Source organism: Amia ocellicauda, chromosome 6 (assembly GCF_036373705.1).
Source record: "Amia ocellicauda isolate fAmiCal2 chromosome 6, fAmiCal2.hap1, whole genome shotgun sequence".
In the NCBI taxonomy this organism is placed as follows: Eukaryota; Metazoa; Chordata; class Actinopteri; order Amiiformes; family Amiidae; genus Amia; species Amia ocellicauda.
Genome location: NC_089855.1, coordinates 12563623 through 12632218, shown reverse-complemented (window position 1 = coordinate 12632218; position 68596 = coordinate 12563623). Strand labels below are relative to the sequence as shown.

The 68596-nt window shown below is 36.3% G+C and overlaps 4 protein-coding genes across 6 annotated transcripts in view; 1 reads left to right on the top strand and 3 right to left on the bottom strand.

The window, feature by feature from the left end:
* The window catches only part of myo16 (myosin XVI), a 130390-nt gene extending 106518 nt beyond the window's left edge, over positions 1 to 23872 (bottom strand). For both annotated transcript variants that reach the window (XM_066706164.1, XM_066706165.1), the window contains exons 1-2: positions 23463 to 23872; positions 4294 to 4557 (exon numbers count right to left, since the gene is read on the bottom strand). In XM_066706164.1, the coding sequence (XP_066562261.1) occupies positions 4294 to 4519 (226 nt within the window). In that variant the 5' untranslated portion in view covers positions 4520 to 4557; positions 23463 to 23872. The remainder of the gene's footprint in view (positions 1 to 4293; positions 4558 to 23462) is intronic.
* Positions 23873 to 41987: 18115 nt separating this feature from the next.
* On the bottom strand, positions 41988 to 48315 carry tnfsf13b (TNF superfamily member 13b). Its single transcript, XM_066706163.1, has 6 exons — positions 47984 to 48315; positions 47671 to 47788; positions 46012 to 46068; positions 45311 to 45435; positions 43113 to 43263; positions 41988 to 42805 (listed from the first exon to the last, which is right to left on the bottom strand). The coding sequence occupies exons 1-6, from the start codon at positions 48236 to 48238 to the stop codon at positions 42693 to 42695; spliced, it is 819 nt and encodes a 272-aa protein (XP_066562260.1). The 5' UTR covers positions 48239 to 48315; the 3' UTR covers positions 41988 to 42692.
* Positions 48316 to 49454: 1139 nt separating this feature from the next.
* abhd13 (abhydrolase domain containing 13) lies at positions 49455 to 56656 on the bottom strand. 2 transcript variants are annotated; one of them, XM_066706162.1, is made up of 3 exons: positions 56496 to 56656; positions 53485 to 53601; positions 49455 to 53397 (listed from the first exon to the last, which is right to left on the bottom strand). In XM_066706162.1, the coding sequence occupies exons 2-3, from the start codon at positions 53552 to 53554 to the stop codon at positions 52541 to 52543; spliced, it is 927 nt and encodes a 308-aa protein (XP_066562259.1). In that variant the 5' UTR covers positions 53555 to 53601; positions 56496 to 56656; the 3' UTR covers positions 49455 to 52540. The 2 variants fall into 2 exon arrangements, with proteins under 2 accessions (XP_066562259.1, XP_066562258.1); XM_066706161.1 differs by having other exon boundaries at positions 49455 to 53601.
* A 224-nt stretch (positions 56657 to 56880) lies between these two features.
* lig4 (ligase IV, DNA, ATP-dependent) lies at positions 56881 to 61433 on the top strand. Its single transcript, XM_066706160.1, has 2 exons — positions 56881 to 56937; positions 57862 to 61433. Exon 2 carries the CDS (start codon positions 57877 to 57879, stop codon positions 60610 to 60612), a length of 2736 nt encoding a protein of 911 aa, XP_066562257.1. The 5' UTR covers positions 56881 to 56937; positions 57862 to 57876; the 3' UTR covers positions 60613 to 61433.
* The last annotated feature ends 7163 nt before the right edge of the window (positions 61434 to 68596 follow it).

The window sequence follows — 68596 nt, the reverse complement described above, 5'->3', positions numbered from 1 at the left end:
ATAGCTCTTTTGTAGCACCATTTGTTTCATGTTGCATACAGACTCTCTTCACAGGCTTGCTTTCCATATTAATTTCATCCTCTAATGCTGAGAAGTGCCTGTTCTCTCTTGCAGGTGGCCAATATTCTGCCTCTTTCTCATTTACATGATTTGTCTGTTCCTGTTTGAGTTCCACTAAATGAACAGAAGCATGGTACTGTTTGTGCAAAAGGTGTGTGGGAGTGAGTGTCTATATGTGTCTATGTGCTGATGTTCATATCAACACAGACGGGTGGCTGTGAAGTCTAGAAGGTTAATACAAAACCTTGTGGTTTAATGGGGTGTTAATGATGCCTTTGTATTCTTAGTTATATTGTATTATAACACATTAACACATTTTCAACACATTTTTAACACATGTTAAAATTGGGTTATATTATTAACTACTTCATAAAGTCAGACATCAGTTTAACTAGGAAAAATGTCTTTGAACTCAATTCCCTTGTCCTATTTGTGTATTTGGATGCTTATACTGTACATGGAAAAATGCTATCTATAATTACTACAGATAAAGCTTTAATTTTTGGTTACAACACATATCTCTATACTATATATTAAATACTTAAAATATACAGATGTGTGAGGAGACTCTCTCTGTGATATGAAGTGTTTTCCTCTTTGTTTACAAACAGTTGTTGAGTTTATATTGAAAAATCAATATGAGAGATCAAGACGGTGTTAAACACAAGATCCAAATTCCCAGGCTAACCCTAGGGACCAGTAAATTACACAATTATTTGTCAGAACACAGTCTCATAATGGACAGATGTGCAACTTGTTAAAGTGTAAGCATACAGTATGAATATTGGGCAGGGTACTTGTATAGCACAATAGAGGATCCCACACAACGTCAAAGTAAGACATTTAGCAGTGTAGTACAGTAATGGTAATGGTATGCCTACATCATCTTGGTGGTGGGAGAGTGGTTGCAGACCCAAGATAGGCAGCATTGTAAGAAATTATCATGGTCGCTCTACATAAATGCTGAGTGGCATTTTAAACCTTCAGTGGCAAAGTGCTAACGTTGTATTTGTGAGAGAATTGAAGCATAATGGTTTCTCCAGCATCCTAAAAAACTGCTTGGGTGCACTGACAAGCCTAAAATCAACCTTACAGATTCTCACATCTGCTAAATATACAATCGAGTAGGTATGTAGGAAAATAGGACTACAATGAAGTCTGGTATGTTGAGAAACAATTTTTAGTGCAAATAGAGTAGAAGGTGCTTCTCAACCTTATTAATTAAAAGAGACCTCATAACATAACATGTTCTTATATGGAATCTCTTTATGTGGGGCCTTCTATAAGAATTTGGAGACTAATCATTTTCTCAGAAATAACAACAATTTCTGTGATAATTAAAACCGATTTATCCAATTTTCTGCTTGTGCCTTCATTTTAATGCAATGTTAGTTTGATGGCAAAACATAATAATTATTAATGGTGTGCATGCATCCCTGAATCCCTCCCTTTACAGATGTAAGGGTGACAGGTCTTAATTAAAATAAAATATTCAAACAGTCATTGTCATTTCTGTTCTAAGCATTATTCTTTAGGCTATATTAACACATTGAATTTTGGGATGATTGCTGCTCTTTTTTGTGCATTGAAACACATTTAAAAAAAGAAGGAACCTTACTCAAATCCTATAGATGTTACAATGAGAGTTCATATCGCTTCATTGTTCCCTGCTGTGTAATGATTAGTGCTGTTGGGAACCTGTGCAAATCATTTGTCACATTCTAATATTCTATGCAGTCTTAAAGCTATTTAATGTATTTGGACATTATCAATGGTATGAGATTAACTTTAGTGTCTCTCAGAAGGAGGAATGAAAGAAAATTCAATATTGTACTGTTAATATTGTGAGAATTGTTAATGTCAATTTAGCTTAGACTATTGGAAATACAAAAAAAAGAAGCAAGGGTCTCTACGCAAAATCCATAATTGAAGTGCCGTAAAATGTAAAAGTCAGCTTCAAAATCTGTATTTTGCATTTTTGAGAAGACTTGAAAGGGATAAATGTGGAATATAATTGTCTTCCACAATGCTGTATATCAGTGTGACCAGTATCCACATATGTACAGTACCGTCTCTTCCAAAACAGTGAAGACATGGCAGCTGATAAAATTAATATTGCCAGAGGCAATAGAAATTAATCTACTGCATATAAATGTGTCATGCAATATGAATCTTTTGAAACCATAAGCAAAGGCAGTGATTGCCTATTTTTTATAATTATTCATTAAGAGGAAATCAACCTGATCAATCTAATCCCATGTACTGTGCATTGTGCTTTGTGTGTGTTCTAATATGAAAAAACAATCTGAACCACTGGGTCACCTGTAGGAAAAATTTTAAATATTCAAAATTACTGCTCAGAGCATTTAGGTGTAATTCAAAGTTATACGTGTTTTGACAGATTAGAAAATCAGAAAAAATTTCAATGTTAAATGTCAATCATGAATACTAATTGAGGTAGAAATGGTCTTAAGATCACATATAGGTGGTTGTAAGGGAATTTGTTTGACTAATTGAGCTAAATACAACAGAGTTTATTTGAAAAAATATATATTTGGGAAACGTCTATACAGAGGAGCTTAACAAAGCTTTCTATCAAAACATTTAAAAAGCAGGACAGATACTGTAAAGTAGGAAATCTTATCTCGTCACTTCTCCCGAGATTTCACAAAATAGCTCAAATATGATCCTCTGCAGAGACAGTGACCGAAATAGATGCCTTCACATTAAATTAAATTATCTGAGAATGTCTCAAATGATACGACTCTCACTCTTTTTAGTCACCACATGGGATTTTATTGCTTCATACACAGCTAAAAAATAAAATGTCAAAAAGCACTCCCTCCTCTCCTGACCATTATTTTTCTGGAATCGTGGTATTTAATAGATTCAGTCCCTGCCTCTGTAACACATCTCTGCAGTTGGGATATTAACTTTTTGACTCCTGTATAATCAGTATGAAGAATGAGGTAATATTTCACAGCTAATAATTCTTCCCAGAAATTAATTTGCCCTTTTCACAGCAGGCCCAGTAGCACCCCTTAATTTAATTCCCCAGTGTTATTGAATAAGCAAAATGTTAGATAAACATTATATGGCAATTCAGGAGTGGTGGGAATATGAAGTATCCTGGTGGATTGTGTGACATGCAAGGTGAGTTGTTTTCCTTAAATTGATTTTCCAGCATTACGAACACATTACGGATTTTACCAGATACATGCTCGTCAATTGCAGATGAAGTTGATACGCAAATGCATTGGAAGAGAGGCTCACACAAAGGACATCATTTATATTTCAGTGAAGCAATTACAGCTCAGAGATTAGATATTAAAACCTTCTTTTTCAACAGCATGACGCCTGCTATTTAGAATGAATGATTTGCCCTCTTCAAAGAGAAAACAAAAGGACTGTGATTTACCAGATGCTTACTTCTGTGCCAAAACCTTAATTCAAAACACACAACATTTATATGCACCGCAAAATAAATGATTGAAATAATTTTACGCCTCAGTTAAATACTCTAGGCCGGAAAACCTAAAATTAAAAAAAAATGCATATTAAAAAAACAAGACCACTTTAGTTCTTTCCTGGAATCTCCAACTAAGATTCCTATTCCACAGCCCATTTTACGCTCACAGTTTTTGAAAAAGTTGGTCCAGTTCATAGAAGTTAAACAGTGACAATTATTTTATTCCATATCCTTGAATGTATTGTTATGGTTGAAGCAGCATTAAACTTTGGCCCATATTATTGTAGCAATACAATGCTATTTCATTTATTTTAGCATTTCCTATTGTATTGTATAGAAGATATTCTATCTGTTCTGTACTCCTTGACATTTAAGCTCAAACCTCCATGAGAAATCTATATGAAAGAGCATTTGTGGAGTTATAGGAAACAAAGTAGAATAAATCTACACCAGTGGTGCACAGGTCAAGGTGCACAATAATACATTTCCCACACAAAATCGTCTTTATCTGCTTGTCAGTGAGCAAGGTCTTATCAACTTAAATGACATCAACACAATAGATTTTCCAAGAAATTACAAATTAGAAACAAAATAAGACATTTGGAACAATGTAAAAGTACATTTAAAGGGAAGCATTTCTTGTGAGAGACAACATTGTTATAATTACGCCAGGCTAGAATTCATCAATATCTACTGTCACATCTTTTTATAACAGAACCCTAGACTTTAAGTGTTAACACACAGGAAGTTGTGTCTCTACATACCTTCTTTGTCATCGTGTTGAATAATGGCATCCTGTATGATGTCAGAGAGGGTGAAATGAATCTTGTATTTCTTCCTTTGTTTGAACTTGGATTTGTGTCCCACTTGTTTCTGCAGGGTTTTCTCTCGCTCATAGTAGGCCTTGATTTGGTCGCAGCGCATCCGCTTCACCAGCCGCTGGCGCTGGCCGAGAGGGAGGGACTCCAGCAAGCACTGGTCAATTTCCATGTTGTGAGATCGGAAAACATTACATAGCTGGAAACAACCTGCAAAAGGGAGGAACAAATGGTCAGAAATCCGTTTTTTGTTTAGTTTGGTTCCAGTCAGACACTCCATAATTATCCTAGACCCAACCACAGTGATCTTATGCTACATTTCCTTCATTATTGCTTGTTTCCTTCCTCCTCTTATTTTGCACTTTCTGCCATGTACTTTTTGAAATAAGTAGTGAAAACAGAACAGCTATCCCTGAACTCCTTATTTGAAAGGTCAAAAGTATGGGCATTACAATGTACACATAGTTATATTTTTCATCATAGTAGACAAGAGACTGATTAACAGGGCTGACCTTTGGGTATGATTTCAAGATATAAGTGGCTACTCTCCAAGGCTACATTCAATACACTGTATGAGACCTGTTAATAGTACAAAAGAGTAAACAGGTGTTTTCCACCCTCATTAGAGAAGGCAGTGCAAATGCTGACATAGGACTGTGCTTGACCTAGCTGCATACATTGAATAATGACAAGGAACATAACCAACATACTAAGTATGCTTACAGCGCCACTCACACCATTTCACAGGTCTCTCAGTGCATTTGATTATTTATGTCTGGGATGCAAAACTTCCTTTGGTTGTACTCCATTGGGAGAGTCCCAAACCATGTTGGAGCCTTTTGACTCTTTTGTATGCCATTCAAATATGCTCTGAAGAAAGCATAGCAGCATGGCTGAGATGTATGAGTAATTAACCAGAGAAGTTTGACTGAATTGTGGATTGTGGCTACCTGAGGAACTGAGTGAGAGGAGAAAAGAGAATTCAATATTTCATGATTTCCCAGTGAACAATGTGAAGCTGCTAGCCTGAGACCCACACAATAAACAAGTGCCATAGCAACTCCCTTCAGATCACGGTAAGTCCATGCTCCAGCATATTCCTATGAGGGATGGATCTTCAGAAAGCAGGGAGAACACGTATCCTATCACACACACACCCCAGCATCCGAGACTGAAGTTGGAGCTGTACTGATCAGGCTAAAAACGAGAGCTTGGAGGGGTAGGTCCTAATCACAGACTTTAAAGAACCAGCACTCACTATTAATGGGAAAATCATGAAAAGCTAAATCAGAACTATAAGTATGAAAACTGCCTAATGTTTTTGTTAAATGAGGTTCTCCTCTGTACTCAATCTACTGTGATTCCAGTAATTCCCTAAGTCTTTTTTTCACTCAGTTATAACGGTCCATCTATTTGATGTGTAATTTATGTCTTGACCTTACTGATTTTGTTTCTCAATGCCTAGCTTTCTCATACTAGTATGGAAATCAGAGCTGATATACTCAGGACACAATTCAGACTATATAACATAACACTTACTGTATTATCATAACTAAAGGGTGCACACATGCTCTTTACATTTAGATTTAGAGTTGGAATACATTGTATAATTCCATATCTATATTTATAAATTAGCTTACCTCCATAATTCAGCTAACATTATAATCTTATTGTCTGGGGGTTAAGCTATGCAAAGCAATTATAATAATTGTGAAATAGACATAGAATTTCCTGTTCACCATTAACCAGGCCATAAAGGCATGACAGTTTATTAGAGGATGGCTTTGGAGAATTGCCTCTGTTTCCGCCTTTGATCAAACAACAAAACTAAATGCCAGATTGCTCAGTTATCAAGCTGTGCCATGTCCAGTAGTTCAGGGCTCCAGACTGTTGTTTAAGTGCTAATTCTGCATTTTCCAAAGTGCAACATCTGCCACGGTTTTGCATTTCCAATAACGGCTTGGTGAAATTGAACTTCATAAATACCCAAACAGAGCGGAGTGGTGGTTTACAAGAAGGGGATTTGAAGTCCATCAATTGTTTTTGTGGTGCTTTGGGGGGACTTTAGTGAAGAAGGATTGTCAGAGATTTGCATACGCAGCAGAAACAAAGACTGCTATAGCATAAAAATAGCAGTTGCTGCCAGTTCTTTTCCCAAAGTGAGTGAGTTTTTGAGAAAGATTTAGTTCAGTGGCTCGGGCTTATTTTCAAAGTACAAACCAGAGGAATGTTGTGCTTTCATCTTCTGTCTGGAGCATAAGTGGCCTGGATCACATGGAACAATACATATTGCCCTATAATGTTCAGCATTCCTTGATGCATCCATTTTAGGTGTTTGTACCTACCTCATTAAACAGGCGATGTATGAAAAGAAAAGTTAAATGAGGAGGAGGTTTGTTATTATATCCACATTTTTATCTGTTTTCAAAGATGCCATTTGTCTTTATGATTATTACAGTGTGCTGTTATATACTTCTCTTATTAACCAGATAATGATATGGAATTATGTTAAATTACATTGGGGAACAGCATTGCCCAGAGTTGTAGTTTGTTTTCTGATTCTTGCTTAGGCAGCCGACAACCACGCTTGATGAACACCAGATCTAATCCTTGTAGTGATTGTATCCACTGTTAGTCAATCCCCTTGTCAGTATAAGAAAGAGAAACAGCACTCCAGACCTAGAATGGTATTTACACTTGGTCAGCACAGATTCTCTTGGATTATTCATCAGGAACAGCTCAGCTAGATCATCTCCTATTCCAGCCCTGCTTTGACAGAGACTCCAGGTATCTCCATGCTGGATCCCATTGTACTGTGAACTGTAGAGCATCCTATGGGATATACATTTCCTAAAGAAATCTAAACAGTTGTTGTGGTGTTTTATTTTTCATAGCCGCCAATGAGAGAAAGTTCTATTGAACAAAATAAAATATTCATGGGAAATGATTTAAGTACTGTAATGCTTTTTTGAAAATTAAATTGCTTAAGCCCTAGTTACTTTAAATATTTCACAAAAAAATAACTGTGACTCAACATCTTGTTTACATTTGCATTTTTTCCCCCCCATCTAATTTTCACAGTTATTTGGCCTGGTTCCCTTAGTGGTTTCCCCTGCCTCAGCTCTACATAATAATACATACCTAACTCCAAAAGCACATAATCTAAGGGGAATGAGAGACACAAGCCAACTGCACAGGCAATTCATTTATTCTCATCACATGTATTCATTAAAATTCCCACAAACCAAATAAGTTGTGAACACTGTATCCAATACATTTCCTTCACCTATTTTATACTCCTAACTGGGATACAATATAGGATTAAAGCAATTAAACAGCACAATCTTCTAATTCCAGGTAAAATATGTGATACAGGCCTATGGGAAATAGCATATATTGTATTTTTCCTTTGCTATGGTTTCATGGATTTACTGCTTGAAAGTTCACGCTGGAGTTTACAGATAGTTTAGTTTGCAAACATGCTAATTACGCACCCTACAGAAAAGATTCCCCTCTCAGATGCCCCTCTCCATAGATCACCATTTGTACGCTGTCAGAGAATCCTGTTGAGACTCGTTGTGAGACATGTCAAGAAGTCGCTGTTGGGAGGACAAACTGAGGTGGAGAGCAACAGGATGGATGGAAGATGCACAATGTCAAGCTGAGCTTACAAGATGGATGGGATCCACTCAGAGTATGATTGTCAGTGCTGTTGTTGGTACTGATTTCATTTCAGTGGATGACAACATGAGCCCAACTTGGGTTCAAACAGTGGATCAAGACCTTGGACTATGGACTAACCAACAATATTATCAGTTCAGATCCTCATAGAGTATGTCTGGAAGGCTCTACAGAGATTTGTTTCTAGGTGTTAACCACCTTCAAAGACCCTCAAGGAGCTCCTAATACACAAGTGAAATCTGCTGCCTTTCAGCTTGTTGGATAATCTAATTTATATCACAAGTACATGCTGTGAAGTGTGTACTGCTGTAATGATTGATCAAACACATTATTAGGTGTGTTTTGCTCTTCAGTGTGAAGTTCATGGGATTCCTAACTAAAAATGTAGCCAATTTTATCTCTTTCTGTGTATTACCTGATTACTTCATACTGAAGAAAACATATCATCTACATTTATTTTCCTTATTCTTCACCTAACAAAATTCACTAAAGCTACGTAAAATGCAATGGGAGTTATAGCAGAATCTCAAAACATAATGATAATGAGAGAACTGCACATATACACACATTTTAATACAACTGGCATATAATCATGATGTGGTATTTATATTTCTTCAAATAAGCTGCAGACAGAGAATACAAAGCCATCAGCAACAATATGCTGTTATCTGAACAACCCAGCCTTTGTGAAGAACACATAAACATGCAAGTGTTGTGAGGAACATGACAGATATTGATGCAATCGCACATGAAGAATGATTTCGAGACCTTCTGTAATTAGTGCACAAAAGTAGATAATTGTAACATAAAAAAGTCATTTTAGATATACTGAACTGCAACCTACAGAACATCTGTGATAGCCATTATTTTTTTTTGCTTTACAAACTCTGCCTGGCCATTGAGTAACTGTCACCTATTGATTTACATTAGAATATTTTTTAGTACTACAGTTAATAAAAGTCACAGGCAAGTTGGTCCTTGTAAATTAGCAAGAAGAAAGTGTTCTGCGTTTAGAAACGCTAAGCCGAATCGTATTGCATATTTATGCAGAACAGAAATTCTAAGCATGTTACTGAGCCCACCCTACATATATAGTATAAGCGCTCTTCAGGGGATTTTCTATGTGACCAGACTATAAAACAGTACCTGCAATCAGACTAATACAGAGGAGATACAATATGAATTATGTCTCTTGCTTTTTACTGTATACAGAATACCATCAATGCATGTACACTTAATCCCCAAACATGAGAGCTTCCAAGTGTGACCAGCAGAACAGATTAAAGGATATTTAATGCAACTATATATGCCATTCCCATTAACAGTCAATCTATATAAACTAAAATGCTATCATGCACACAGCCATACACACACAGACATAGAGAATTTCAAACATCATATTGATAGAAATCCAGCCACCGAGATTCTACCTTAAGCTAAACTCTGATACACACACAAACAAACACACACACGCACACACGCACACACACATATCCTTCACTTCGGTTAAAATTAATTTCTGGCAGCAGAAATCAGCAGAATATGACCCCATGCCTATCATACCGACTACACAAAAGATAGCAGGAAAAACTCTAAAGGGAGTAGAAACTGAGCAGATATTTTCTCCCACTGGTCTCCCCGGGCTCTCCTTTTCTCTTGCTCCAGCTATGTACACATCGCTGTGTATTCACCTTCAGGCTGTTCTTATGCTGTGTACAGCAGATCTGTGAAATAAAGTCTTTCTCTCCTTATGTGCGGTGAGAAAGAGAGGGTGTGATGCGATAGTTAAACAGATTTTCTGCCTTCAGTACAATCACCAAGTGCTTCGTGTTGCTGCTGTCTCAATAAAACAACTCCTGGGACACTGCTGGTCCCGATGAAAGAATGACTGTCATTTCTGTGTCTCAGAAGAGATACTGTCATACACAATCCATGTAGTGTATTATTCCACATCCAAGATTAGGCACAGTAAAATGTAATCTCAAAAATATAAATAACACAGACAACTTCACACAAACGTACATTCATTTGCATGTATGAGTGTATATATAAATAAAAGAGCACAAATAAAGATTTACATGCATATAGATGAACAGATGCATGCATACATATGAATAGAAAGACACATTCAAAAGCACTGTGGAGTAACACAATTCAACATCTCATTTACACATGGCAGGCATAAAACCAACAAGCACAGCACCAGAATTGACACAAACACACCCACACAAAAGACAAAAACATCTGTATTTCAGCATTCACATCCAATTACTAAAAAAAAAAACACAAACTGATCACAAAACAAGGTAAAAGCTTCCAAGTTCTTACTTACAGCATTTGATAAAATGATAATGGGACATTTTCTCAGCTCAAACAGTTGTGCAGCTACAGGTTCCAGCATTCTCTTATGCCACAGTTGTACCCACGAAATACATAATTCAGAGCCCTGCCTCGCATATTTAGTTTACCTCGACATGCATTATTTAAAGAAGATAGAATTCCAGCATCTTGTAGCAGCCCTCGCAGCCCGCTCCAGCTGCACCGGCTGCCTGACTGGAGATAAACCGCTGTGTGGCTCGAACCATGACTACTGCACGTGCTATTGTAGCACCAGTGATTGGCACGGCTCCTAATCCCTCATCCCTGGGAACTGGAGGATTTAATTGGTGCGCCGCCACACTCCTCCAGCTCTGAGGTGTGCTGCTGCACTGCGGCTATTACAGCCCTGACAGTTTAACTGCTTTCCAATAGCTTTTAAATGGCAACAAATTATGTTTGATAAACAGACTTAAATGTAATGGCAGTGCAAGAAACCTCTGCATTTTATCTCCATGCATGTCAGTGATACATCAGAGTGTGAGTCTGTCTATGCACAAACACAGACACGCACACACATACACAAATAATATATATAGTTTTTTTTTTTTTTTTTTTTTCCTCTACCTACCTCTAAAACACAGGGTATAAGAGTACGCTTTCAATATCTTTGCAATCCATCTTCAGGTCACACATTTAACTCCCACTTGTTTAATGGTGTACCACTAGAAATGCCATGTAGCCCTAAAAATGCATCTCACAACACAACATATTCTATCTTCCATTCAAAAAATATATTGCTGTTACCGCCACACCAACACCAATATGCCAATATTATAATGTATTTTATTTTTAAGGAAGGTAACTTAACATCAAAAATTGTTAAAAAACTATACCATTTAGTCATGGAGATAAATATGATTCCACTTGTATGTTTCTTTTTATGTCAAGATGAAAACAGACAAGTTGAGGGTCATATTTATCCACAATAAATCTGTACTTAGATAGTTACACTATGAACTATATAAACGGCAACCAAAAAGTAAAAGCAGATGCGTTTCATGGATACACAATAAACACAAAATAAACCTTGCATTTCAGTAATCCCCTTTTAAGGTCAAATAACTTGCTCTGTCCATTGTAGGCTCGCTGAAAAGATGCACAACCCTGCCAAAAGCCATTCTCAGAGCTGCCAGACACAAGGTAGCTGGATAACAGCCCTGTCAGCTAGAGGTCAGAAATGTCAAAAGCCAAGAATCTGAACCTCTCAATTTATGTCACGATCATGGAAAACCATTACTGATGTGTATTTGGTAGGTTACTGTCATCATTTGGATCACAAAAATGGCTCTGTTTCATTTTTACGTATTTCAAATAAGTGTAATTTATAACATTTTCACATAAAGTGTTATGTTTCTCTTATATTGGCTTTTGATCAACATTTTGAAAAATGTAGAAGTTGCACACGGAGGAGGCCCTTTCAATTTCAGGCACTACATGTGATTTTAAGACCTTGCACTTCCCCGTTAACGCCATAGCGAAAGTGGTGAAAAGGTTGTATGAAAATCAATGGTAGTAGAAGCAAGTTGTTTCAGTACTCTCTCGACAGTGTGTTTCACATTGTGTAATCACTACCACTCGATCTATTTCCTTGAGTCTGTGCATAAGTGCATGAACTCCAAAAGTCTGTATCTCTGACGACCATATTGATTTTGTCCTCTGGATTTTTTTGCAAAGAATTATTATGTTTGCAATGCATTCTGTTACTGGAATTTAACTGTATTTGCTTTGTGTTTTTATGCTTGTATTAAAAAAAAATCAGGTTCAGAATATAGTTTCACTCTGTTTTGTCTTGCCAAGAAAAATGGAACTCATGGTACCCAAATATCTCATCTTTAGCTGAAGAGGGGAAATAAATACATACTGTGTCCTCTAGGGACAGTAGTTCAGGAAAAGATGCTCTGTGATTATGAGCCTCACCTGCAATGATCCCGGGAGCCTCGAGGGATGACAGGAAAAGACTTAAAATGAGAGCAAACCTTGGATTAAAATCATATTCAATGGGGGCTCTGGAACAAACAACAATATGACAAATGCTAAGTAGTGGTTTATTAATAAAGCTTCCTTTGTCAGTGTAGGTTGTTGACAGTAAAAGGGCTGCCCTGAAAACAAAGCCTGAAGCAAACAGATATTCATATAATAATAGTAATTAAATAATTGAATAAATTAACACACTTTGCATTAAAATAATTTGTATACTTATGTATTTTTTGTATACTTATATCACCTGTGTACATAACATACATATAAATGTAAAGGTAAATAATTTAGCTCCTGCTGCAGATCTGATTAAACTAAATTGCTGTTAATTATCCATTCAATTGACACTGCTCAATAACGAAGCATGAAATGCAATATAATTTCATGCACCATTATTTGTAGGCTTAAAGATCTTCCTCATGGTCACTGAGTTATTTGCTTCCTTAACCAAGCAGAAGAGCAATGGCTTTAACACAACATAGAACAGAAGCAGAGGTTTTTATTATTATTATTTATTATTTATTTATTAGCAGACAAATGCTAATTAGCGGTTTATTAATAAAGCTTCCTTTCTCATTGTAGGTTGTTGACAATAACATTATTACGAGTTAAGCTAAGAAAGATAGAAGAGGACAGTGCTATCTGACTGGATTTTCCTAACCCATATTATTTTCTGTTTTGCCAATTTGTGGTAAATTTGCACTGTTCTTAAGAAAGGCAAGATCTAGACTTAATGCCAACTTAGAGTGGAGGCTAATGTCTGCATTTTAGGATTTTAGATCATTTTAATGAAATACCACAATAGTATTTGTTCCTAGATACTCCAGACTGTGATTTCCATCTATGCAACTGTAACTGCGAACTCACATCATATTATGAAACTTCAAAATAACTTTCAGAGATACATTTGAAGAGGTTGTGACTAAATCATTTAATCATTACCTAGTACCTATTCTTCACAGACAATGGAAAAGAAGACATAACTCAAAATATAGAGATCTTATAGAATGCTTACATTGATGTTCTATGTTTCACAGCTACAACAATCTCATATTCTCCATTCTCCACCATAAAGCAATACTAACTAAAAGTATTTAGAAGCTACAGAACAAAATAAGCTATTGCTGCTTCATTTGAGATGCATTTTGTACAAGTGTCTATACATAAAATAAATATGTATCCTCAAATTAATCTGATATGTTATTTGGGAATAGACGAACAGAAAATTATTCACATTTATTTCATTTTTTTTTAAGACAGAGAGAGAGACTTCCTTCCCTCAAGGATAAACTTGTTTGTTTTCTTGTTTGAATTTGATTTAGTTACAATAACCCAGTGCAAAACGGTCCTTTCTTTCATCAACAGAGTTGTCTTTTGTGGTTCTGTTCCCTGTAATGTATTTACACATTTCTGAAGGGTATTTTTCTTTGAAATTGCAGCCCTGGCAGAGAAATAGGCATCCATAATGTCACATGAGAGGATGCTTTGGCTTTAGCTGATGGGTTTGTGATTAATTTAGCTCATTAACCAACATTGCTGCAAAGGGTGCAAAAAAAGGCTTATTTGTAAATGGCAGCCTTGATTCAACTGAAAATGAATACAGAATAACACATCCGTAACTGCACTTGTAAAGATTTGTACAGAACTCAAAACACCAACTGTCCTATGAAAAATGAAACAATGAACATTTTAATGAAGCTTGTACAGTAAACCTGTTGTTGCAGACAATATTCAAGTATCATCATTTCATCACATATTTGTGGCCTGCCCCTGCATTTGTTTTCCTTTAGAGTGTCTCTGAGCAGGAATTTACAAGTTATGAACAATCTAGACAGCTGACCATGTAATAGCATTCCCGTGCCTCTCACACATGTGCAGCTGTGCAGATGGTTCCGAACATGGAATCTTGTCTGGTCTGAAATTCAGGAGAGGCCTTGAGCTTAATTCATCATATATATATATATATATATATATATATATATATATATATATATATATATATATATATATATATATATATATATATATATATATATATATATATATATATATATATATATATATATATATATATATATATATATATATATATATATATATATATATATATATATATATATATTCAAATTGAAATTTGAAAATAAAAACGTGAAATCATTCCAATGATTTAAAAAACTGAATGCAATAACGACAGTGAAGCTTGTGTGAAATTGTCCAGATCTAAATTTGAGAGGACTTCAGGAATCTAAACATTCAAAGCTATTATAAGGACAGAAAAAAAAATCCCACTGCCAAAGACAGGGATAGAGATTCGGAGTGTTCAGTGTTCACAATTTTTGGAAATCTGAAGATTCCTCTTCCAAAGGCAGGGACAGCCAAGCTGCTCCCCAAGCTGAGAGCACGCCATTGCCCCCCCACCCCCCCGCCCTCAGCTGTGGTCTAAACAGAGTCTTTCTGTTGCTAAGGAACACACAAACATACTACAACTGCCACCCGGAGGAGCCCAAATGAAGCGGGATGGAGATGCCAATTTTACACACACACTCTCAGATTTCTCTCAGATTTGGTCTCAAAATGCAACCCACAATAATTGAATTGTATGTATTAATTTCAGAATAAACAAGACTTGGGAATTCTAATTTTATTGATTATTATTTATAGTTCATATATAGTGATAGCATTGTCAGGTATAAAGCCTCCACATTTTGAGACGAGGTTTTCTGAACATTTGTTTTGTTTTAAAACCGGTCAAGTGTTCATGTACAGGTTGCATCAATTACGAATACATTCATTCAAACAGAAGAAATTGTCTATAATATTAAATGGTAAACACAAAGGCTATAATTGCTAGTCTGGTCACAGTTTGTGTTTCCCACTTAAGTTGTTCTGCCACAATATACTGTCACAGCAACCCATACAAAAATAAATATATTGACTTTATTATAAGTAGTTGTATAAGTCACTACACAACTGTTTAAAAAATAAGGCATGGTGACCTTATAGAGAATACTGTATCTTTTCATGATGGAAAATATTAAATTATGTAGCCAATGTGACCTTCACTACTGCTAATGAAGGTATCCATCTGCACAATGACAATGTTGACAGGAGTGTACAACTTCATATTCAAGCAACCTGAGAAAGTGGCCTGCTTATGAATAACTGAGGTCACTTTGAAAACAGTATTAGAGAATGATGTCCATGCAGTTTTTGAGCACATGGTGACAACTCTGCAAATGATTCATTGTTGTACTTTGCAAAGGCTGTTATTGCCAACTAAAGCTTCTTAAGTAAAAACAAAAACAGTTATGTTCATTTTTTGTTTTTTAACTCATGATTCAGATTAGGCTAAGTTAGTGTATAAATCGTATGAATTGTACTTCTGTAACTCAAAACCAGCACCTTCATTAACATTGTCATCAGCAACAACGACAAGTGTCTGCTTAATAATTGTGTATAGATGTATTTACTACTATAGTTGTAACAATGGTGTTATAAATGCCTATAAAATAATTGTTATATATTGGAGAAAGGTCACGTGACACTTGTGGTCACATGTGTGTGGTCCAAAATACATCACTCCCACACTAACAAAAAGCAAAGCTGTGAATGTAAACAAATTAAGCTTTATGTGCCATGTCTAACCATTTAGTTATTTTTTTTAATTCATTTTATTTATTTGTGTATGAATGTATGTATGACTATAGTTGTGTGTAAGTGTTCTTCCTTATGTGGAATACACATTACAGAGCCCATGGGGAAGTACCATTGGAAAACAAGAGATGCTGTATGTTAGGAAACTTGTCTTTTGTAATAATATATTGCCTCATGATTCAGACATATCAACAAAAAAAATGTTTTATGAATTCATACCCATTTATTGTGTCAAGGAACACTTAGGCTACTAGTAGTATACTTTTACTTGCTTTGGAGGCGTGTGTTCCCCACTGCAACATTATAATATGAAATCAGTAATATATCCCACCTACAATTACATACAAAAATGGATATTCAAATGTTGTAGTAAATATGACCACAATATGGTCACATTGTTTAGCTACTTGTTAAAAATAATCATGAAAGCCATTACAAATTGTGTACTTAATTACTAACAATGTTGTAATAATCTGAGCATTAATAATGATAATAATAATAATAATAATAATAATAATAATAATAATAATAATAATAATAATAATAATAATAATAGAATTGCCCCTAGTTTTTCCCCTAGAACTACTTAGTGTAAAATTCAAGTGAAGTAAGATTATCAACTACTATTCACTTATATTATTCACTATTCACTTTCAAATTATCTCAAACAATATTCAATACTAATATTCATAATGTTCTTTAAATCCATTTCAATAACAGTGAATTTTATAAACCCTCAAATGGCTAAACCTTTTATACTGAACTATCTTTATTCCAGCCTCTTTGCGAAGATCACTGGACCCAAATCTTTCTTCATATTCTTTAACCATCACCTTTCACCTTTGATATTTAAAGCTTCAACAAATATTTAGCTGACAAACATTATTTCACATAGCAATTACAGACATTCTGATGTGGGTGTGTTTTACACCTTCTCTGAAAATACATTTACTATTTTACATTTGATGTGTTCAAAACCACTTCCTGCTCTACCTGTATTGTAATACAGGTAACAAAAACAAACTACATTAGATATAAAATATTTTAAAATATTCTTGAAGTCCTCTCAAATTTAGATCTGGACAATTTCACAGAAGCTTTACTGTCGTTATTGCATTCAGTTTTTTAAATCATTGGAATGATTTCACGTTTTTATTTTCAAATTTCAATTTGAATATTTATAAACTTCAGACTCTAGGCTAATGCATCTACATAAAAAATAGCATTTATTCACGTTACCATCTTCAGTACAGCACAAGCTTGCAAGACTATGTTTTACTACAGAATGTGCAAGTCTATTTACATATCTAAGCTTTGACCTTGGAAATGTTCCAAAGCTTTTTTTATTATTATTACTATTAATATCTTATATCAAATATAACCTTTTTAACATCTAAAACTCTATTTTTAACAAAGAAGTCAAGTACATTTCATTGCACAGCCTTAACCATTCATAGCATATTTTGGATACAGCATCTGTATAACACAGAGCTTTGATTCTTTCACTCATTAGCTATACACATGCACAAATTGTCTCTCCCCCGGTGCCTTAACTGTAGAAGTAATTGCAGTGTGTCTGTCTTTGAGAAGCTACACAAATTGCAAATACTAAAATCATAACATAAAATGGAAAATCCCTACCAGCAATCCTATCCTAGAAAAAAATTGGCTCCTCTTGTATTCCTCTGTGCTGCTGAATCAATTTCACACTTACTCACCTCAACATCTCCATGATGTAATTCATTCATTCGTTTGATATTTCCATGGTAACCAGGCAACATGGTGACAGGTTAGCGAAGACTGTGCTGCCTGACTCCTAATGCATGGCAAGCAGCTGCCCCTACCCCGACTAGACAGAGAAGGTCTTACCCACGATTACGTACGTTTTCTGATTCTAGCCATGTCCCTGACAGAATAAAGCAAACAATATATAGCTCTACACTGGCTGCAAAATAACGTATAATACTAATGACAAAAGAATACAAAACAGGTAGATATTAATAACCTTAAGATAATAAAATACATGTTTTCCCTTTATAAATTAAAAGGTTGCTCTCTTTTCAACAGCATGCTGTCAGTGCCTGTGAATCCATTCTTTATCCATTGCAAACTATGCTGATTTTTCCTTGTTTTTGTGAAAATGTAGACTGACCTTGGAGAATGTTTTCAATAAGGAGCTTCAGCGTTTGCCCCCTCCCTTTGCTCCCAGTGCCAGACTGTTTTAATCCTTCATTACTGTAAGTCAGTATAGCACCTTTCACCTTGGTTATTGATTTATTTATGAAGAACAATTAGCTACAGTTGATATTTCAGACATTTTGCTATTTCCTATGGCTCCTTACAAATCCCGTGACCAACACTATACAACAACAAATATACAAACCCAGGTTCAGAAACATTGATTTTCAATTATTTTCCTGGCAGTAGTGCTATTTGAGATAATAGCAGTAATGTCCAGGTTGCACCACTGTTGTTGTGCAGACGTGTGAAGAATAATGGACTAATGGATTAAGTATAGGCTAATGTACATATGCAAAATGTATATAATGTATACAATGTATATATACATATCTGAGCTTGTCTGTCATATTCTTCATGTCTATTCTGTTTCTTCAGGCTGTGTTCCATTATCCCATGGATAGATTTTAATATATTACATTTTCAACAATGATAGCCAGTATAAAAATGATATTAATAATACAGCTAACTGAAACCTGTACTAGACTTTCTCTTTTTACATATTGTATCACACTGCAGATACCAGTGATCTCTTAAAGAAACATAAAGAAGTAATACTGTTAGTATGGTAGCTCAGGGTCAAGAAGGAATCAATGGATCCCTTTGGCTTTTATTCTCAACACAACTGGGAGGCTCCAGCAGCACAAAATGCTCAAAAGATTATCACAGAACTGGGCTTGAAAAGTCTGCTTACCAACTGGGAAATCTCTCAATGAAAATGTGTGTTGTACCTTCCTTCAGTGTTTTTCAATCTTGGCCATCCTTAGAATTGTAGTCCTGCATGATTTAAAAATCAGTTTCCTTATGTAGCTATGTAGATGCTGTTTAGATGTCCTTCACAATGGCTTATGAAGCTATTCGAAATGCCAGGGTGTTACCAATCCAAATTATATTATATTAATACAAAAAGCTAGTATATAGCTACAATATACACTTCTACCAACAACAGCCTACTGGCTCCTGTGCACTTTCAGACACTGTTGATTTTTATTCAGTTTTGTCACAGTCCACTGACTCATCACCAGGAATGAAACCTCAGATGACTAGTGACTTCTAAAGGCCAGGAGAACAACTTCCAAGCCCTGGAAGTTATTAATCCACGATATTTGACTCTTTCTTTCTCCTCTGCCTTTTACATATCTCTTTATCATCTTTCTTTATTATTTCTTCATAGAAAAGAAAAAGAACTGCAAGCTAAAATAAGTTAGAAATGCAGCCTCATATCAGATCCAAAGTCTGGCCTTTTCGGTGAATTACTCCATTGACCCTTCTGACGGCCCAGAAGGGAATATTAATTTACACAGGGATGGTGACAATTATGTACTGAGATTTACATTCTTCTGTAACTACTGTATTTAAGAGCTCCTTAAAGGCACATAGAGCTCTTGTGTATCCATATACAGGGGATGCACTCATAAATTAATAATAATAACCTTGAAAATGAAAGACATTCAATATATCCCATCCCAATATAGTCTCAGACATAGATGGCAAAACAAGAATTATTTCATAGGCTTTAATTAAATTCCAGTGCAGTGGTACAAACTAACCTAAAGCAATAAAGACATCTGGGAGGATGATAAAAAAGAACCACTTTTATAATGATTTTTAAAGAAGGAACTGTAAGTTAAATAAAGTATTAAACATGAAGCCAGATTAAACCAGAACTTTGACCCACCTGCTAATGAAATCTACAATCCTGCACCCTGTGGCAGTTTAACATTTGGTCAGATGCATCTTTCTTCTACTCATAAATATAACTGTGATTAGGTACATGTTTGTAGTTCACTATGGACAAGAAGTTCAAAGTTTTGATTTATTCTGACCCACAGTCATTAAAATAGGGAGTGGAGTGCACTGTACCAGTACTTAGTGCATTCTGTGAGTATTTTGCCAAGACATCTTGAGCTTCGTTTTCAGGCACATGTAGCAATGAAATAACCAGTGCGCCATAGGATTACAGCACGTTCCTGGCAGAGGATCTGTAACAAGGAGACATAAGAAGTGGCTTTATTGAGATGCTTTCTCACAGATAGACCAAGAATAGCCCACAAATAGCCCACACATGCTCAAAGGGGTTCATCTATGGTGATTGCCGGGATTGTGAGTCACTATTTCCACCTTTGTTTGGAGCAGACAATAAAAGTCATGGCACAATCTTCCATAAAAATAATGTATGCTTCAGACAGATGCCAGCACAGACATGCAGACATCCCCCCCTCCTGGAAAATATGAATTATCGTCTGAGCACTGCACTCAAAAAACAGGGCAACTCAACAGCCAAGGACCAGAAACAAACCCAGCTGACCACACACGGTCTGTACGTGAATTGTCCATTAAAAACACCCAACCCACTTCTTGGTTGCTCCAGAATATTATATCATTAGTGTGTTTCCATGATAAATAGGTGATTTTTCATGTTGTAGAACCTTCAAATGACATATTTGCACCCTGTTGGTCCTGGGTACCACTAATTTGAACCTCTGTTCATTATCAATGTGAAAGTGCTTCAGTAAGGGAATTTCAGAACTTCCCCTCCTCTGTTGATAGATATGAAATGTATGAGATTATGCAGAATTTCAAAGGAAGCAGATATATGCAACATATCGTCCATGACAGGATCCCATGCTGTAAAAAGACAAATGGTTGTAGCAGTAATTACAGCTGCCGGAAGACCTATGAAGATATGAAATCTTTTTTTTTCCCACCATTAAAATTCTGCTAATAACCTTTCCATTGATTTGTATCTAATATATAATCCAGTGCAGAATATTTCAAGAGTTATCAGATCATTCTGCCTGAGAGTGTATATATGAAGTAAATATATTTGGCAAGAGGATTAATATGTGGGGCCTCGCTGTATTCAAGAACCTTTATAAATTTGGTCCATTGCATCATTTTGTAGCATTTCGATTGGTTCCAGAAGTAGAGCTTGCCGCTTACAATGTAATGTGCACCTATTGAATAAAATACAATCAAAATCCTTGACTGTTTGCCAACAACTCTTAATACTGACCCTGACTTTTACCATCAACCATGACGAGCCAGTCAAAATCTATTAACCTTTCACCTATGGGCTTCCATAACCCATGACAGAGAATTAGAATGAAAAGACCATTGGCAAGACTACATGAACATAAATAAGGTAGCACTATATGTAGCAGCAATTTATGAAGAAAAAAAATACAGCAGCAAAACATGAAAAAAATAGTCTGTATTTTTGATATGAAGAGAGCTATAGTTTAATTGAGATTTTATGTCTATCTTGGTTAAGAAAATGTATTCTTAATTACGTATAAAACAAACCGAGCATAGATTTTTGCTTCATAATGTATATAATACAGTTTGCGGACCCTCAGCTTATCTTATGACAACATGAATACCAAACCAGTTCCACCATTTCCCACTTTTCGTTCCAACGCACTTTCTTGCCATATATCTTTGAAACTGATATGCCACTTGATATTGTTGGCTACGGTACTGTGGCTGTTGAAATAGATATGTTACTGAAGATAGGATGCAAGGCAAAACAGGATATACAGTAAGGTGAGGCTGCACTCCATGTGGAAATGTAATTAAAGCAGAAACATTACAATATGAAACATCTATGTCCATTTCAATTAAGCTAATTAAATTCTGCTATGCTCCTCTGAAATAAGACCTCAGTAATATTATCACACTGAAAAATGTCTATGTATGATCATAAATAAAAGGATGTTTTCAGAATGTTTTCGCTTAATATATATTTATGATGGAGCTGAACAATACAGATTACACACAACAGGGAATACTATTTTACAAGCTACCATTCTAGCAGCTGACAGACCATTCATCAAAACTCCACTGGGGATACTTATCAGATATTCATTACCACCTATCTGGTAACCAGACAGTTTTCAAACATAAATCACTTCTCAATTATAATTTTGTTTGAATGAAAAGCATCTACATGTGTTGCATCACCCGGTTCCAGTAACATGAGAACATGATTTTCTTCTCATGCCATACATTTCTTTCTTATTAGACGTATTCTGTCAATGGAGACATTTTCATTCTATATTTAGTCTATTATACCTGTCATAAATACAGTCCTACAAAACAAATATCACATAAACATGCAATATTGTCATTTTGCAAACAAAAAAACTGTTGCTGGTAATGATAAATTGCGAAAAAGTGAATGCAAGAAGCGTATTATGCAAAACATTCTGTTTAACAACTTACACATATATCTGTGTGGCAAGGAGGAATAAATCCTACCGTGATGACATCATATAATATGTATGGTGTAGTACAAGTGATAGAAATCTGGTTTATTAGCATGAACATCTTTTAGAAAAAATGAGAAAAGAGATGTCTAAATCTGTTTCATTGTCTTTTGCATTGAAAGTCCTCAGGTTTGATTTGTGTGCCAGATTTGCTATCCAGCACCTAAGCCAGCAGATGGTCTTTGATTTGCTTTCTATGTTCCAGTCCGCAATACAATTATGTATGTGTGTGTGTGGTGGTGGAGGTGGGGTGGGGGTGGGGGGTCATTAAAAATGCTCCTAAATCAGGTTAATGTAATTAGTTCATTATAGGTTACAATCCAGGAGCCCATTCACACATCAAAGAACAGTATTTTGAACAACTGAAAAGCACCATCTGTGAACTTGCCACACAAAGGTGGACAGACTTATTTACCAAGCTCTTGTGTTGATTAGATGAAGTTATTAGGGGATAGAAGCAGCATCTGGTAAGGACAGCCGAGGTTTTCACAATAAGAGCAATGAATGTGAAAACAATATTGGCAATCAAAGAAAAGCATGATCATACAGTACAGTTGTAAGCTGTACAAAGTCATCACATTCTAGATCTGCATGTATGTTTTAAGCAAACATTGCAGCCAAAGATGCACATAGAATATAATTTGAAAAGTATACCACTTGTCATATTCAGAATCCAAAGTATATATACAAACATTTGTTTTAAAGCAGGCCTAATTTTTTCCACAAACTGTGTTGTAAATAAAAAGTGTTTTAACAGGATGACAACATACCACTAAGCACTCCAAGACATCAACAAACCCCATCCACGATTTCAAAGAGTGAAAGCAAACGGATATATTTCAGAAAGACTTGGTACTGACACAGGCCTGGTACGGATTCCTTCGTCACATGCTCTGGTGTTTCAACAGCAGCACATACCTTTCTGGCACAGGTCCTCATATATCCCCAGATTCTGGAAGAGCCCCAGTAACAACCCTGCACTGTTCGTCCACTTCCACAGGCAAAGATCCTCCCCAACTCAGGCATCAGACTGGCTCATCGCTCTCTGGCAGAAAGAGACAGTCAGGATCTCTCATTACAGCTGCTTAGCAAAACCCCACCAGCTGCACAGACTGACACTCAAGTTCCTGCATAGGGAGTTAACTCTGGCAGGAGGCGTTGGGAGTTCAGGTTATTAATAATGTGCCTCCAATCTCTGTGACTTGTCCAAACTGTACGGCAGTGTACAGATACGGGTGAGCCAGCTCCTTACTCAAAACTTCCTCCCCCTTTCCTTTTTTTCTCTTTGCTAGGCTGCTGCAAAGTTCAGACTGTAGCAGCCTGCTTCTAATCAGCATGACAAAGGCAAGCTGGTTGACCCAACAGAGCTAATTCCTGGTTCGTAGAGACCGCTGAACAAAGAGGTTACACTGGGACGCTAGGAATTGTCACTATGTAAAATGGACCGACATCTTCTTAAAGGGAAAGCACAGGGGAATTTTGCTGCAAAGTCTCTATGACAAGAGGTTGTTCTGAGCATCGGACAGTGAGCAGCTGTCCTGATGATCTTGCTACAGTTTCAGTTCAACCGTTTTCAAAAGGGAAACTGAGTACTGAGGTGTTCTCTCACACAGAATTTGTCACACAGGTATAGACCATGGTATAGCTTAAAGACAATGTAGGTTAAATTATTGTCTTTTGGGGCTACAGCAAATTTGAACTCAACATTGCCTATAACGTTGCCTATAATAAAGATGTACAATGGATACCATGGTAGTACTGTATAGTAAGAATATACCTCAGAATATCACAGACATTCTTGTTTTACATGTTCATATACATGTAGGCTATGTGTGTACAGATGTGTGTTTGTTTGATATTTTATGTTTATGTGTGTGTGTGTGCAGATACTGATATAGAGTCTCTTTGAATAAAAGTATACAATATACAGATTCACTATTTAAAGATTCATAGCAATCGACTAGGGCCATTTTGCCGTCATCAAGACAAAGGCTAAATGAGAACAATCTGTCTGTATTTGTTCATATACAGGAAATCGAAGCCTGTTCTTCAGCATGAGCCAAAGACATGAGCTGGTACAAGACACCATGTGGAAAAACATAGAGCTGGATGATTTGGGTTCTCCAAAGGATGTCTGGTTCAAATACAGCTTGGGGATCACCTTAACAGCCTCCATTAATCAAAACCGTGTCAGGACAGAAGGTTGCTTCAGAATTTTTTTTTTTTTTTCATTTGTTTTCCTTAATTTCCTATAGCAGTAACTATACCAACGCAAAATCACCTATGAAATCTGAGAGATTTTGTGTGTGTGTGTGTGTGTGTGTGTGTGTGTGTGTTTATTCCATTGATTCACACGTTTCATAGTTTGTTAAAACAAAATAACTGTAATGCATGATGAATACATAATAAACAAAATCACTACTAAACTCACAAACAGCAATTGAAAATGAACTTGTAATAGAGTACTAAACTCCACTTATTATTAAGATGATATTGCAGCCTTTACCCGCCAGTGGTGGTTTCTATGATGAGAAATTTTACATTTTGTAATAATTCATTTCCATGTGTCTTTAAATGAGCAATGTTGTACTATAACCATGTAATAATAGGCTAGTAAGCATTAAGCATGCATTAGTGTCCAAGTTAAAACTAGAAAAATAAGAAAATGCGTTGCAGTTAATATGAGGGATCATAATGAATGTAAAACTTCACACACAGCGATTTAACACAAATCATGCAGACAGACATAACATAAGGAAATACAGATCTGCATAGCCGCTTAAATGTAGCCGTTTGCACTATTAATCGATTGCCTGTGTATCGATCCCAGTTGCGCACGTTTTTCCCAGTAGTATCCTTTCCCAATTGGCGATAGCAACTAAAAAAACCTTACACACCTTCCCCTGGTGAAACTCCATTAACCAGTTACTGCTGCTTATTCATCCGTGCCCGCACAGCACATTATATTAAATGCAATCCTCTTTCGTAAATAAATACATCAATTCAATCATGGATGGTATATTTTGAGGTTCCTACCGTCTTTCGTCTGTCGCCCAGCGTTGCCTTGTTTAAAAAGAGGCTGCAACTGTGGAGAAAACCACACGAGTTTCTTTAATTTCGCCACATACGGTTCTGCAATAAAATTGAAACATTATTGAGATATACGATTTCGACATTTCGAGAAATGTAATACACTTATATCTAGCCTATATATTATTATTATTATTATTATTATTATTATTATTATTATTATTATTATTATTATTGCTGTTGTTAAAAATCATTAAAAAGTTTGACTATGTGACAGTTAATTCATGTAATAACTATGCACATTATTACATGAATTAAGATGTTGAATAAGCACGTCTAATTATAGCTGAAAGCATTCACACCTTTCATTTTCAAATGATGTTGTTATTTGAAGCATTGGATTATGCATTAAATATCAACTGTGCTGCACTTCTTTATCTTATTTACCTACAGTTCATCTGGATACTGTGTACACTTCTGGACTCCACACTCCTGTACCTGGAAGAATTGTTGCTGTTTTCAAGGCAAAGGGCGGTCACACCAAAAATGGATTTCATGTAGATTTCTCTTCTGTTCACTCACTTTGCTTTTAGTTAATTGATAAATATAATCTATTAACATGTCTATTTTTAAAGCATTCTTTGAAAGCATTTTTTCACACCTGCCTAAAACCCTTGCATAGTACTGTATGTTTGTTGAGCACTAATGCAGCCTAGAGAAATCCATTGTACCTGATTGTGTCAGTCATTTACATACACAATCAATTAAATCAACTATAATCTTGTAGTTTTCTCTAGGTTGAAGGATTGTTCAACAAACTCTCACAATATGTAATTGTTACATAAGCCTAATTTAATTAACAATTTGTATTAAACTATTTTAAACATCAAGTAACATTGTTTTACATCAAGGCTGTAAATACATTAGTCTACAAATGCTATTTCAGAATAATACATCACTTAGACATGTGATTTGGATGATGTGTCCTTATTTATTTAAACCACGGCATTATATTAGATTCAATTCTCTTCAGAAGCTTCCAAAGTGATATGTTTGTTTAAAAAAAAAAATCACCTTCAGCTGGTGCTTGCATATTGTTATCCCTGTTCTGTAGGATCGACATTAATTAATGCTTAAACAAACAGTGATAAGGAGGTAGGGGAGAAAGGAGGAACTCCGTAATTCCACAAATCTAAATTAAATTCGGAAAAATAATATTGATTTTATGATGTACCTGGACGAAACAGTCTGTCAAATAAGCCTGTTTGACCTTTTCCCATGTAATTCCAATGGTGCTGTGAAATTTCAATCTTCACCGTATTTGTACTCGTGAAAGAGTTCATCTTTGTTTATCCCCAATGTGTACACAGTCCTTTTAATCTCCACTAGACTTGTTAGCAATCTGCGCTGCAATTCACTTACACTGAGTAACAGCACAAATGACATCAGCTTCCGCTAACATGCGAATGGTAACCATGGCACTGGACAAAGTTTTTCAGAGCACAAAACAGAATCGCACTTGATTTATTAACATTTTAAAAGAAAATGGTTCCATCTACCATCTACCCTGGCCATTTTGTCATGGCAAGGCAGCTATTCCTAAACTGTACTCTATTTTACATCAAAGGTTTGGCATTCATGCATTTTGTTGGCTCGAGTACAGTTCTATGACTACATTGTTGGATCAGTCTTCTAACATATTGCTGTCACTGGACATAAACTGTATTTCCAGAAAGTGCACACAATTATCAGAGAATGCACCTATTGAACTGCCAATGTAAAGAAGAGAGGGGTGACCTAAGTGACAACAATACATGACCCCTTTTTAAGGCCATAGTATGTGAGAATTCAACTCTCCTGCCAAGATTACCACATAAACAGAATCATTTCCAAACATAAGACTACCTCCCATCACACACACAGGAAAAGAAACCAAGAAAATAAAAACATCTAATTGTAATTTTTTTTCCTCACAAAAACCTCTACCAATTTTATTCCCCCCTGTTCCTTAAAAGCTCATATTTTTAAAAGTCATTAGATGATCTGAATGCATTTGGTCAATTGAGAACGAAGAAAAACAGTGTGTACAGCTTTTTTTAATTGGGAAGGATTGTCTGAATATTTGTTGAACACAGGGGAGTATAAGAGAGTGAAATTAGAAAATGTGCAGACAGATTTGCAAGTGAAAAGGCCCATGTGGAACAAGGGTGTAGCAAACACTTGGAAGTGTAAACGTTCAAGATAGAATAAAAACACAATAATGATTCCAGTGTCTTTAAAAAAGAAAGTGAGATAAAAAAGAACAAAGACTGTCTGTAGATTTCATACTGGAGTGATGGCTGTTAAGGTTGCCTGTGGTGCTGTGGCATGTTGTAAGGTTGCTTTGTTCTTATCAATGTGTGTCTGCTAGCAGGACTGTTTTAGGGAAATCAAAGCCTGCTGGTGGATCCAGTTGAATAAATTATGAATAACACAGAAATGTAGCACATATACTAACAAGGTGAATAAGGTTTCCACCTCCAGAAACACAACATCATACAAACTGAAGAAAAGCTCATTATAAATATCCCATCAATTACTGTTTTTTGTTGTGCATATGCAGGACTGTTTTAATGATATACTACAACAACTTACCTTGTCTTCTTGCAGTTAATTTTTTCCCCATATTGATTAACATATTCATGATATATATATACCACTGTTTCTAGAACATCACCTGACTAGAAGAGTTATTCATCTTTTCCTGGTGTGCCTACAAATATAGCTATCTTTGAAGTCGAGAACACTACCCTAAATGGGATGGGACATTGCACGCTACCATGGGGAACTCATGAATGATTTTTATAATAAACCTGCCAATAGGCCACTCATTGGGAAATAGTTAATATATAAATAGAGTCTAATTTAAGATACTCATACTTAATGTAAATATACTAAAATATGTATTTATTTTAATTAAATTTTTGTTCTCTATCCCATGGAAGTACAACAGGAAAATCATTAAGCTTTAAAATAAATATATTTATTTTATAATGAGAGTTGGATTGAACTTCACTTCACATGGATCATTTTTAGAAAGGTGAAACACTTTGGGTTTCATTATAATTACACTGTCTTTATAATCTCAAATGATAAGAAGCTTTACAATTAAAAGATTCAATCCCAGGCTTAGGGAGGTCATTTCAACTTGCAACCATTCATGTTTAAGTTTAAACATGTATAATATCGTTAAAAAAAAATCAACTTATAGGTGTAACCTGAATTCCATAAATAAGCAAAAAAGAGTAGCTCTATTTGCATGTCATTAGGGGATGTGTTTAAAATGAAAGCATTAGCATGCACAATACAGGACTTTGGTTGGCAATCCATAATTAAAAGGCATAAACATTGATACATTATAATACCAAATGCAAGCCTTCAACATAAACAGAAATGTAAGTACCTTGAATGCCACTGATAACTATTGCACAGTATCCTCTGTGTGTGCTGTGTAATTTTCTCCCAGACCACAGTGGATTGATTTCTCTGTTTGTAAGGCTGGATATTTATCAGTCCAGGGTAGTGTGTCTAAAGACCTAAAGTGAATGATTAGTAGATGAATGTGGGCTAACACATTGCAGGACTAGAGAGAGGTGGCCAGGGAAGGAGCTTGTACTGTGCACTGTAATTCCATCCTCCTGTTTTCGCACTGGTTGTAGAAATAGGAAAGTGATTGAAAAGTCTGGTTTCTTATCAGCACATGAGTGGGATTGGGGTCTACTGAAAGACATATATATATATATATATATATATATATATATATATATATATATATATTTTTTTTTTTTTTAACGACTCCATGAGCAGTCATCAGTTCTTGCAACTGTTTTTGTTGGCCAGAATAATATTGTCTTTTAAGACTCTTTGAGTGCCCACAGAAGAAGATTAGAGTGTTGTTGGTGTGTATTGATTTCCAGTCTGTGAACCCAAGTGACAATACAGGCATCCAAGGTATCTGACTGTCTCATTTTCTTTTTGGATTGGACATTATAGATCTAGTGACCTAAGATCCCCATCACCAAGAGAATTTTCCCTTTTCACTTACTTGCTGATTTAGTATGACATTACTTGTTTTCTGCAAATATTTGTAAACCTAGTTCATCAACCTTACTTGTTGGGTATTTATCACTCTTTTTTGTGCAGATTGTCAATTGTCATTTGTTTATTCAGGAAATACTTTGGAATGAAGTTTTCAGCTAAAAGGTTCTGTTCTGGGAAGCGCTGGTGAGAGTTTGAGAGGGGGTGTTTAATATGTGGCATTTACTGATGGGAAAATGGGGTTTTACACAGTACAGAAAGCTTTACATCTCCACATTTACATATACTTTTCACTTCAATCTGAGGCTACAGTCTTCATCTACCCAATCAGCAGTGGGACAACTATCATTCTTCAGTTGATTTAGGCTGAGATTAAATCAAAACCCAGCCACCTGCTATTAGAAAACTAGAAACCTGAACTCAGTGGCAGTTTCATTTTTTGTAAAATTATTTTTCTTCTTCTCATAAATGTAACGGCTATAACATACAGGTACAATATGCAGATCGCTATTAGCATTTGGGTCTACAGTTGTATTTAAGCTGGCCTTTTGTCTAGTCTGGCCTACTTCAAAAAAACTGACATTCCTGTAACAAGAGACCACTGAATGTTTTTCTTAAATCAGCATTTCTACATGTATGGCAGCCACTCCATTCCTGAGTCTGTTGAATTCCAACACAGGCACACCTCATTCTACTGACTGAGGTACTGATTAGGTGATCACCTGAACCAAAAGTATAAATAGGAAAAGTATAAAAAACAGTGCTGTGGTCATCACTATCCTCTTGCAATAGGACCAGCTGGATGGCAAAAACAGTGCTAGTAGTACCTCAAAAGTAATTGGAATAAAAAAATAACTATTGACCATGCCAAAAGAGTTGAAAAGGAAAGTTTTGAGTGAGGAAAGGAAGGGTTCAATTCTGGCTTTACTGGCAGAGGGATACAGTGAGCGTCGGGTTGCTTCCATCCAAGTTCAAAGACGGCGGTTCATAAAAACAAGGTCAAGCAGCAGACATTGGGGACAACGAAGCTACAGACCGGCAAAGGGTAAAAATTACTCTCCACTGACAGGGATGACCGCCAACTCATTCGAATGTCACTCAACAACCGAAGGATGACATCAAGTTACCTACCAAAAAAATGGCAAACAGCAGCTGGGGTGAAGTGCACGGCAAGGGCGGTTCGAAACAGACTCCTAGGGGCAGAGCTGAAGTTGAGCTAAGCTAGAAAAAAGCCCTTCATCAATGAGAAGCAAAGAAGAGCCTGGCTGAGATTTGCAATAGACCATAAGGATTGGACCGTAGAGGACTGGAGGATGTAAGGTCATCTTCTCTGATAAGTAAAATGTTCAGCTTTGCCCAACACCTGGTCGTCTAATGGTTAGACGGAGACCTGAAGAGGCCTACAAGCCACAGTGTCTCGCACCCACTGTGACATTTGGTGGAGGATCGGAGATGATCTGGGGGTGCTTCAGCAAGGCTGAAATCGGGCATATGTGTCTTTGTGAAGAACGCATGAAAAAAGCCACGTACAAGGTTTTCCTGGAAGGAAACTTGCTTCCTTCTGCTCTGACAATGTTCCCCAACTCTGAGGATTGGTTTTTCCAGCAGGACAATGCTCCATGCCACACAGCCAGGTCAATCAAGGTGTGGATGGAGGACCACCAGATCAAGACCCTGTCATGGCCAGCCCAATCTCCAGACCTGAACCCCATTGAAAACCTCTGGAATATGATCAAGAGGAAGATGGATGATCACAAGCCATCAAACAAAGCCGAGATGCTTGAATTTGTGCGCCAGGAGTGGCATAAAGTCATCCAACATCAATGTGAAAGACACACTTCATTTTACCCAAACACACACCTGTAAATAGTAAACCAGAGAAACTGATCTGCAGTGGTCTCTTATTTTTTTCCAGAGCTGTATAAACATGATGATGACACTTAAGTTGCTTCTACCAGATTTTCAACTTTTTGAAAATGGTTTGGCATTAATCTAATTGTCATAAGTGTTCCAGCAGTGGTTTAACTTTGGTCACTTAACCCCCCAATCTGTAATGGTTCAGCTCCCCACTGTTTCATACAAATGTATTTACTCAAGAGTCCCTGGAGAATTGTCCTGGATTTCCATATTCAGGACACAGCATCTTCTAGTGTTGCTCTTTTGTCTTATGCCCCCTGTAAACAGCCTTTAGCAATATTTTATTTCTTCACTAAATTGCTCTAAGCGCTTATGTCAAGTCAGCACATTGCTTTTGCTGACTTCAATACTTGTATGTTAATGGCTTGAAAAGAGCTTGCATCTTACATGGATGCACATCAGTGCTTGCCCTAAGAGCTCACATCTTAGGCTAAAAAAATACCTTTGTATACATAGTCTGTCTCCCAAGTTGTTGTCTTAATACCTATTTTATAGTTTCATGTGAAATCATATGAAAAGCTCAAGGGCAACATAACAATGAATATCACAGGGGGTAACCCTTACCGATGCTACAATTTGCTGTCTAAACTAGCACTGAGTAGCATTGTATGTGTCATGGATCTGAAAGTATATATATCAAAACATTGGAAAGATGTTAAAATATTGCCGTTGCAACATTTTAGCTTTAATTTTATGTTGGTAAACTTGACCTTGATCAGGGGTCTGTACCAGATCTGATCCAATTTTAAAAACCTTTCAGGTAGTATTTCATGTTTTTGTTCCCACTGCCATGAGCAGGTTTTTAATGGCAGCAGTTCTTCTATAGCACAGCTTTTAAACTCTATTTGAAGTGCAAAAACCTGGATTGTTCACTGTTGGTAGCCTGCACATTTGTATTGAAAATAATTAATCATGAAATGTGTGTTATGTATAGGTATATTAGATAAAAATGTACACTATGTGTTACAGTAATGCATTGTATGACATTTTAAGACACTTTCTTTACTTTCAATTTTCAACATAAGGAACACCAATGCCCTACCATCGTGTGTTTTCACCACAGTCTGTGTGATGCACTAAAGAGCCATTTTACAGCCTCCACAGTGACATCCTGTTGATAAACGATGGACCAAAAGCCAAGAACTACATTTAAATTAATGTGTGTGGAGGTTACAATCTCAGCCCTTATGAACTCATTTGTAAACTCTTCACATTTGTCATCAAGCCATGTGTGTAAATATTGACAAGGTGCATAAATGCTGAGGTGAGCCTTTGCTTATTCTTTTTTTTAACTAATTCCACTAAGGGAAATTCTGCATAATTGTTATATTTTAATATTCTAATAGTCCCTCAGACATCTATAGAATTTCTTCATAATCATTATTACTCCTTTATGAAGACATTCAAAAGAACAGACAAATGAAACACAATTCAAATTATGCTAATGTTCAAAAGAGTCCTTTTTCCGATGATTATTAAGAAGAAGAGGAATTACATTTTGGTAGCAGTACATAATCACTGAATTGACTGAATCTGCAAATAGTCTCCACAATCATGGTATGAAATGTGCCCACTGCCCATAATAACCAACTTTGAAGCAATTTTAAATAAACAATGAAGCAACAAAACCAAAGGACAAAGGACTGAAAATCGATTAAAGGGGGCAATTGCCACTCAGTAATGGTATTTAATGGTACCCACTTCCAAAAGGAATCGATTATAGGTGGTTATGTATTAATCAATGAAAACGAGAGGCACTTTGAAAAGGATATCTATTGAAATGCTAGTTCCCAAAACGTTGGTTTTGAAGGCATCAAAAGAAATCAACAATAAATTGTAACAATCTACTCAATGGGTCGGGAAAACAAAATCTGCTTTATTGTGCTGAATTCTCTATTTCTTTTCCATTGTATCCATGTAACTGCATTCTGGGCTCCTTGTGTACTTTCTGACTTTCGAAGGTTTTCAAAATCTGTTTAGGCTTTACTATGTGCATTTATTCATTTTCCAATTACTTGTTTACAGTCCCTTTATTTTAGTGTTTTATTTCAAGGAATCTCTTCGAAGTTATGTATCTACTTTTAAAGGTAGCAAAAGAAGGATTAACAAAAACTAAATATAATAATTTTGTCCATGAAAGAAAACAGTTTGTACATTTGTGTAAAAATATGTGTAGGCCAATTCAGGAGTGAATTAGAATTGCCTGGCTGTGAGGTCACCGATTCGCAATGACTTCGATAGTTGGGACGAGAAGTCAGGAGTAGATGAAATAAGTGTCCGAACAGAGACGAAGAGGCAAAAATAGGAGGTGGGATATTTATTGTCCAAGATGTCAACATGCACCAAAATGGAGGAGGCATTCAGAGCCAAAATGGCGGCTGTGATGAACAAGGGCTCAGTTCATCACACTGACAAATGTGATTTTAAAGCTGAATGAAACATCATACACTAGGATAGTATTAAAGATCCGTTCACAAGAACAGTTGTCTATGTTTTTATGTATGCTGTTTTTTGTTTCATTAAGGAATACAATCTTCAATTGGAATTGTACTGGCTGAGAATATGAACTGTTGAATCAATTAGAAACCATATGGATCGTTGATTTGTGATTTTACTCCAAGGATAAAAGGAGATTATGACGAATATGTCCACATGGTGGCAGCAGAGAATTGCAAAGTGATCAGGTAACTGATCTTTTTGTCTCTTTTGAACGATGATCTTGCGGTTTGCAACTAAAATACAAACGTGAAACAGCTTGCGTTCTCCGCTTAACCTGAGGGAGGCATTTGCACATGAACTGTAAAGTGCCCATAAACTACTTTCATTACCCCCTTTCTGGAAATTCATAGCTTTCTACACTGCTGCAGTACTGTTTTACCACCTGCTAATTACTGCAATATAATAAAGCACATGAGTATGTTTAATATTGCATGTAAGATTAATGACATTATTCCTGGGAGAAGTGCAATGTAAATTAATTTTAAGTTTTGCCATCATAGGCCTATATTACATTTTTTGAAGGCTTATAATGTTTTCGATGTCAAGGCACAGAACATTTATTTTCTTTCTTTCTATGATGTAAACATTTTGGATTCATTTCTTCCCTCTTGTTCTTCCTTATCACTGCCAACATACTCCTTCTCTGTTGGGGGTATAACCTACTGCTGTCCACAGCAGCTGTTGTTTGTTCTGGATCTTTTGTTATTTGCTGTAAATCTAATTTATTTAATTCAGTAGGGACCTATTTTCTTTTTCTCTCTTGTATGGAATGACTAAAGCTGTCCAAATTCAAATGTTATCCACCTCTGCTACATTAACAGCACCGGCATTCGTAGACAATAATGTAGGTCAGTGAACAGGATGTAGTAGTTAATTACATATTTATAATCCCCCAAAATAAACTATATTCTGATTTGATTTCAATCAGAAAGCTCTCAATATTCTGCTGGCACATCTACATCTAGGTATAAAGCAATCGCATTTGAACAGTTTTGGTTATGCAACTATGCATGTACCCGTTCCCCTAGCAGAAAGAAGTACATCAGAACAATGAATGATGAAAAAAGGTGTTACAATCATACAATAGCACTTTTAGTATTTACTTAAGCATTAACATTTAAGCCATAAGTAATACTACAAGTACTACAGAATTAATCCTAGAAAAATCCAAATACCACAGAATGGTTTGAAATATTCAATATTATCTTTAATATGGAATTCATGCAATGGTATCTGTGAATTAAGCATTACAAAAGTAGAAGACAACGCAACCTTACTCAGCATGTTTATTTTTATTATATTTTTTTTGTTGTTGTTTGGGCGTATGCGTTAAATCTTTCAGATTTCACAACACTTTGCAAAATGATCTGCAACCATGAACTTTGATAGACTAAATTTAAAAAAATATATATTTGTGTGTGCTGGTAATGAAGAGCTTTTAAAGTAAATAAACTCCACAGGTCTGACAAGTAAGGCGTACCAGTACTTAAACCAAATGAATACAATTAAACAGATGTACTGTTCTTCCCAACCTGCATTCTTATAAACTCCTGGATAGGGTGGCCAGCCGATGAGGAATTCTGATAAGTATCTGGACAATCAATATGTGATATTTATAAACTCAAGAAATACTGCAATTTAAATGACTTTAAGTGTTGCTGATACACAGTAGCATTTTACTTAACGTGTTTTGCATAATCTAGTTCTATTGAACATTTGAAGGTTTGTTATACATATATGACTTGGCATAAATAGATATGGATGTGTATAACCATACTGTCATTCGCTATTTGAGATCAAATTCAATATTAGTTTATAATATAGTGGATTGATATCAATTATATATTAAAAACAGTTGTGCACAATTATAAATGGAAAGGTTCACTAGTGATAACCTGTGAGCGGCATCTTGAGCATCTCTCTTGAACCCATGTTTGCGACTAACTAACCAATACTTACATTTGAAGTTAGGGTTGGAATAACAATACTGAATATTAAGAGTAACCTTCCTCTTAAGTGTTATATTCTGACTGTTAAAATCATTACCGAAAGTAATTTGATCTCTTTCATCACACAATGTATCTTACTGCCTGTTTTATCTTCTATTTTAATAACATAGCTTTGTCCTTTGTTTTATAATAAAGAGTCGTTTGTGTCTGTTCATTCTCGCTCTACTGGTCAAAGGTCTTATGGGAGTTTCTTACCAATTGGGAAAACAAACTCTGACTCTGAAAAACCCTTCATGTCTTTTTACTATATGTGCTGACATTGAGCTTCTTAGAAATAGATGAGTGGCATCAGAAAGGGAACCAACATAAAAACTGGATTTTCCCTTTTTTGATGAGCTTGATAAGGTATGGGTTTTCTACTAAAACATGTTGCAGGATTGCTGATATTTAACAATTAAGGGATTTCCCGGATTTCCAAACAATCCATGACTGGATGTATCTGAAAGAGAGAGCAAGCTCTGAGGCTGATTTGCTGCTGAATTATGCTAAGATTAAAAACAGTTAAACAAGCTACACCTCAGATATTTTGCATTATTCCCCCCACACACACACATTTTGTTAGTTTTTGATTATTCAGATCAATGCAGATCAATGGCATTGAGTCTACATTTTCTAAGGTTATTTTAATTCTGCCAAAAATATTACATTTTAAAGCAAACAGTTGGTTTAAATCTGATTTTCTAAAACTCAAATGTTTTGTGCACAAATATAAAATATTTTGTTCAAACGAATAATACCAGCACTTCTAAAGGTAATGCTCAAAATAATAAAATCCATTGTGTTTATATATTTAAAACGTAATATTGTTACAGAAGTCACACTGATTTTGTGAAAAATCAATTACTATTGACATAAATTGACATTGACCTAAATGTACACTCACCTAAAGGATTATTAGGAACACCATACTAATACTGTGTTTGACCCCCTTTCGCCTTCAGAACTTCCTTAATTCTATGTGGCATTGATTCAACAAGGTGCTGAAAGCATTCTTTAGAAATGTTGGCCCATATTGATAGGATAGCATCTTGCAGTTGATGGAGATTTGTGGGATGCACATCCAGGGCACGAAGCTCCCGTTCCACCACATCCCAAAGATGCTCTATTGGGTTGAGATCTGGTGACTGTGGGGGCCAGTTTAGTACAGTGAACTCATCGTCATGTTCAAGAAACCAATTTGAAATGATTCGACCTTTGTGACATGGTGCATTATCCTGCTGGAAGTAGCCATCAGAGGATGGGTACATGGTGGTCATAAAGGGATGGACATGGTCAGAAACAATGCTCAGGTAGGCCGTGGCATTTAAACGATGCCCAATTGGCACTAAGGGGCCTAAAGTGTGCCAAGAAAACATCCCCCACACCATTACACCACCACCACCAGCCTGCACAGTGGTAACAAGGCATGATGGATCCATGTTCTCATTCTGTTTACGCCAAATTCTGACTCTACCATCTGAATGTCTCAACAGAAATCGAGACTCATCAGACCAGGCAACATTTTTCCAGTCTTCAACTGTCCAATTTTGGTGAGCTTGTGCAAATTGTAGCCTCTTTTTCCTATTTGTAGTGGAGATGAGTGGTACCCGGTGGGGTCTTCTGCTGTTGTAGCCCATCCGCCTCAAGGTTGTACGTGTTGTGGCTTCACAAATGCTTTGCTGCATACCTCGGTTGTAACGAGTGGTTATTTCAGTCAAAGTTGCTCTTCAATCAGCTTGAATCAGTCGGCCCATTCTCCTCTGACCTCTAGCATCAACAAGGCATTTTCGCCCCCACAGGACTGCCGCATACTGGACGTTTTTCCCTTTTCACACCATTCTTTGTAAACCCTAGAAATGGTTGTGCGTGAAAATCCCAGTAACTGAGCAGATTGTGAAATACTCAGACCGGCCCGTCTGGCACCAACAACCATGCCACGCTCAAAATTGCTTAAATCACCTTTCTTTCCCATTCAGACATTCAGTTTGGAGTTCAGGAGATTGTCTTGACCAGGACCACACCCCTAAATGCATTGAAGCAACTGCCATGTGATTGGTTGGTTAGATAATTGCATTAATGAGAAATTGAACAGGTGTTCCTAATAATCCTTTAGGTGAGTGTATGTATCTAGTCTGACAGTTACGTATTGTGTGGGCACAGCTGCCATCTTCTGGAAATATAGGCAACTGCATTTGATATATATGGAAGAGCCCTGGGGCCATGTGAAAGGCAAAATATAACTCAGTTTTAACTTTAAACCTCAAAATGTCGACTGTAAGGAAGGAATAGCGTGGATTGTGTATGAATGGCAACTTAATCTGTTTAGTAACTGCTGCATTTGTTCAACAAGATAAGTTTCAGTACCGCAATCCACACACATTCTTTCTGGGCAGCGCCATTGTAAGTTATTGCTTCAATGAAGTAATTGGCAATAACTTTGCGGTCATTATTTCCTGTAAAAGCTTCCGTCCAGATGACATGTTGACTGTATCCATCAATGCAGTCCTTAATCCGAATACAAATCAATATGCCAAATAGCATTTGGACCTCTACTGAAGGATTGTCGTCTTCGTAAACGGTGATCTCATCTGAGTTGTGCACCCTGTGGATCAATTACATTTAGAATCTGTTTAATTTAATTTTGTATAAACATCATCACTTGAACTAGTGCCAATCTAAATCCAATAGAAAATTTATGGCATATGACTTGAAGATTGCTGTCCATGGATGAAATGTCTTTCATTTCACACACATATATGGGGCCAAATGTAAAACAGCACACTTTTTTTTTTTTTTTCAAATGTCATTTTTCACAGATTTAATTTTGTGGTTTTTTTTCCAGAATATTTAAGCAGTTTTTTCCACATGTATAAATATTTCATTTTTTTAATTAAATATTTAACTAAATCCTAAATCTCTGAGTCACAAAATAAATATATAACTTAAAAAAATATATATAAATGTTAAATATAAATGTAAATGTCAAATCTAAAGCTAAATGTTCAATATAAATCTAAATGTTAATGAGTTTGCAAAATAAATATATAGCTAACATGCAAATACAGCCCCAATCTGCTGCATTGGAAAACTAAACAGTAAATGCATTAGACAAACAAAAAACATAACGAAACAATAAAAAAACAGAGAATAAGCAGTCTAATGCAGACGACACGCCACCAGCACCTCAGAGATATAGATGTCAGTCCTCTGACCGGTCCATATAGGATCTGCTGGGCAGTCATCTGTGCAGGTACGGCAAACCTGTGGAGGAACGGACAAAACAAGAGCCAGACCCTGCAAGCGGAGGGGCAGTCCTTAAAAATATGAGCCTCTGTCTCCCTTCCCAGGCAGCCCTTGTAGGGGCAGGTGTCAAACAGGCCTAAACCCCTTCTGTACATGAACACTTGAGTGGGGAGACACCGACTGACATCCATCCAGGAGAAATCTTTCTGCGTATTTATGAGGCAAACGTGTGTAGCGTTAGCCCAGATATTTCTGCAGGTTTCGGGAGGAAAATCTTCTTTCTGCTGGTCTCTGGTAGATCACATCTGACTACAGATGGTCTTGTAGTCCCAGGAGACCAGCGAGGCATTGTGTAGGTCTACTTCGAGTACAAAGGCTCGGAGTGCCCTGTAGAACAGCGGGGAGTCCCACGAGTGCGGCCTGGTGTTATCCATGGTGCAGAGGCCGAGTGGCTCTCAGTAGAAACTGAATTAAAAACATTAACCAAACTGCATATGCTGTGGGGGAGTCAGGGAAGGGCTTTATATAGAGTTAGCGGCCAGTGGAGCAGCAGCCCAGGGTGTGAAGTATAAACTCACAGAGAATCATCCCCCTTTGAGACACTGGCCCACAATCACACCAACATATTGGATTTATAATAAATAACACACAGTCCTGGTCATCAGTGGTCACTCACTGAACCAGTGCACCATGATAATGGCCGGGTCTGCCTGTAAACAGACGCATTGTAGGATACTCGTGTATAAAACACTCCATATAGGAAAGATCCTAAGATTCAGACAAAGTTTAATTTAGAATGCATCATGAGATATGCATTTATGAAGTTTCAACATGTTTTTAATTTCCCCAAAGTTAACTTCAAAACAGAAAAACTGAGCTTTGTGAGCTGTGCTTCCTAAGCACTGATGAAGCTGCAACGTTTGCTGCTTTTTTAACTGCTGTGAGGCTGCCCTGACCAGAGGGGCGGGGCTGTATTTGCATGTTAGCTATATATTTATTTTATTTATTTTAATGTTTATATTTATATTTAACATTTACATTTATATTTAACATTTACATTTATATTTAACATTCATATTTCAACCAAATATTTATTTAAAAGCTATATTTTTATTTTGTGACTCAGAGATTTTCGATTTAGTTAAATATTTAATCAAATGATAAATATTTATTTTTCAAAAATGGAGATTTAGCATTTATTTAAGTATTTAATTAAAAAAAACTAAATATTTATAAATGTGAGAAAAGACCAGTATTTACTAAATCTGGAAAATAATACAAGATTTAAGTTAAATCTGTGAAAAAGACACTCAAAAAAAATTGTGTGCTGTTATACATTTGGCGCCCCATATACATAGGCTTATCTGAATGTGATAGTAATTTGAACGTGGGTGTCGTAAACCTCTGTGACACACAAAGCCTAACAAGAGTAAATAATTTATCTTTTGTATAGACATAATGCACTGTATAACTTTTAAATAGGTTATTTGTTTGTCTGCTAAGCCCTTCTGTAACTATCCACCTATTCCCGTTGACCTATGACAGTCAGAATGGTATATGTCCAATTTGTTACAGTGGCTAGTTAATTTGTTAATTACAGTTACAGCTAAGTCTGCCGGCAGTAATCAGCTACACTTATTAATAAAATAAACATTCTCACAACAAACCGCAGCCATCTTTGACCGATCTTCCTGTGCGTTTCCAAACCACGTTGTGAAACTACAGTTGAAGAAAAATCTTGCAAAAGATCGTAGAAGGTGCTGTCCCAGTAACGGTGCTGAAAAGGATGGGGAATCAATCACAAAAGAATAGATTTGTTCAATATATTCCCCATCATTTTAATAAATATGTTTTAAAATGTGTGGCAGTGAAAGCTCATGTTGCTCATTTCTGACAACCACATGTCCACATAATTGATTTATTCTCCTGCTATATATAAAAGTATGCCTATATATTATATCTGCCATATACACATTACATGAGTGTAGAAAAGATTAAGGGAAAGCAATAGCTCCCATTTAAGGATGGAGAAGGACCCCACAAATAGAAGACAAATTAGTCAGATCAAAGGTGGAAATACTTGTCTTCAAAGTACAGGCCCACTGAGATGTGCTTGGCTAAAAACACACTGTTTGCTGTTTTTATTTGATTTGTTGTTGTTTTTAGTTTGCTAAACAATGCATTTCTGTTGGTCTCTACTTCATTGACAGGTATTTCCACCTCTGATTTTATGAATGTGTCTTCTTTTGTTGTGGTGTCCTTCACCATTGTTAATTAAGAGCTATTTCTTTCTCCCATTCTTTTCTGCACCCAGTGTAATTATTATGGTAGATTGTACACATTTTAAGGCCCATTGAATTATTACATTACATTACAGATCTCAGATAACTCTCATTATTGGGAAACTAATTGGAGTTGTATTAGATTTAAATAGTAACTGCTTACTCTCAAAAAATCTAATTAAAATATGTGTTTACAGGAGAGCCCATGTTTTGCTTAGTAGCACAATAACACAGAAATGAACCGATTTCAAAACTACCAGAATGGGATTTGGAGTTGATTAAAAACACACCATAAAGTCTTATCCAGAGCAGGTTCACATTAGGATTTCTATATTTAGCTTGAGCTAAACCATTCATATAGACAATGCAGAACTAATGAGGTTAAAAGAGATTAATACATTTCAATTGTTGTTTATTTGTTTGTTTGCTTTATAACATTGAAATTACTTGTTTCACATCTCAATTAATAAATACATCAGATTTAAAAATATATATATTTTATACATTGAGAATAACAGTAAATTAAAAATGATAAAATGAATACTTTGAAGCTGAATTTGCAGTAAACTGGTGAAGATCATGTAATTTAGCTAGAAACACATGTAGCAGAGTTTTTTACATTTATCATTCATGGTCCTTTTTTCTTAAAGTGTATTAAAGTCCTTTTAGGTCACCTTCACAGTTCATATAGGATGTATAAATCGTTCACGTCCTGAATGCCTTTATTTATTACATTTAAACTCCATTCTGACTTCTGAGTGGATTTCACCCTATTGAAGTGAAGAAGTGTCTCGCATTGAATAACCGCATCTTCTTTTAGAAAAAATATCCAGACATTGGGACATTCTCAAACCCCAGAGACATGAACATCTGTTTCATTGGTCTTTGAAAAGCTGACTGGAATGGCCAAGATTCTATATTTTACTTAAAAAAAAGAAAGAAAATCAAACGGCAGAAGTGCTAACGCATTCACTGGGCTTCCTGTTTGTATCACAACAAGCTGAGCAGACATTACTTCACCAAAACATGTCTACAGATTTAGAACTGTGCACAATCTCATCTGGTTTCCCCAGAACTCAAAATGGCAGATATCCAAGCCGTATACACACCACTCAGACAAGTTTGATTGCACCAAAGAATGTCGAATCTCCTTCCATAGACACATTCGCCTCATTTCGGGGTATCAGGAGCTCAATGTTGTCACCTTCTTCGAGTTTTACAATTCCTAGTGAGAAAATATATTTTTTAAATGTTGTCTTATCAAAGTAACAATACTACATGACTACTACAAGCCTTTATTTACAATATATATATATATATATATATATATATATATATATATATATATATAAATACAAATATACACACACACATGGATACATCCACAATAGAATAAATAATTCCTCAGCACTCACTTGTCCATTTGCATTAGACATTAACTCAGTAATAAAGTTCACTACCTCAGAAAATCCTTGAGGATTTTATTCTGTTTGAATAAATAATAACCAGAGTAAAAAAGAAATAGTACGTACCTGCAGTATAACAGGTATTGTATGGATAGACAGGGTCCATGTTTTGGATACATCGGAATAAAGTAACATATTGCAGTTCATCACCAACAATTTGTTCTTTTTTTCTCATAATGACATGTCCCATAGCAAAGGTTTTATCCCTATAATAAACCTAAAGAAAACAAACACACAGATTTGTATTATTACTATTATATATTAGTCATGTGTCCTCGTACAGTGCCCTCCAGATTAATTCATACCATTTAATAAATTACAATAAAAATCCAATCTGTAAATTAAGATACACAGATTGGACAATTCCTCCAAACAGAATTGCTCCATGTCTTTCAGACTTTTGTCCTCTGTTTGTGAACTGCATTCTTCAGTTCAAAGCACAAATATTCTATTGGATTGCGGTCCAGAGATAGAGATGGCCAGTTGAGAACATTTCTTGAGTGTGCAGTTAACCATTTCTTTGTAGATTTGGATGTACACTTTGGTCCATTGTCAATCTGGAATATCCATTTTCAGCCAAACTTGAGCTTCTTGGCAGAAGGAACCAAAATGTTGGTTTATGTCTTAACAAGGGCTCCAGGACTCATAGACCCCAATACATAATAAATCCCATTGTCATATTTCACAGCAGGCATGAATTTTTTCTCAACATGAGCTTCAACTTTTTTACCCAGACATATCGCTGATGAGCTCATTCAAAAAGCTCAGCTTTTGTTTCATCTGAACATAAGACCATAAGGTCCAATTGTCATTCAGATGTAGTTTGGCAAATACAAGTCACCTCTTTTGGTGGTTAACCCTGAGAAGAGCTTCTTCCTTACCACCTGGCAATGAAGTCCATATTCATGCAAGCAAAGTAAAATGAGTTTTCGACACTTTGTATGCTGAAGATGCCATTTTGTCTTTTTTGTTCTCTAACTTTTGCCTTTGGATTTACATTTGCCTCCTGAACCACCTGTCTCACAGCACAGGTAGCAAGATACATATGTGTCCTCTTCCTGCCAGGGTTGCCATTGTACCAGTGGCCTTAAATGCCCTAATAATGGACAAAATGGGCAGTGGAAAGTGGTAGTTTCAGCTTTTTGTGATTTATTTTATAGCCGTCACCCAGCTTGTGGTGGTCAATTTGCCTGCAGTGTGTGGAGAGCTCTCTGACCTTTAACTTAACCATGATAATGCATGCTGCTACTGAATGTCTTCTATGCATTACCTCCATTCAAACCCCAGGGATACAGGAAACCTTTGCAGACCTCTGTATAGTTCCAGAAGCTTCCACTGACATTCCGAAGAGCAGAATATTGTTGTAGATTTCTGGGGTGTTATTTTAAGACATACTTAGAGGTGAGAATAAATGTGACACCCTTGTTTTCTGAAATTAAATTAATGATTTATGACACATATGACTTTGCTCTGTGCAATGCAAATACCATTACAGCACAGCATTTGTAGAAATTATTCGGCAGCACGCCTTAACCAATCTGTAATTATTTAATTTTTTTTTAATGCTGTTTGTTCCTATTTATTCAAGGGTAAGTCTGGAGGGCACTGTATATTTTATCCATTTGCATTTGCATATTTCAGGCATATAAGCCACAGTTAATTAAACTGAGTTAAAATTTGGTGTAAACTTTTGTCTTCCAATCTGTTTATTTCCATTAGAGCTTGTCAAGCACACACAATGCACTTCATTACTCTTTTGAAGAGTATATATCCTGTTATATATATGTATGTATCCTTTTATAAGTACACATTGTCCATCATCTGATGCTAAATTACACATCCAAACCTCCTGTTCCTTTGTACTTTGTTATCAGATCACAGGTTGGGCCCTATAGCACAGGTCTCACTGGAGAGACTTTGGGTTATGTCACAACTGATTGTGATTGGGATGCCCACAAGGTGGAGCACATGATGTTGGCAGGTGTCCTCAGCATCCCATTAAATAGTGGCCACCGTGTGTTACAGGGTACCTGTAAGCTGACAGTTTTATCACAAAGAGCCGAATTGGTCTTTCCCTATAATGCTCTTGCTCTGCAGTTTGAGAAACTGGAGTGGAGTTGGCTTCATAGGGCCCATTTAATAATGATATTAATACACATGTACCACACAGAAATACAATAATACAGAAATAGTAATAAGAATAATGGCAATAGTAATAATAATTGTCATCATTATCATCATAAACAATCAGTGTATGCTCTTACCTGACTGTAAACAAAAAAGTATCCTGCTTCTTTGACAACTATTGTGTTGTTTTTTTCCTCCAGAGCAGTTCCTCTTTTAATACCTGGGAGCCAAGGGATGGCTGTATACACAACTGAAAGAAGAACTTTGAATACAAAAAATAATGTTAGCATTCCAACAGACTCCTGAATGAACGGAATGATTTAGTTCCAAAGCTGTAATGCTGTTCCTTAAAAAGAGGATTACAGCTGTTTAATATCATCACAGTCTTGCTATGAGATGAAAGTTAGTCATTGTCAATGAATGAGGAACTATGAAATAGTCTTCTTGCATTGTGCAACAGATACATTAAGCTGATGTTAAACAGGATTGAAGTAGTTGTACAGAAAATGAGGTCCAAGCCAACCCCCCCCCACCCCCACATACATTTGAGAAAATAAAGGTTATATATTAAAATATTAAATACTGGAATATATAAGAACAAAACACCGTTTGACTTACACAGTTACACAATTACAATACAATTCTGCACTATGGAGAACAGCAGTTCATCAATTATGTTGATGAATGTCTCTCCCAAAGCTGATTATTAGATAATTATGGGTAATTACTTTTATATTGATAATTGCATTTTAAAACATAGTAATGCCTACTAATGATAAAATAATGCAAATATACTGATAAATGATTCCTTAGGTAATCAATATAAAATAAGGAGTACCTTTTTTGGTGCTGTTTCTTTTCTTATCTGCAATCATTTGCAAACAGGGCTGAAACACTGAAAAATAAAGACAATTGTTTTTACTGGGCCTTACATTCAAATTGTTTTTTTTAATTTTTACAGACACAAGAGCATATTTAACAATTATTGTTTAATGCATTGATCTGTTCCCTGGTGTGCCATTTCAGAAGTGTTTACTATCGAGCTGACAATGCCTGAAATGACAAAGGCATTTGTGTTTACATACTCCAGCTGTGTGACAGCTCTCCTCTTCATACAAATCAGCTAGTGTTTACAGTGTTCTGCTTTGTGTCAATGAATCATAATTAAACATGGCCTGTGAGTAATAAGCATCTTTCCAATTTGTTGATATTTGTGATATAGGTGGTAGGTGTAGTTTCTGTTTATAATTCATAAGCAGACACGTGCACAGATAGATCCCAGGTGGTGCTTGAGCCCCTGCTCTTTTTCCCTTAGACTCAAAAAGTGACCTTTATCCTGAGCACCTCCCCCCAGAACGCACTTCGTCTGCACGCCCCCTCCCTCCGGACCACACTTCGCCAAGACAGGGTGCCCTTTTTTCGGATTGAGCCCCTGCCATCAAAAAATCTGTGCACAATACTGCTCATAAGCCATATAAATGAGATTCCTCTTTGTAATTACAACATGTAGTTTCTCCAGCTTTAAATACTTCATCCAATTTGCAAGGGGTCAAAATATCCTATAAAATAGAGGAATACTGTAATATAGTTAAAAGAGGAGACTCTGGTAATCAATAAATAAACATCCTACAGGCATTTGACAAACAAAACTAATAAACAAACAAACTATTCAGAACATAAGCATAAGATAACATACTGTAACCTTCATCCGAGTATTTTTGTAGAGAAAATACAATTTGCCAGTCAATTTGCCAATTGCAAGATATTTGTAAGTCATGATAGAAAACTCACCTGCATGAATGACAAACTAACTATGGCAGCTGAGCAACTGCGCATCATCTGGGTGGAAGGTATATTTTACGTTGTTGGGCTTTGGGGTAGGGGGTGAGCAGTCTTCACTTTTTAATATCCTCACCATGTGGATTTCTCAAGTGTTAATATTCACTATCATGAGACAGTAGTACTGCAGACATCGAGGCAGGTAATATGCAGCCCCCAAAACATGTCCTACCAAGCTGCTTTCTTACACTGACTTTTCCCTACACAATATGAAATGAATGAGGTTTTCCTGAATTCTTATTTTACAATCAGTTTTTACCTCAGATATATATTGGAAAATATATATTCTACAGCTTTTCAAATACAAAGATGTGGTAGTGACGGATGACGAACAAATGGACTGCTTCCGCCGTATAGAGACTGCATTGCTGAGTTTTTCCCCATTCCGACCCCTACTAAATATTTTAATATAAATCAATTAAAAATTATTGAAACTAACAGGGCAAAGTAAACCAGTGACATCTATATATTTTTTATTTTATTATTTATTGATATAATAAATAATTCATTATAGTTTAATTAGCAATATTTCTTAAACATAATTAATCACAAGATAAAATTGTTTTCAATGACAGGTGTAAATAATTGTGACTACAAACTATATAACATCAAATTTTAAGACTCCTACACCCTAATAATAATCATAAGGTTCACTTGCCTGTTTTACCGGTTACATTATCAGGACTGCCACGCTTTATCCTGTGTTGCTTCTGCTGTGTCTTTGGATTCTCCGTGCTGGGCTTGTTTACATCTTCGTCATTTAAGAACTGCATTTTCTGTAAGTATTGTGAAAACAATTACAACCTTTAAACAATAATAGCAATTAAATCAACTTAAAACTCTGAAAAACTAAAATCAAGAACTGTATCCTAATCAAATAATTTCAGTTCACATAAAATTAAATATTTCAACTTGCAGTCTTGAATGAAGAATCCTGGATGATCCTAGAAACACAAAGAACCTAAACTCACCTGATGTTTGATATCAGATGGATGAGCTATTTCTCTGTCACGGTGGGTTAAGGAAGTCACTTGCTCTTCTCGCTTTTTGAAAAGCTCTGTCTTTAGACAGGCAACTTCTGCTTTTAATGTCATGATGTGATAAAGAGAGACAGCTGACATTAATGAAGACATTATTGCAGCAAGAGTAAGAATAAATATTGTGGACATCAGGCACTTTTGCTGATTGTCAAAGTCACTGCGAAGTGTTCGCTCAGCAGGATTCATTGTTTTGGCTGAGTTCTCAGAAACAATATTACAAAATCCTGTGGATCTGTACTGCTGCCGTTCATTATTCTGCTAACTGTATGAAACACATACACTTGATTTTGGTTGGTTAGCAGTGCAAACCATTTCCTGTCAGATGGGGCTACAAATTATCTGTTTGAACATGTAACTGTTCCCATTTTTTTCTGGGGGGGTGGGGGCTGAAAAAGATGCAACTGAAATGACTCTGTATTAATAACTTTTACAAACATTACAATATTTACATTTGTTATGTAATCTTTATGGTAAAGAATGTCATAGAATATGACTAGTACAAAACAAATATGAATATAATTAAACAACATGAACTCCAGGTTATTTTGAATTTCCCCGGGATGTTTAAAAGGTTTGCAGAAAATACTACTATATAAATGTAGTACACTAGTACTGTAAATCGAACTCATGAGTCTGAATGCCCAGTTATGCTCAAGTCAGGGCTATGCCGTACTTTCAAAAGCTTCAGAGAAAGCTTCATGTTGCCCGATTTTTCAGTGCCAGGGTGCAGTCACTACAAGTCATCTTTGAAATGTGATTACATATATTTAAACTTTTGCAACAAATATAGTTGTCAAAGCTCTGATCATTTACTTATTCTTTCCCTGTGGTATAAGACCAAAATAGTATGCATTTAAATTGAAAGCAAATATTCCTTATAATTTCAAGATTTTATAGTGTTAGACCATTTTGAAAAACACTATTTAGAGCTCAATCATGTGTTTTTTGAGGGGTTGCATTCACACTCTAAAATGTTGAATCATACAATTATTTGGCAGTAGTGATAGTGTATTTGAATATGAAGAAATTAAAAATGAAACTCAGTTTGTTTTTATCTATCAAACTTCTAAGGAACCGGTTTCAGAGATGTAATTTTTTTTAGATGCTTCATGGAAAAGGGAAGTTATAATTTCAAATTATTATCTGTATGTTTGTCAGATTGATTATGTAGTCTGTTTTGAATCTGCAGAATATAGATTGTTTTTGTTTCCTATATGTCATTGGTCAATGGACGCTACCTCTAAATGCCTGGAGAGAAGGGCAGGTGGGGGGGGGTTATACACAGATAAATGGACTTTATTGAAAGAGGAGCCACTAAATTTTAAGATCATTAATAGTGCTCAACATTTTCTTTACATATTGTCTAAGACTACAGATCACAAATTTGACAGAAGGCAAGCCATAGAACTTCAATGTTAATAGTTTATTGCAAGTAACAGTACAGAAAATAGAAAGTGTGATTGTGTACTAAAAAAAGAGTATAGAAAAAAACAACAAAAAACATACATCCAAGACATTGTGTGAAACAACTATTATGGTAATCGTACATAGATATTTCACAATTTATGGCAACTATCCATAAAAACAAGGAAAAGTAGACAATCCCAAGTCAGGTCATTCACTTTCATCAATGTTAACTTGAGTGGAATGAATGAGTATACTGTAACTATATGTACAAACATTCATAAATAGATGATATCATTAAAATTTATTTTATGCTCAAACCTTTTAACGGCATTAACTAATTCCTACACTGTGAAAAAAGAAACCACTAGTAAAATTAGAAAAGGATTTCTGTAGAAACTGTTTAATATTATATTTTGATCTCAAAACTACATTGAGAGAGATTTCTGAACACTCTAATAAACTCTACAGACTTGTTCTTATCGCTGCCCTCCCAAAACCAAAGAAATAAAAGCATACTTACACCTCTGGGTGTCGTACAATGGCCTTCAATCAAATCTACAGTGCTGGCCAGAGCAGAGTCAGTCAGCTTTACTCACAGCTCTCTGTACTGATGTTGCTGAACATATTTGCCAATGTATACATTATTCACAATCGCTCAATTGTGACATTGCAAATTGAACAATATATATATTTTTTTAAGTGACACAGAACATGACATGGAATTGCACCAAGGAGAGGAAATAAAAAAAAGGTTTTATTAGGGTAGCAATAAGATTTTAATTCCCTTTATCATAATATATATCTATAGACACTATATTACCAAATGGATAGGGAAGATCCTCCCTCAACCTGTAATGAAGGTCATGTTCTATATAGAGGGCATATGCCGTAATCCAAAGGCATACACATTGAATGGCCATTGAATTTAATGAAGGGCTATGACTGCTACTATGTATATTTTAATATTCACTGTACTGCCAGATCTGGTGGAATTTTGTGGTAAACTAACAAAAAAGCACCGTGTACAGTGCATGAGAGATTAAGCCAGTGACCTGAAGACTGTGTCTGCTCTGTATCCTGCCCTTAAGCCTACTGAACACCTCTGCAAATCAGGGGGGGAAATGCAGATACAAACTCCTATCCTGGAGAACTCTATCAAAAAGTAATGTTAACCCTCTATACTACAGTAATTAGTATACTACAGTAGGCCCAGAGTATGCCTCCTTGTAAACAGCTGTATTCTGTTATTTTATCCGTGGGTTCCAGTGATTGGTAATATAGGGTTTCATGTGTGTATATACCCATGTACATACAGACACACAGATTTATATAATTGTTAAAATACTTTTCAGATAGGGGTGTCAGACTCCAGTCATGGGGGGGGGGAGCACAGGGTCTACTGGTTTTTGTTCCAGCAGTAGCTCCCAATTATTTAATTAATGTCATCACTTACTGAGGTAGGCTTATCTAAAACTTTAACTGTACATTTATAGCTGCTACCTGATTACTCAAAACATTGAAATCATAGGAGTTTTCAGAGTCTTAAGAGAAGTGTTAAATTCATGCAGTTAATTGTTTAATTACACCAAGTAAGGAGCCAAGCGCTGGGGTAGAACGAAATCCAGCAGATAATGTGGCCCTCCAGGACTGGAGTCCGACACACCAAAAAAAACGGGATTGACTAATAATGAAAACAGGGTACATACATGCTGTTTGATTGTTTTTAAGTTAAAGTATCATTCAGATGCTTAAATCTACAAGTACTCGTCTACAAAGCATTTTCTTATTTTGTTACAATAATGTAATAATGTAATGCTTTCCTTCATAGATGTAGTGTATTCGTTGCCACTGGTGTCAATGCTGGTATTCAGTCTCTTCAATTTCTGAAAAGTGTACTTACAGCAGCAAGTTGTTTTAATTGTTTTTCAGTGCACCAAAGCTTAACTTGTTTTCATATTTTCTTTCTTTCTGACAAATGAAATTCAGTCAATTTAACCAGATACAAAACATCAGTATCCTTAAGTGAATTGATATTTTTCTCAAAGATTTTGTAATTCAAAAAACAAAAAAACTAAAAATGCCATTACATCCAAGCTTTCTCAAAATGGGATGGACTTTATGCAAAATATTTAGCCCAAGCATTGAGCTGAAACAGAAGTGTAATCTCACAGAAAATGCCCTGAACATTATAGGTCAGTGCTGCACAAATGGCTATGTACAATTATGTGCAAAATCCCTGTAAGGCTACAATTTTACATGTAAAACAGCACATTTATTCAGAAAACTTTGTTTGTTTATTCACGTCATACCGAACCTGTCGGGAAACATTTTTCTTTATTTTATTTTTATGCATCACAAAGCAAGAAATATCTTGCAAATAGCATTCCTCTGCAAAATATATTAACAGCTTATAGTTTTATTTTAGGAAGATAGGACTACATAAAGCACATGGTCATTCTTAAAGCAAGTATTACTAAATTGTTTATCACAAGCAAAATAAACTTTTTTTCTTTTTACAATTGATAAAAAAAAAGATGATACTGTTTGTCTTTACAATGGCTTAGTAGATCACTGTACTACAGAATTTGTTTATAAAGTACAGCAATTTAAGTTTTTTTTTTTTTTGTTTCCTTGTATGGTTTTATTCCCTGGAAGACATGCAGAGAATTTATTGTTCACTGAAATTATTACCAAACTTAATTCCAGGAAGGTCAAGCGATTTCCAGAAAAGTAAGCACATGAGGTGACGCTGAATATTTTAAAACAAATTTTCCCCCCAAAAGACTAATACTGGTATATATAGTCAAAAATGACATGTATTTGAAAAAGACCCTTAAATGAAATCTATAGGTCCATTGAGGTCAAATAAATAAAACCAAAAAGAGAGTCCACCATGCACTCATTATAATAAAAAAGGGATACACAAAGGCATTTTGAGTTTAATTCACCACAGAAGCCCAAACCAACCAGTTTCCCTTGTTTTTTATGCAACTGCGCAAAACTAAATAAAACAAAAAACACATCAAAAATTGTACATTCTTTTACAGGTTTGAACTAACTGATGCACATTTAAGCGTCATCTCATATAATTGTCACATTGGATGCCGATTTCACAGTTTCCTCGTGAGAATGGTTTTTTAGGAGTTCTTTGATGAATTGTTCGAGTGCAGTGAAGTAGCCTTGGCACTGCCACGTGTCGTTGTGTGTGCCATCAGGAAATATGGCTAATCTTTTAGTCCGAGAAGGAGATAGTTCATACAGCTGCTTCATCATGACAGGGGGGATCAACTGGTCAGACAGACCAGAGATGAAAAGTGAAGGCATTCTGCACTGTGCGATTTTCCTGTATGACAGGAATTTGTTTTTGTAGCACCAGAGTGGAAGGTATCTCATTGGGAAAAAAGAAAACAAAGTACTGGCCATGTGAGGGATACTGAGAAAAGTGTTCTCCACCATTATGGCGGCGATTCGATGGGGGTTCCCCGAAGCTAAGTGTATAGCGACTGCTCCTCCTAAAGAGCGGCCAAATAGAATAATTTTTGTTTTATCTATATCAGATCTAGTCATGACATAGTCCAGCACTGCTTCTGCATCTAAATAAAGCCCATCTTCACTTGGCTCTCCTTCACTCTTCCCATATCCCCTGTAATCAACCAGCACCACATTCACCTTCAGATTGACCAGCATCAGGAGTGCATTAGGTATCCTGTGACCAATATTGCCAGCATTTCCATGGAAGTATATTATGGTGGGTGCAAAGGCTGGATTGTCCCCTGTGTACCTAAGCAAAATCAGATTGAGACGCACACCGTCTTTGGTTTTGATGAAGATGTTCTCGTGTGGGATCCCAGTAGGCACGGGAACATACAAACGGGATGAGGAGGGCTGGTCTGGAAAATACAGCAGCACATCTTGGAATTTGTATAGTATACCTGCGACTGAAGCAAAGATGAGTGCGAGGAGCATGAAGCCTCCGTACAAGTGAAAAGTTAAGATCAGAGCTAACAGCGAGATGCGGCACAAACCCCAGGACCATGATGCAACATTTAATAACCACTTTTCAGCGACGCTCCACAGCCTCCATGACTTTTCCATTGTAGTTTCTTTTACTGCAAGAGTACCTTTTTTACAGCACACGTATTCTACAAAAAAAAGGGGAAAAATTGGTCATGTTACATGAAAATGGCATTACAGTAAGCCTAGGTGTAGTCATGAACTAGAATAAATGCATTTTTATGAGATCTTAACGTACTGATGCATTGCAGAATTACGGTACAATCGCAGCTGCCATTCCTATGCTGCCACCTGGCTTTTGATCATGGTACTGTTCAACGCAGAATCAAATTTAAAGTCCCACTTTTAAATATGTTCAGAAATTTGTGAGAATACATCAATTTGCTATACCTAGACGTGTTCGATGAGACTCGTCTTCTACCTTCTACTTCATGCAAGCGCCAATCATGAACATATACTATTTTGCTGCTAATGTTCGGAGGGATGTTTAAAATGATACTGTGCAAAGTCTACGCATCATAAATGAAAATATGTAAAGATTAATGCATTAGCATACATTAGGCTATATTATAGTTTTGTAAAAAGTGTTGTTGGGGACTTGATAGTGGAATGGTTACTGAAAAAACAAAACAAGCTTCTCCAAAAATAAACCTAATACAAGCCTGTTTTGTGGGTCCCTTAAAAACTGGCATGAAATATAGCATTTAACAGCAGCAATTTCCTAAAGGAAGTTTAATTTGCTGCTGTTTCCTGAAGAAAAGTGGAAGTTTACTGTATTTGGAAATAAGCCACTCATGGCAAACAACTGGTACATCTGATAAAGGCATCTGCCCAGACCACAGGCTTGGGCCTTTATAGCCTGTGACTCGGGCAGAACACAGGGAAGACCCCTACAGGTCACAGAGTACACCCCTGAAAAACAAAAACTGCTATTATTTGATGTGTTTTAAAAACATGCTGTTTATACAAGTAATTTATTTTTTATGAATACATGAAAGACATGGAACTGCTGTACATGCATCAGGTACTACTTAAGGGTGATTCAATGAAATTGTGAACATCCATGTAAAGACAAAATACTGCATGCTAGATTGCTCTGGCCAGAAGGATATTTTGGTGCACTAATAAATCAAATTACAGGATCTATTATGATTTTCAAGAAATAAGTAATTTTCTATTAAAACATGTTAATGTTTTTTTTTTTTTTTTGTGGGCCATTATTCACAGTAAACATTATTTTAAAACACTTGAGTGCTTATGAATGCATAACAGGATAAAACAAATAAGCAAGGACAGGTTTAGAAATTGAAAACCTTAAATAAATATCATAATCATAAAACAATTTTAATGCATGTCCTGGACAATATTTCCTATGTTGTATGGGTCAAACCCTGTTTGAAATGCAATGTACCAGTCATGTACTGTTTTAAAGATTGAATCAAGACAATAATGGTCTGTAATATCTGTCTAAAGAGGGCATTTATCATATGATTTATTTTTAAACACATATTTGAATACATATTATACATCATGTTCTTACTATTTCAAGAATATCTTTATAAATTCGAAGGATTACATATTTAGGTTTCCATTTATAAAGAATATGATTTTTTTTGATGTCCCAGAGGGAGTATTGACAAATAAAATAGCAGGTATTCTGGGGATGGTCACCTTTAAATTGTCTTAAACTTACTGATAATACTTAAAGGGAGTTAAAATTATCAATATTGTGTTCACTAACAAACAAGTTGCATCACATACCCTTCTGTTGCAATGCACACTTTGATTTCAGTAATAGGCTAATCATTGATTTAAACCACTTTAAGATTTTTGAGTTTTAAGTTCTTGTTAAATTATAAGTAGTCTAAATAATTAGTAAGACTACATTATATCTACTGGATGTGTGGTTATAGTAAACATAATGCCAAATCATATCAACATGTAGGCCTAATTTCAATTTCACAACTTAATATACCAGGAAATTGGAATAGGTTGATGCCAAAACCATGCACCCCATTAAAGAGTAATCCCTCTGCCATTTTAGTAGTGCTGTCACATGATGGCAGATTTTGATTTATGATGTTTAAATCAAGCGACAGTCAATCAAAACATGCTACACATAATACCAACTCAAAATATTCAGAACTTCTGGTATAAACTGCAATTTGGAGTTTGACAATGAAACAGTAGCAGTTCAAAAAATAAAATGATCCCTTTGTACAGTATGCAGAAGGCATAAAATTATCATGTCTCAGCCTTAATTTGATACAGTAGTTAGTCAATTAGCAACTATAAAGCAAATTAATTCAGCAAACTAAATTACATTAAGTTGCTGCATTGTGTGAAACCTGGCCAAATATGTATGGTTACTGAGTTTCTATTTAGTCAATGAACTTCAGTTGTCAGGTGCATTGGACTCGTGTATTGTGCAAACCAGGCGTTTTAGTTAAGCATTCCCATATGCGGAATATAGGAAAGAAATAACAAGTAAAACACAATTTACTGACCCTGGGCATATTGTACTCGGCAAATTGTATTTTTTATTAACACGATCAGAAGAGCTAACAAGCACCATCCACCTACAAGTTGTAGAGTTAGAATCATGAGTTAGAAACAAAAAAAAGCACCTAATTCTTGTCTAGACTATCAGTCCCATTCATCGGTCTGCAACTTTTCAAATGCTCCAAAGTACAACATATTTCACCTTTTGACAGCTGACTCGAAACACAGCAGCCCCAACCACAACCTTGTCGAGATAGGCCATTTTTAAACCGCCCAATGGCGTTAATATAGAATACGTTTTTTTTTCTACCCATGTGAGCTAAAGGTCATCCTCAATTAATTGTGGTAAAATTAAACCAATGCGTTTTGCATTTATATTTCCTCACAGAACACACAATGATCAAACTGAAATACACCACGGCACTCCTTTGTTAATACAATACGCTTACACGGCTGTCATAGTGGGCTAGCGTTACAGAGACACACTGGGTAACCACGCCGCGAATATGTCCAGTCTTACTTCTTTCTCATCCTCCTGGACCTCTGCTTCCCGCTGCAAGCCTCGGACGGGGACGCTTTGTGTCTCTTTTCAGTCTTTGGTTGTATTCACGATTTACTCAGGTATGCACTGCTGTAGTATTTCCTGAGACTCTTTGAGCAGCTTCTGTGTTACTCCTCTAACGCTCCGGACAGCAACAAAGACCCACGGAAGGAACACAGAAAAAGGGAGCTCAGTTATGTGATTCAGCTAATGTCACAAAAAACAATAATGTATCACATTATTCTTATTTATGTGTATTATTTTAAGTGTTTCAGTTTTTATGTGATAAGGTGACGTGTATGAAATGTGTTTTCTACGATGATGCAATGTTGCCGGGGGGACCTATTTGCAGACGGCTTCCGGTCCTAGAAGTCGTAATGCGGAAGTGGCTCTTCAGTTGCAGTCTCTTGGCTGTTGTATTGTAAGTATGGTGGCAAGTACATGACTTTTGTTTAACCAAATAAGTGAATCGATATATAATCAAATTTCACAAAGTTGTCGTATACGAAAATCACACTTGGTTGCATTTAAATCGTATGTTTGTAATGCAATTTAATTAAGTTTTGTCAGACCGATAGGTAACCAATCCACCTTTACTGTTTGATATAACAACACAAAGGCTACCTATTTTTGTTGTCCCGTTGATTTATGTGTTTGTTTACTTATTTATTTTCGTTTGTTGTATGTGTCATCTAAACCACTTCTGACCGATAAAATAGCCTATCGTCTGCATCATGGGCAAGTACTAACAAGTTGTTAACCTATTGCGTGCAAGCCATCCTAGTAGTTATGCATGTGAGATGTACATTTTGTCCTGGGAATACGTTTTATTTATGCTTTCAGAACTTTCTTTCAAAATTTGTAAATTACAATTTCATAAATGTTCTTGGTTACTTGAGTCTGGAGTGATGAACGCCTATAGCGCTTTGAGACAAATAAATAGGCTACTCTGCTTGTCTTGCCCTGTAGTTGGTGCTCCCGTATTTAATTTAATTTCTCACCAGTAGGTGGTGCACATATTTTATATTTTGATTCTTGAACTTTAAAGGCATGAGATATAGAATACAAATTAAAGTAATGCCCTGTTAAGAAGTTTCTTCTTTTGGGTAAATGCAGCTAAACTAACCACATCAAGTTCCACACCTATTGAAAGTCACCATTATAATTTTACAGATTTTATAATAGTGACAATTTAAAGTAATTTCACTTACATCTATGTGATGTTTCTCCTTTCTTGGGATATTTGTTATTTGTTAGGCTCCTTTTAGTTAAAAATGAAGCCAAAGCAAGTTTAATTCTTCAAAGTAAGATCCAACATTAATCTTATTATTATTATTTTTTTAAGATATTTCGTCGCAAAATGGCTGCAGCAGCGGAGTCTGCAATCACAACTCCGAGTACTGTCGCCTCTCAAGTTCCCTTTGGCCACTTGTGTTCAACTTTGGAAAAAATTCAGAAAACAAAAACCAGACCAGAGAAAACTAAACATCTGAAAGACTTTCTTGAATCCTGGAGAAAGTTTCATGCTGTGCTCCACAAGGATGATCCAAACACCACTGACTCCTTTTACCAGGCAATGCGTCTTATTGTTCCTCAGTTGGAACGTGAGAGGATGGCATATGGGATAAAGGAAAACATGCTTGCCAAACTATACATAGAAGTTTTAGGTTTGCCAAAGGATGGGGCAGAGGCAAATAAGCTCCTGAAATATAGAGCTCCAACTACATCACAGGGAGAGGCAGGGGACTTTGCTGTCATGGCCTACTTTGTGCTTAGAAAAAGATGCCCAAACCATGGAAAGCTAACCATTAAAGAGGTGAATGATTTCTTGGATTCTGTCGCTAGTAACAACGCAGGAAAACAGAAGGACCTTGTGAAAAAGAACTTGCTGCAGCTGATTACCCGAAGCTCAGCTCTGGAGCAAAAATGGCTCATCCGTATGATCCTCAAAGACATGAAATTAGGAATCAGTAAAGAGACCATCTTCCAGATATTTCATCCAGATTCAGCAGAACTACACAATGTGACCACAGATCTCGAGAAAGTGTGTAGACAACTGCATGACCCTTCCGTTTCTCTCACTGATGTCTCCATCGGACTGTTTTCTCCCTTCAAACCTATGCTGGCTGCTGTTGCAAACTTAAAGCAAATTGAAAAGCAGATGAACAACCAGAGTTTCTACATCGAAACTAAGCTGGATGGTGAGCGCATGCAGCTGCACAAAGATGGGGATGTGTATAAGTACTTCTCACGCAATGGGTATGAGTACACACAACAGTTTGGGGCATCGCCATTGGAGGGATCACTGACTCCTTTTATACACAACGTCTTCAAGCCTCACATTGTCAGATGCATCCTAGATGGTGAGATGATGGCGTATAATCCCACTGCACAGACCTTCATGCAAAAAGGTAACAAGTTTGATATTAAGAGAATGGTTGAGGATTCTGAGTTGCAGACATGTTTTTGTGTGTTTGACGTGCTATTGGTGAATGACCAGAAAATGGGACACGAGACACTAAGAAAACGCTACGAGACCCTTCAGACCACCTTTACAGAAGTACAAGGTCGGATTCATGTTGTACACAGAACTGAAGCAAGGACCAAGCAGGAGGTAGTAGATACCCTCAATGAAGCAATTGACAACAGGGAAGAAGGAATTATGGTAAAGGATCCCTTGTCTGTTTACAAACCAGATAAGCGTGGAGAGGGATGGCTCAAGATCAAGCCAGAATACGTGGATGGCCTTATGGATGAACTTGACCTTTTGATCGTTGGAGGATACTGGGGGAAAGGCATGCGAGGTGGAATGATGTCCCATTTTCTGTGTGCTGTTGCTGAAGCCCCACCACCTGGTGAAAAGCCATCTGTGTTTCATACTCTTGTCCGTGTTGGTTCAGGTTATACGATGAAAGAGCTCTATGACCTGGGCCTAAAACTGGCAAAGCACTGGAAGCCCTACCGTAAGAAGGATCCCCCCACATCTATTTTGTGTGGCACGGAGAAACCAGAAGTTTATATCGACCCTTGCAACTCAGTGATCGTTCAAGTGAAGGCTGCTGAAATTGTGGACAGCGATATGTATAAGACAGAATGCACTCTGCGCTTTCCAAGGATAGAAAAAATAAGGGATGATAAAGAGTGGTACGAGTGTATGACGCTGAAGGACCTGGACAACTTCCGTGACAAGGCTTCAGGAAAGCTCGCATCTCGGCACGTGCGTTTAAACGACGATGAACCCGACAAAAAGAAACGCAAGATTGTTTCAAAACCCAAGAAAGTCATTGGGATAATTGACCACTTCAAGTCACAGGACCTTTCCAGGGTGAGCAAAGTGTCAGACATGTTTGAGGATGTGGAGTTCTGTGTCATGACCGGAAATGAGCAGCATTCAAAGCATGAGCTTGAGAAAGTAGTTGCCAAATGTGGTGGAGTCATAGTTCAAAACCCTGGTAAAGATACCTACTGTGTAATTGCTGGCGTGGAAAACATGAGGGTAAAGAATCTGATTTCTGCAAACCAATATGATGTAGTTCAGGCTGAATGGCTTCTGGAGTGCTTGGAGAAGAGGCAGTGTGTGCCATGGCAGCCTAAACACATGATCCACATGTCTCCAGCCACACAGCAACACTTTGCGAAAGAGTACGATCACTTCGGGGACAGCTTTTATGCAGACACAGATGTGAAAGAGTTAAGGGAGGTCTTCAGTAGGATCAGTGAAAAGGAAACGCAGATCCCTTCAGATGCCATTGCTGATTTAGAATTGAGGTATCATTGGGATGATCTCCCAACCAGTATGTTCAGGCAGTTTAAAATCTTTGTAGATCGCTATGCTGTCATTGGAGATCCTAGCAGCTTAATAGGTGGGACAAGTTTAGACATACGAGCCCTTGAGCTCAGGTTTCATGGAGCAAATGTTGAATCCGAGCTTGTGGAAGGGATTTCTCATGTTATTGTGGGAGATGAGGCTCGCATTTTAGACTTGAGATCCCAAAGAAGACTGTTTAGAGAGAAGTTTAAAATTGTGTCAGAATCGTGGGTTGTGGATTCAATCAAAGCTGGACACTTGCAAAATGACAATGACTACTTAGTTTAAAATGTTAAACTAAGCTGCTGCACTATAGCCTTCCTGACTTCACACAACAGCCTTTTTATTTCAGTTTTAAATAGCATTACATAGTTACACTTCATATTTTTAAGAGGAAACAAATATGTGGTATAAATTAGTAATATGGAAATAATAATAATGGTGTATACTATAACAATGTAATAGGCATGCATTATATTATTTTCTTACAGTATTGCGATTTTCAAAATAATGTGTATTGAATAACACTAATGTTTTCAAAGCCTTAAATCACAGTAGATTTTCACCTGATGATTCAAGGAAACCTTTTTATAGCATGTGTGTTAACCTTAATTCGTTGGCACTCAGTTGTTGAAACCATAGAAGTGAAGTATACTGAAATGGTTAGATAATAATATCTAGCCTACATCATTGTGATTTGAAAACAAAACAGTGTAAGATTTAGGTCATAGACTGCATTAGTAGGAAAGCAGCTCAGGGAAACAAAATGTGTTTTTTGTTACCTACAACGCAATTGTATATGCTAGTCAGACTAAACTTTTAGTAGTTAGACATGTTTTTATTTTTTTTATGTGCCTTTGGATGTGGAGTGATATCCTAATATGGAAATTTTTTATCAAACAAGAAATTAAATATAATTTTGCTTGTATTGTTAAGGGATGAACTATAAACTCAGCTGTTTTAATGTTCATGTTGTTTTTTAATTTTATTCATCATATTTAAACATAAGCTTTTAATCAAATTGTAACATGATTTAGGCAAGACATTTTGTCATGCTGCTGTTTTGGAGCTTGGACTAATGTCAATAATAAATGTGTGAAGTAATCAAATATTTTTTGTTTCCTGTGTTACCCTTGATATTTTCTGATACACATATTTAGTGGTGAAATACTGACATTTTTACCGAATGGTAGAACACATATATATATCAAGGTGCCAGAAAATTACACTACTACATAAGCAGGTCATTTATCCTGACTTCTTAACTGTAATTGTTAATAAAAAATGACGGCAAATATTAGCCTGTATTATTATAAAGAATACCTCGGGATACAGCTGAAAATGAGTTGTTGGCATTTTTAGGCAAGAATTCTTTTACATTATTTAAAACTTAGCTTTTAACTAATGACACTTTAATTTCCAATTAATTTATAGGACATATTCAATTAATTTATCAATGTTTGCATATCCATTGCTTAATTGGAAATCCTTGAAAGCCTGTGGAATTTGTGTAGGTTGCAACACAGTTTACATCCTTTATACTACATTTTGTTTTATTTGTTTACAATATTTTGTGGGAATGGGTTTGTTCTTTATTAATCAAATAATTATACTTAAATATCATTTTAAACAGATTAACGTTATTACATTAACATACAACCAACCAGAATCCCTGAGCAAACCTAATTTAGTCATCTTAATATAACTACATGTGCAGGGCTTTTCTTCTGATGTTTAAAATTCAGGGTTAGTCATAGAAAAGACACTTGTCAATGTTGCAGTCAAATTAAAATTTAAAGTACCACAGGTATGTTTACAATAAAGTAATTTCCTGTATTATTTTGTATTACATTAATGTTGGTCACATTGATGGTCAGCAATACAATAATAATTTTATGGGCTATTAATTGTATGTTTACATAATTAAAAACCTTTCTGGAATTGATTTCAAGGGTATTCTGTAGCAAATGGTCATTACAATAGCTTCTGGGATGCTTACTAATTGATGCGATATTGCTGATTACAAATTGATTGTAACACGGCAGCTATACGTAATAATATGTCAGTAATAATTGACAATTATTCAGGAATTACCTTGGCTCAATGGATATTTGTGCCTCATACTGATTAGAATTACAAAAATAACTGCACAACAAAAAGCATCTGAAAAATAAAATCTAAAAATAGAAGAAGAAGACTTGTCAGAAACAGATATCACATTTCTTGGTTCAAGAAACTCAGTTAAAAACTGCTGTATGTTCTCAACTCTAATTATTTGCATCCTGCTGAGAGCAAGCATTAACTTATGAAGGGCTAAATTTAACTTGCAAATTAGCAGCCCACTTACCTTACTAAACAGATAAGTATATAATTTTCTTAACCAGGAAAAAGATGTGGCTTCATATGACTAGGAAGGACAACTTGTGTTATTGCTTTCCAATACAGACATATTTTCTCAAAATTGAAATCAGTTGCAATTAATGTTATTTATTTATTTGTTTTATTGGTTATATCATTGTTAAATAAAATACTGACTCATCGAGAAATCTCTTGACAAGAAATGTATCCTAAAATGAAGACAGCCAAGTTTTCTTAACCAGCTGTTGAGTTAGCAACATTTTTTGAAAATCACTCTTTTTGGACAGAAAAACCATAAAGCCACCTTTGTAGGGAAATATACACTCACCTAAAGGATTATTAGGAACACCATACTAATACTGTGTTTCACCCCCTTTCGCCTTCAGAACTGCCTTAATTCTACGTGGCATTGATTCAACAAGGTGCTGAAAGCATTCTTTAGAAATGTTGGCCCATATTGATAGGATAGCATCTTGCAGTTGATGGAGATTTGTGGGATGCTCATCCAGGGCACGAAGCTCCCGTTCCACCACATCCCAAAGATGCTCTATTGAGTTGAGATCTGGTGACTGTGGGGGCCAGTTTAGTACAGTGAACTCATTGTCATGTTCAAGAAACCAATTTGAAATGATTCGACCTTTGTGACATGGTGCATTATCCTGCTGGAAGTAGCCATCAGAGGATGGGTACATGGTGGTCATAAAGGGATGGACATGGTCAGAAACAATGCTCAGGTAGGCCCTGGCATTTAAACGATGCCCAATTGGCACTAAGGGGCCTAAAGTGTGCCAAGAAAACATCCCCCACACCATTACACCACCACCACCAGCCTGCACAGTGGTAACAAGGCATGATGGATCCATGTTCTCATTCTGTTTACGCCAAATTCTGACTCTACCATCTGAATGTCTCAACAGAAATCGAGACTCATCAGACCAGGCAACATTTTTCCAGTCTTCAACTGTCCAATTTTGGTGAGCTTGTGCAAATTGTAGCCTCTTTTTCTTATTTGTAGTGGAGATGAGTGGTACCCGGTGGGGTCTTCTGCTGTTGTAGCCCATCCGCCTCAAGGTTGTACGTGTTGTGGCTTCACAAATGCTTTGCTGCATACCTCGGTTGTAACGAGTGGTTATTTCAGTCAAAGTTGCTCTTCTATCAGCTTGAATCAGTCGGCCCATTCTCCTCTGACCTCTAGCATCAACAAGGCATTTTCGCCCACAGGACTGCCGCATACTGGATATTTTTCCCTTTTCACACCATTCTTTGTAAACCCTAGAAATGGTTGTGCGTGAAAATCCCAGTAACTGAGCAGATTGTGAAATACTCAGACCGGCCCGTCTGGCACCAACAACCATGCCACGCTCAAAATTGCTTAAATCACCTTTCTTTCCCATTCAGACATTCAGTTTGGAGTTCAGGAGATTGTATTGACCAGGACCACACCCCTAAATGCATTGAAGCAACTGCCATGTGATTGGTTGGTTAGATAATTGCATTAATGAGAAATTGAACAGGTGTTCCTAATAATCCTTTAGGTGAGTGTATATCGAGTTAGAAAGCCATATTCCACTGCAAATATGGAGACTTAACATGATTTTAATTGGAAACATATCTCTCTGGAAATTCTCTCCAATTACAACCATTTACTGTTCTTTAACATTCAACAAATAATATAACTCCAAATAGGTAACTAGAGTCATCACACTGAGTCCATCCTCATCTGATGATAATCATTACTAATTAAAATAATATGCTGTGGGGGAAGGACAGGTGCAGATCATTCTCTGGAGTATAAACAGATTTGAAAATATTCAGCAACATAAACAAATTAGGGTTTCTATATTGCAGAAATGTCTGATTATTTAATAACACATTTTGATATCAAATAGCAAGTAAGAGTATCTTATGAATACACAGCAAGAAGGAGTTGCTCAGTAATCATGTATTGTTTCAATTCATGATGCTCAGAAAGTAAATATATAAACTTAACTGGCAACATGGTATTTCAACATATATCAAAGGTTAAAAAAAGCCTCAGTTCTGTTAAAATCAACCTTAGACAAGGTCGATTACATTTTAACACACGAATGGGGATGGAGGTACAAGTACATAAATTACATCAGTGAGAGGATGCTGCATTCTGGGAGATCGTGTTTGGACAATACAGAGGATGTAAGACACCAGTTTTATTTTAATTGGATTTACAAAACAAAACAGCTCAACACCTGAATTTTATGCAACGTTTATGAAATGAATACATTACTCATAGTCTCCAGCAGATGGTGCATACTACAAATTACATGTTCCCAGAATACAAATACAGTAATCCCTCATTATATGAATGTAATTCACTCCTTGAAAACTGCTCGTTAGGTGAAATCTCTTATCCCCATTGGATCCAATGTTATAATTTTTGATTGGTTCTAGAGTTGCAAAGATTATTTTTCAACACCCAAAACTCCCCCTAATAAAGGACAGAATGGTATCTAAATATGAAATCACTGAAATGCTGTATCAATTTTGAAATCAATGTGCCTAAAGTTGTTAAATAAATGTCAAATAAACACTCTCTTGCAGTATGCATGAGTTCCTCACAAATAAAGACCGGGGCTGACAGTTTTCTTTCCTGTGTTTATCATAATGTTAGAAAACATACGTTGTAGTAAATATTAATGAAGTTGAAAAAACTCTAACAATAAATAATGCACCATTATGAAAAAGAAAATAAGAGAATTTTACATATAAAAAACAACCACTTAATAAGTAAAGAATAGATAGCAGAATAGAAGAGGTCAACAAATCTTTAATTGACAAACAATGTATTCATCCTAAACAACATTCGCCAAAAGACGTAATATGATTGGCTGCTTTGTAAGCTCCTTTCTAATAAGTGTGAAAATATGCTCCATTAATGGATTTTTTTTTAATTAATTTCTGTGACTTGTATACACTACATGGCCAGAAGTATGTGGACACCCCTTCTAAGTGGATTCAGCTATTTCAGCCACACCCATTGCTGACAGGTGTATAAAATATAACAAACAGACAAACATTGGCAGTAGAATGGGCCATATTGAAGAGCTCAGTGACTTTCAACATGGCACCGTCATAGGATGCCACCTTTACAAGTCAGTTTGTCAAATTTCTGCACTGCTAGAGCTGCCCTGGTCAACTGTAAGTGCTGTTATTGTGAAGTGGAGACATCTGGGAGCAAGAACAGCTCAGCCGCGAAGTGGAAGGCCACACAAGCTCACAGAACGAGACTGCCTAGTGCTGAAGTGTGTCGGCGCGTACAAATTGTCTGTGCTCGGTTGCAACAATCACTACCAAGTTCCAAACAAGCTTAAGATCACCATGCACAATGCTAAGCATTGGCTGGAGTGATGTAAAGCTCATCGCCATTGGACTCTGGAGCAGTGGAAACGCGTTCTCTGGAGTGATGAATCACGCTTCACCATCTGGCAATCCGATGGACGAATCTGGGTTTGGTGGATGCCAGGAGAACGCTGCCTGCCAGAATGCATAGTGCCAAGTTGGGGGGAGGAAGAATAATAGTATGGGGTTGTTTTTCATGGTTCAGGCTCGGCCCCTTAGTTCCTCTTTAGGGAAATCTTAACACTACAGCATACAATGACATTCTAGATGATTTTGCACTTCTAGCTTTGTGGCAGTAGTTCGTGGAAGCCCTTTCCTGTTTCAGCATGACAACGCCCCAGTGCACAAAGCGAGGTCAATACAGAAATGGTTTGTCGAGATCGATCTGAAAGAACTTGACTGGCCTGTACAGAGCCCTGACCTCAAACCCATTGAACACCTTTGGGATGAATTGGAACACTGACTGCAAGCCAGGCCCAACATCAGCGCCCGACCTCACTGATGCTCTTGTGACTGAATAGAAGCAAATACCTGCAGCAATGTTCCAACGTCTAGTGGAGAGCCTTTCCAGAAGAGTGGAGGCTGTAAGGGGGACCAACTCCATGTTAATGCCAATGATTTTGGAATGAGATGTCTGACGAGCAGGTGTCCACATACTTCTGGCCAAGTAGTGTAGTTGAAATTTCGAATCAGTAGCTAATATAGCAAGGGAGGAGGGAGGATTTGTATAAACTGTTCATTTAAATACAAATGTACTGACTGAAAGTTAATGCAACAGAGAACATTAAACTGTCAAAGTATTGGCTTTGTAAGCAGTGGCGCCGCCAAGGGGTGGCCAGGGGGGCCACAGCCACCCTGATACATTTGCTGGTCCCCCACTGGCCCCCCTCGTGAGTTGCATATGCATAATATGCTTCTATCTGATATTTTACATTAGGTAATATTCATTTAAATCAATAATGTATATTTTTCATAATAGTTCACGTGAAAGAAAATAACAAATGCATAGCCAGCCAGCCACTTCTGACCATCCATCACTGCGTCACACTCCGACCCCTGTCACCCCTCCCCCGGCCTGCTGCTGGCACATCAGATAATTAGTAACATTAACTGTAAAATAAGAAACCAAAGTATATCAGTATGCGATTCCTTAACTCTCATATTGACATAATTTTCAACTAGCCTATATACTACAACAGCATAATAGAATTCCTGAAATTCAGTTATGGCTTTTGGTTTTGGTGTGCCACCCCAAGATTTTCAGTGGCCCCATCTGACCACCCCTATGAACATTTCTGGGGGTGCCACTGCTTGTTAGCAGTAACAGCTGCTCATTATAAAAAGCCAGTAGAATGAGATCAGGAATATCAAAGTATCTGCGGTTGTCCAAACAGTCCTAATAATCTCCAAGGAGATATTCATGCTAGTTGCAATCTTGTCCACTCTACTGTCCAGCTAATCTGATGGTATCTCAATAGTTAGTGTCTGGTGAAATCAGCAACATCATTCTCCAAATCTGTTTTTCTTCTTCCTGATTTGAAGTACAAGTAATTGAGTAATGCTGAAAACCATTGAGGGTGCTGGGTTATGTTGATGAATGGAATAATATTGTTTCCATGCTCTATATCATATTTCTGCATGTATTTGTACTATTTCTTTAGATAAATTGATATTTGATGAGGAACACAATGCAGTATTGTACTTGAACTACTTGAATTTGAATATGTCTTTATTGTCACAAGAATCTGTTGACACCTTATTTTATTTATCTTAAGAACCAACTATTGTAATAGTTTTGTAATACAAAGTTAAAGTAACAGTAATGATCTCTAAATTTGCTGGGGCAGTGATGTAACTTATAATGATTTGTTAAGTATGTTTCTCTGAATGCACGGTGACATAATAATGGGTGACTTATCCAAGCATATAAAGGTCACATATTTAAGAGTTTCTCTGTATGTCTAAATGCAGTTCAGTTTGCTGTTCCCTATCACATTGTGTTATGGGTTATCTCAATACACATGACACCGGTTCCTGAAGGTTATAATCCAGCAGGTCTTTAAATATCTTTCAGTTAATTAGTGCATAGCCTATATGTGTGATTTAAAGAACACAGCTAGCTCAATAAAGAACAAACGGTCTTGCTTTGAACAAAGGTTGGAAGTTATTTTTGTAGTAAACATAATGCCAAGTTCAGGAATGTAGAAAATAAGATTTTGTGCGCAGTGTAGATTTCTCAGTGCCTATTGTTTAACCTATAATTTCATTATAAAAGTCACCGTTTCAGTAAAAGTAACTCTGGTTAAAATATAATAACTGCCTATTTGGACAGTGGGTGACTGGGTACATAACTAGTAAACTACAGACAACTCCTCTACAGCAGGCATTGAAAGCAGACAGGACTACAGAGAACACCATTCATTAGAATTTGACTTTTAGAAATACAATAAATAATAATATGACTCATTATTGTTGTAGAAAAATACAATAACAAAATAGTACAAGCAGAAATTGATTAATTTCAGAGACATTTGCTTGA

Bases quoted from the DNA above. Each gene is read 5' to 3' on its own strand.
- tnfsf13b (XM_066706163.1), bottom strand. From the start codon at position 48,238: ATGAATCCTGCTGAGCGAACACTTCGCAGTGACTTTGACAATCAGCAA. The intron at 46,069-47,670 runs GCAAGTGAACCT...TTTATTTTTCAG, and splicing joins TAATGTAACCGGTAAAACAG to TGTTTCAGCCCTGTTTGCAA. The intron at 42,806-43,112 runs GTACGTACTATT...TTTTCTCACTAG, and splicing joins CAATACCTGTTATACTGCAG to GAATTGTAAAACTCGAAGAA.
- abhd13 (XM_066706161.1), bottom strand. From the start codon at position 53,554: ATGGAAAAGTCATGGAGGCTGTGGAGCGTCGCTGAAAAGTGGTTATTA.
- lig4 (XM_066706160.1), top strand. From the start codon at position 57,877: ATGGCTGCAGCAGCGGAGTCTGCAATCACAACTCCGAGTACTGTCGCC.